The sequence below is a fragment of the Myxine glutinosa genome, chromosome 14 (assembly GCF_964187855.1).
Source record: "Myxine glutinosa chromosome 14, kmMyxGlut1.1, whole genome shotgun sequence".
NCBI lineage: Eukaryota > Metazoa > Chordata > Myxini > Myxiniformes > Myxinidae > Myxine > Myxine glutinosa.
This window is the reverse complement of record NC_136274.1, coordinates 51,567,132-51,639,220: the sequence shown is the minus strand read 5'-3', so window position 1 is coordinate 51,639,220 and position 72,089 is coordinate 51,567,132. Positions and strand designations below refer to the sequence as shown.

The window sequence follows — 72,089 nt, the reverse complement described above, 5'->3', positions numbered from 1 at the left end:
CTTTCCTGTAATTTGTGGAGAAATTCCATTGGGAGGTTGTTCCATGCATTCTGCAATATTTCCCATGATTCGTCTTTTGATTTTGGTTGTTTTTCATTTTTCAACCTGTCAAATAATCCCAGATCCCATCGATGACGTTAACGCCAGGACTTTGAGGGGCCGTTCTAATAGTTGTGGAGTTCCTGACTCTGCTTTTGTTTGTAAATATGTTTTAATGACATTTGCAGTGTGTTTGGAGTTGTTGTCGTGCTAGAAAACAAAGTTGTCGTCAATTAGCTTCCTCCCTGCTGACGCCAATTAGCCACCTTCCTGACAAGGTACCTCATTCCTGCTGGCGCCCATGTATCACACCTTGTTCAGCTTGACGCCGCAGAAACCAAGACTTTCTAAAATCACTGGAATCTCCTGTGATGAAGCTGAGTCTATGGGCCTACCATTTCGCCATCGCAGACAGGTCGGTGGTCTCTCTGTCTTCTTCCAACTCCTTTCTGGTCTTGCACCCTCTGCTCTTTCCATTCTTTGTTCCCTCCTCTCCCCCGCACAGGTATCTGCAGGGAGTACAGAGTCCACCAGCAACCCCTCCTAGTGAAACTCCCTAAATCCAGGATCAACGCTCACCTCCACTCATTTCTTCTTCTTTTTTCCCGCCTGTGCAACCAACTTCCACATTCTCTTCAATATCATTCTCCCCTCCAGGTCTTCAATACAGATAATCCTCATCCACAATCTCAGATCATTCCCCCGATCCCATATCGATCCCCCATCTAAAATGATGATCTTTTCTAGGAGGTTAATCCCCACATCAGACCAATTCACCTTCACCAGATTCAGACCTCAGACCACCTCAGACCAACCATCAATTCTGCTTCTGTATCCATTTTGTCTACCCCTGTATCTTCCCATCTTCCCCTACTGCACGCGCAGGACGGAACCAAAGCGCTTTCCTGCATGGAGCTCACGGGGATTTATGTTTTATCCTCGAAACGCAAAAAATGAATAAACAACACAACAAATGAAATGCACAATAATGAATTTCATGAAATAAATCACGGCAATAAAATGAATGGTGGGATAAACTAAAGCCTAATTGAGGTACCTCCACACACAGACTGAAAAACAAACAGGGGAATGATTAAATAAAATAAAATAATGTTTAAGCCGGCTGGTACTCAGCTTGGTGTCCCAAATGGCCTTTAGGAGCCGGGTGGTCGTTGGAACTCCGAGTCACCTCGCGGGAAGCGCACAAGATGGCACGGAGTCGCGCCTGTAGCCATCCGCCAGTGTGAAGCAAGCAGGCAGGACAGCCTCCTTCGGTTGGCTCGTGACAAAAACGTGGCTCGCCAAAAGTTATCTCAGCTCCCAACAGTGCTCTGTACGAGCGCACATGAGAAAAAGTGACCACCCACCACGAAGCCAGGACGAGAGAGAGAGACCGATTCTTCCTCTGTTCTTGAAGCCTCTCGATGACATCACCACGACCAATCATGCCTCTCGATGACATCACCACGACCAATCATGCACTTTGGGGGCGGGGCTCATGGCGCCGCTCTTTCTAGAGGCAGGGCTTAGTTGCCGATTACGATTCCTTCGAGGCGGGTTTATTTGTTGATTGTAATGTTCGGATCCAGTCGGCGGTGGTGAGGGGGGGGGGGGGGCAGAGAGGGGTGGTAACGCCCGATCGGGAATGTTCAGGTTTTTGTCAGTATTTATGTCGGTATTTGTTGTTGTTGTTGTTGTTGGTTAACGACGTGGGTTTTTATGGCCGGCTTGTTATTATTGTAAGAACATGGGGGAAATCACAGGAGACATATTTGGGGAGATTAATCTTAAACCCTAGAGATAATTGGCATGTCTTCACCCCACCCCGCACCCCTCCCCCCCTTACCCCCATCCCACCCTCCCCCCGTGTGAAGAACACAAACAACCTTAAGCTCACAGTTTTTCGATTTATATACATCGAGAAGCTTCCTACAAGATGGGCTTTCCCACTCGCATGCGGTCCATGCTATCCAACACAGTCCTATCTCCACTATGGTGTGTCATCACCTACCCCCACAAACGTAATGGTGTGTGTGTGTGTGTGTGCGTGTGTGTGCGCCTGCGCATATAGGTGGGGTAGGAGGGGCTACTGGTCCACATTACTCTCCAAGCACACCAGAGAACGTGAATACGATATATTTACATAGATCATAGTAAAAGATGCAAATCACTTGATTTCTAAAGTTTGTATGTTGCATCTTCTTATCTATTATTTCAATGCTTATTCCAACTCGATGCATCTCATGGTGAGCTTTCGAGCGGCGATGGAAGTTTATATATATATTTGATATTTCCTGCCAATTCAGTGCTTTATGTCTCGTATTATCAATTTCTCATTGCGGTTCCACCACGAGGCTCCAACCCTCCTGCATGAACAAACAACCGTAACTCTTTCTCTCTTTCAAAATAGCACCTGCTTTATCAAACTGAACTTTAGCTGCTCTTTCCCAAGCAACGGATGAGTGAATCATTGCCTTGAAATTCAAGTCTACGTTGCTGAAGCACCTGAAGGCAATGTATTTTCAATAACCATGTTTCATTAAAGTGGGAGCCAGGTGGGGATCGTGGGTGGGAGCCGAATGGCCCAGGTATTTTTTTTATTATTATTATTACATGTGACCTGTACTATTTCTGACAAAATCTAATTTATATTATGAGTACATCCATTCCCTAAGGCTCAGAGAGTGACAGGAAGGCTCATGTTATTTTTCTGTCTGGGGTATATAGATTACAGTAGATCTAGGCTCGGGTTCGTTAGTCTGTCTGTACGTGATAAACATTTAATGCCTCAACAACATCGAGTTTTCTCCCTTTCAATTTCGTGTTAAACACGGAACTGAAAGGGAGCAGTAATAGCGACTTTTTACCTCCGCCACCAAAAGTGGATGGAGGTTATGTTTTCAACCCTGTCTGTTTGTCTGTTTGTGAACAACATATCTCAAAAAGTTGTGGACGGATTTGGACGAAACTTGGTAGACCGGTTGGGTGTCTGACAAGGACCAATAGGTTCGATTTTGGTGAAGATCTGAATATGGATTCGGATATGAGAATTATTTTATTTTAATAAGTTATTCTTCACCATTGGGGGATGGGGCCAAAAACGATACATAGCAGGATATCTCAAAAAGTTATGGATGGATTTGGACGAAACTTGTTGGACAGGTTGTGTGTGTGACAAGGACCAATAGGTTCGATTTTGGTGAAGATCTGAATATGGATTCAGTAATGAGAATTATTTAATTATTATAAGTGATTCTTCACCATTGGGAGATGGGGCCAAAAACGATACATAGCAGGATATCTCAAAAAGTTGAGGACGGATTTGGACGAAACTTGGTAGACCGGTTGGGTGTCTGACAAGGACCAATAGGTTCGATTTTGGTGAAGATCTGAATATGGATTCAGTAATGAGAATTATTTAATTATTATAAGTGATTCTTCACCATTGGGAGATAGGGCCAAAAACGATACATAGCAGGATATCTCAAAAAGTTATGGATGGATTTGGACGAAACTTGTTGGACAGGTTGTGTGTGTGACAAGGAAGAATCGATTCAATTTTGGTGAAGAATGTTTCTACATGATATAAATTTTGTATTGTGATTTTCTGGTCTACTCTGAGATACAAAACTGTTCAAACTGTAAACAAAACTGTAAACTGCTCACCAAGTTGGGGTATGCTCTCTACTGAGTGCCGTTCTAGTGTTGTTTTGTAATAACATTAATATTATGCTGTCAAAAGTTACGTAACGCTATTTTTGCTAAAATCTGACACACCACCTCTCTGTAACGCCAGACACAACACCCCCGAAGATGTTACGTAACACTTTAAGACACATCCCCACTTCCTCCAAAGACCGACTTGATTGGTCGGAAGGTATTTTTGTCATAAAATATTTGTTTTGTTGCTTTATGAAACAAAATATTTGTTGCTCAGTCGTTACATAACGCCACTTGAAACACCCTCCCCCCCCACACCCCCCCCTCCCCAACCCCCCACCTCCTGTAACGCTCCATAATGCTTGGACATACACTCCTAGTTACCAACATCCTGGGTGTTACGTAATTTTGAACGGTCCATTATCAATAGTGTTATTACCCTCTCCAGATGGTATTGCATTTGAGTCCGTTTGTCTGTCTGTCTGTTTGTTTGTATGTTTGTCTGCACAGAATAAATATGAGTTTCTCTGCAATCGTTGGTCCGATTGACAGGAAATTTTGATCATATAGGTGCGCCTCCAACTGTGTAATTTATGATAATTTTGACGTCATAGGTCACGTGGTACTGGCGCCATCTTGGAAAAACCGAAAAATTTGCATCTCGATATCTCCGAAAGCGCTTCGTAGAAAACATTGAGACATGGCTCATTGTGAAGAACTCTCCAGGGGGAGGAAATAAGATATGTTAATGATGATGTCATAGTTTCCTTCATTATGATGTCATAATTCGACAAGTACAAAACTTCATCCGATCAAGATGAAATTTCTTGAGCGTCATCTATGGATAAATTGGTGGAGAAAAAAATTAATAATGATGACGTCATCGGTCATGTGGTTTAGCAGCCACATTTGTTTTCACACAAAAACGTTAACCACTAAAAACACGTCCTGGCGAGGGACTGCAACTTCTCATTGCTCTTTCTTGTTACTTTTGTTTTTAAAAGCGGACTTGGAAAACACCACGATTAGCTATCTTAACGCAGATATACACCACAACATTTTTCCCAAGGCAGAGAACCCCCTTGGGGAGGCGGACAAATGAGGTCGCTACACTATCCATCATGTGGCCTTTAGTACTCCTGTTAAGTTTGGTCGAGATTGCATAAGTAACGAGCGGATGTATCGCAGACAGGCAGACAGACACCAAATTGCATATTTTACTACCATTATTAGTCCTCTACCGGTGTACACCGGAGGGGACTATAGGTTTGCACTCCGTCCCTCCGTCTGTCAGTCCGTCACGCAAAGAACAGTTTTCCGGACTTTTTAAATAAACTCTTAATGCTAATGATTTCAAACTTGGTACATGGTTTCCTCATGATAAGTTACAGATCGAGTTCGAACTTCACGACGTTTCGATCATTTTTGACAAAGTTATGGCATTTTGAACTTTGGTAATTTCCCCAACAGTTTTCCGGACTTTAATTTGGAGTGCGGTAAGTCAAAGCTGTTAATATTCCTTGTTTTAACTCCAATTTACATTCTGTTTCCACTTTTAGTGAGAAGTAGGGGTCTGTGCAACCATTCATAAACTTTATTTGGTGCAAATTGGATAATTTTTAGCCGAGTTACCTCGGACCGTGAGTTGGTAATTATATAATTCACACATAGTGCAATACGTGCAGGCTGCTCCACGGAGCGACCTTGCGGGCTTATTTTAACTCCGATTTACATTCTGTTTCCACTTTTAGTGAGAAGTAGGGGTCTGTGCAACCATTCATAAACTTTATTTGGTGCAAATTGGATAATTTTTAGCCAAGTTACCTCAGACCGTGAGTTGGTAATTATATAATTCACACATAGTGCAATATGTGCAGGCTGCTCCACGGAGCGACCTTGCGGGCTTATTTTAACTCCAATTTACATTCTGTTTCCACTTTTAGTGAGAAGTAGGGGTCTGGTCTGCGCAACCATTCATAAACTTTATTTGGTGCAAATTGGATAATTTTTAACCGAGTTACCTCAGACCGTGAGTTGTTAATTATATAATTCGCACATAGTGCAATACATGCAGGCTGCCGGTAGGGGACATGTATTGCAGCGCAATACTCAGAATGCTTGTTATGATTAGCCTTTGCTCTCGCTGTGATATTTGTTTGACGAATCCACCTGAACCTCAAAATCGTTTTGATACACCGTTGCACAATCCCACAACTGCTTGTATTTCCATCCAAAAAGTTTAAATTATTTTGGTTTTTGTGCAATTAGTCATTCAGATCTCTTTACTTGTGCAGAGCATTTCCGACATTGTTTAATATGGATCCACCCCACATCCACCCCCATCCCTGGCTGTAAAACATTGGCAAACTTGTAAACCATTTTTCCACATTGCTTACATTGAAATCGTTAAATCGTCAAGAACAGCGATTCATTGGAACAGAACATGCTGTGTTGTTTCCCCATAATGTAGATGTATTTTCACGTGAAAGAGCCAAACAAAATGTGGTGATGTTACATGTTGAATGTGCCGACAAAGATAACAATGGATCTGGGACTCGGGTACAGGTAGAGATTGAATAAAAGTATCTGCATTCAATACCTGAAGTTTGTGTTTTGCACTTTGATTCCTGGGTCAGATTTCCACGTGGTGGTATCGTCATGCCAGGGATCATCATGGTGGTACCATCATGCGGATCCAGGAATTTTAGGACTGAGGGGTGCACGAAGCCATAGCTCCGGGGGTGGGGGGGGGGGGAGTGAACGGGGGCCTGGGGGTTCTCCCCCAGGAAATTAAACAAAAACTGATCGTCACAAACGGCATTTCGTACGTTCTTGCAAGTTTCTGCAGTCCCTTTCGTTCTTCCCTAGTCCAACAGCTCAGCAGATTCGCGATGTTTAATGGCCGGATCCACGAACTGGCGCACCGACTTGCCCTTCTGCTATAAATTAATGAATTTTGAGATTTAGTGGGTTTGTGTGTGTGTGTGTGTGTGTATGTGTATGTGTGTGTGCGCGTGTCTGTGCGCATCTGTGCGTGTTTGTGTGTATTTGTGTGTGTGTGTGTGTGTGTGTGTGTGTGTCTGTGCGTGTGTGTGTGTGTGTGTGTGTGTGTGTGTGTGTGTGTGTGTGTGTGTGTGTGTGTGTGTGTGTTTGCGTGTCTGTGCGCATCTGTGCGTGTTTGTGTGTATTTGTGTGTGTGTGTGTGTGTGTGCTTGTCTGTGTGTGTGTGTTTGTGTGTGTCTGTGTGTGTGTGTCCCTGTGCGTGTCTGTGTGTGTCTGTGTGTGTCTGTGTCTGTGTGTGTGTCTGTGCTTGTCTGTTTGTGCATGTCTGTGTCTGTGCAAGTCAGTGCATGTCTGTGTGTTTCTGTGCATGTCTGTGTATATGTGTCTGTGCTGTCTGTGTGTGTTTGTATGTGTCTGTGTGTGTGTGTCTGTGCTTGTTTGTGTGTGTGCGTGCGGCATGTTTTTGTGTAGGTCTGCTGGACCTTTTTGGTGTGGAATTTCTGATTTGTGTCGTTCTTCCGAAATGATTGTTGTGATCTCCTAAGTTAATTTGGCTAATTAACTACAAATAATCCGGAAGAATTCCCGTGACGAAATTTATGTGAAGAAAGCATGGTTTTTTTTACCGTCGCACTTGGAGAGTTTTATAAGAAAGCAAAAGTGATTAAAAACCTCTGAGCGTGGTAAACTGCCCAGAACGTTCCTTATTCAAAATAATCTTGACATGAGGGCCGCTCCAGGATATTCATCGATCTTATTGTAATGGAGCAAACGTATATGGTTTGCTATGTATGTTTATATGCGACGATAACGTCTACTTCTTCTTCAAATACAATTATCACCTTTGTGGCGGGCACAAGGGACAATAATTCCGCGCACCAGTGGGTGGCGCAAGGGTCCAGGCGGGGAACTGAAATGCATGCCCCGCCTTTCGGCCGATCGGCCACGCCCGGGGGCAAGGCGGGACCTCGGGAGATATATGCGGGCTCTAAGCTCGAGCCCGCCCAGTGCTGAAGTGCGAGCTCTGAATAAAGACTCTTGTTGTATCAACGCGTTCTGGCCTACCTCTCTGGCAATCGAGTCGTGTGTGCACAGCACCACACTGGTGACCCTGATTGGTTCAGCCGTTGCTGACCCCCGAACGCGCCATGGCTACCAACGCCGTCGCAATCAAACTCCCGGAGTTTTGGGAAGCGCAAGCCTACGTTTGGTTTGTGCAAGCCGAAGCTCAGTTCCAACTCTGGGGCATCACGGTGGACAAGACCCGGTACTACCACGTGATCGCCGCCCTCGGGCCCGGCACGGCCGCCCGCGTCGTGTCCATCCTCCGGCGCCCGCCAGGCGACCACAAGTACGAGGCGCTCAAACGTCTCCTCCTCGCCACGTTCGGGCTCACAGAGATCGAACGTGCCGACCCCCTCCTGGACCTTCCCGCCCTCGGCGACACACGACCATCCGTCCGGATGGATTTCATGCTGTCTCTGCTTGGAGACCAGCGCCCGGATTTCTTGTTCCGTGCACTTTTCCTCCGCCAGCTACCGATACAGGTGTGCCTCGCGCTGGCCGGTTCCAACATCACGGAACCCCGCGCCCTAGCCGGAGAGGCCGACAAGTTTTTCGCGGCCTGCGACACGCGGTAGATTTACGGTGCTGCCGTAGTAGATCCCGGTGCAGGGGCTACAGCGCCCCCGGCTTCCCTCGTGGCCGCTGCTGCCCCCCCCCCACTACCGCCGCCGCCGCCACCGCCGCCACCACCACCGCCGCCGGCACGGCCGCCGCGGCCGCCACCGCCGCACACCTGGTGCTACTACCATGCCAGGTTCGGCCGCAAGGCTAAAACGTGCCGCCCGCCGTGTTCTTTTGACGGGTCGGGAAACGACCGGGCCGGCGCTCACTTGCGGCCCTGAGCGTCGGCCATTCTGGCAGCCTCCTGTTCATCACGGACACCTTGTCCGGGCGCGTTTTCTTTGCGACACGGGAGCGCAGGTAAGCGTCCTCCCTGCCTCCGCGTCCGACAAGCAAGCCGCGGGCTGGGGCCCCGCTTTGCTTGCCGCCAACAGTACACCCATCCGCACATTCGGGAAGCGTTGCCTCTCAGTGCGGTTCGGAAGGCAGCGCTTTCAATGGTCGTTCGTCACCGCCAGCGTGCCAATGGCCCTGCTCGGCGAGGACTTCCTATGTGCGCATGGGCTGTTGGTCGACGTTAAGCGCAGACGTCTCATCCAGGCCGAAACCTTCAGCTCGCTCGCTTGTTCGCTGAGCGGCTCGTTGAGCAGCTCGCTGAGTGGCTCACCGAGCAGCTTGCCAAGCGGCTTGCTGAAAGGTTCCGTCTCGGCGAGGTTAGTCTGCACGCTTCTGGCAGCGGACGAGTTTACCTGCCTCCTCGCCAGTTTCCCGGCCCTCACGCGGCCCACCTTCTCAGCGGTGGCCGTCAAACACGGGGTGGAGCACCATATCCCCACGGTTGGGCTGCCGGTCTACGCCCGGGCACGCCGACTCGACCCCACGAAGCTCGCCGTGGCGAAAGCGGCGTTCGCCACGCTGGAGCGGCTGGGGATCGTACGGCGCTCCAACAGCGCTTGGGCTTCTCCTCTGCACATTGTGCCGAAGCCCGGCGGAGGATGGCGGCCGTGCGGTGACTACCGCTGGCTCAATGATGCCACCACCCACGAACGCTACCCGGTCCCGCATATCCAGGACTTTTCCGCCCGGTTGGCAAACACGACCGTGTTCTCCAAGGTGGACCTCATCCGGGGCTACCACCAGGTCCCCGTCCAACCGGACGATGTCCCAAAGACGGCCGTCATCACCCCTTTCGGCCTCTTTGAGTTCCTGTGAATGCCTTTTGGGTTGAAGAATGCGGCCCAGGTGTTCCAACGGCTCATGGACAGCATCTTGCGCGACTTACCTTTCATCTATGTCTACCTGGACGACATCCTAGTCACGAGCGCGTCCCGGGAGGAGCACCTGCTCCACCTCCGCACGCCTTTTGAACGCCTGGGCCAGCATGGCCTGATCAGCAACCCCGCAAAGTGCCGTTTAGGCGTCGCCGCCATCGACTTCTTGGGGCACCGCATCACCAGGCACGGGGCCGTCCCTTTACCGGCCAAGGTGGAGGCGGTCAGGGATTTCCCGCGCCCCCGCATGATCAAGGGGCTCCAGGAGTTCGTGGGCATGGTAAATTTTTACCACCGCTTCGTGCCCCACGTCGCCCAGGTCCTCCGCCCCCTGCACGAGGCCCTCCGGGGCAAGCCGGGCAAAGGTGACATCGCCTGGTCGGAGCCGATGGCCGCGGCGTTTGCAGGCGCAAAGCTGGCCCTGGCCAACGCCACCATGCTGGCGCACCCGGCGCCCGATGCACCGATCGCCCTCACCACCGACGCGTCGGACTACGCGGTGGGCGTGGTGCACGAGCAGTGGGTGCATGGTGCTTGGCAGCCGCTGGCGTTTTTTAGCCGGCAGCTTCGCCCACACGAACGCCGCTATAGCATCTTCGACTGCGAGCTGCTCGGGCTCCACCTGGCGGTCCGACACTTCCGCCATCTGCTCGAAGGCCGCCCGTTCAAGGCTTTCGTCGACCACAAGCCCCTTGTGTTCGCGATGGCCAAGGTCTCCGAGCCATGGCCGGCACGGCAGCAGCGTCACCTCTCTGCCGTGTCCGAGTACACGACGGACATCCGTCACGTCGCGGGTAAAGACAACCCGGTGGCGGAATGTCTTTCCCGGTCCGTCGCACACGCGGTCCACCTCGGGATCGACTATGCCCGGATAGCGGAGGACCAGACCGCTGACCCCGGCATCCAGGCCTTGCGGACCGCCGTCACAGGCCTCCGCGTCACCGAGGTGCCGTTCGATGTCGCGGGCGCGGCCCTCCTGTGCGACGTCTCCCTCGGCCGGCCTCGCCCCATCGTGCCCGCTGGCTGGCAGCGCCCGGTTTTCGACGCCATCCACGGCCTGTCCCACCCAGGCACGAAGGCCTCCCAGAAGCTCGTCGCGGTGAAGTTCGTCTGACATGGCCTCAGGAAGGACGTCCACGACTGGGCCAGGACGTGCCTCGCGTGCCAGCGCGCAAAGGTCCACTGCCACACCCAGGCCCCGTTGCCCCCGTTTATGGTGCCCGAGCGTCGGTTCGACCACGTCCACGTCGACTTGGTGGGACCTCTGCCCCCCTCGTGGGGGTTCACCCACCTCCTCACCATGGTGGACTGCACCACACGGTGGCTGGAGGCCGTGCCATTGGCGGCGACGTCTGCGGCGGATGTGGCGCAAGCCTTCATCGCCACTTGGGTTGCCCGGTTCGGCGCCCCCTCGGACATCTCGTCCGACCACGGCCCCCAGTTCACCTCAGTGCTCTGGGATGCGGTGGCGCAAGGGCTCGGCGTCAAACTGCACCGCACCACGGCCTACCACCCCCAGGCCAATGGCCTGTGTGAGCGCTTTCATCGCTCGATGAAGGCCGTGCTCTGGGCCAGCCTCCGCGACGGCAGCTGGGCCGACAGGCTCCCCTGGGTCCTGCTGGGCCTCAGGACGGCACCCAAGGACGACCTGCGCGCGTCCTCAGCGGAGCTGGTCTTCGGGCAACCGCTGCGGGTACCGGACGAATTTATCCCCGACGCCATGGCTCCTTGATCCGCGGCGCAACAGCGCTCCACCCTGCAGGAGACCGCCCGGAGGTTCGCCCCGGTGGCGACGGCACACCAGGGTTGCCCATCCTCACGTCGCCCCGGAGCTTCGCACGGCAGAGTACGTCTTCGTCCGGCACGACGCCCACCAGGCACCGCTACGGCCCCCGTACGACGGGCCCTTCCGCGTGCTGGAGACCGGGGACAAATATTTCACCGTCGAAATCGGCGGTTCCCCGGATCGTATCTCCGTGGACCGCCTCAAGCCGGCCCACCTCGATCTGGACCACCCCCCGCAAGCAGCTCTGCCTCCGCGTCGAGGCCGCCCCCCGGCGGTCAGACCCCCGGCACCCCCCAGCCCTGCACGCATCGCCATGGGGCGTTTCGGCCGGGTCATCCGGCTTCCCCGCAAGCTCACCCTTCAGGAGCGCGGGAATTCTGGGGGGGCGCGTGTGGCGGGCACAAGGGACAATAATTCCGCGCACCAGTGTGTGGCGCGAGCGTCCAGGCGGGGAACTGAAATGCATGCCTCGCCTTTCGGCCGATCGGCACGCCCGGGGGCAAGGCGGGGCCTCGGGAGATATATGCGGGCTCTAAGCTCGAGCCCACCCAGTGCTGAAGTGCGAGCTCTGAATAAAGACTCTTGTTGTATCAACGCGTTGTGGCCTACCTCTCTGGCAATCGAGTCGTGTGTGCACAGCACCACACCCTCTTAATTAACCCTCTTAATTGCGTTAAGACTGCCCTCCGGGTTACCGGTGCACGTATTGCGGCGCCCTGAGGTCGGCACATAACAATATGCCAAAGTTTTCAACAACACTAATCTTAAATTAAGATTGAGGAATGAGGTTTGGTACAGACAGAGTTCGGGTACAGATGAGCCTTGGACACAAGATTTGATGAGAGGGTAGGGAGTTGTGGCCTTCTAGGGTAGAGGGCAGAATCTGTAAGAAAGTTCCATAGCAAAGAGGGTTTAAACAGTAAGGGAGTGTTGATGCCAGTGCTCCCCCACCTTCAAATGGGGTGTGTGGGGGGGGGGGGGGGGGAAGCTAATAGCATGTTGCTCCATCCACCCCCACACTTTTCAGCTGCCCATAAGTATAAACATGCAGTCTCTTATAAAAAGTGGAAAAATTAATAATCGATGGTAATATCCTATTTATGATGATTAAATAATTGATAGGAACAAAGTGTTTCGTGAAAACTGTTAAACATTGAGAAGACAGGGTGGTGCCCCTTGTGTTAGACACGTGACTGATCAGCATAAATTCTGCGGGGAGCTGGGGGGCATGGCCCTAAGCCCCTTCGCATGGTATGACGCTGGTGTATATATGTAGTATTGATAGTAACGGTTTTTTTTAACAACTTGGGCCCCCCTTTGACGTTCCTATGCTCGACACAGGAGTGCAGTCGGTTGGTCTTGGGACATTCGTGAGCGAAAAGGGTTTGAAAGGTACAGATGACAAAGAGCTGCTCGTGGTTCTCTATTCGATTGAAGAAGTTTTGAAAACAACGAAGTTATTTCCAAGATGGAGGTTATGTGTCATTGCTGCAGTCTTCTGTGAGGATATCAAAATGTTCCGGTGTTAGTTTTGCCCAAGTTAAGGGGAATGTTTGGTTATACAGTAATCCGACGTCAAAGTGTGGAGCAATCTCCATCTTTGCATTTGATTACCAATTGTTATCTGTCCTAACATGACTCTTACACACCTTATTGTTAAATAATCAAAATAGACCCCTATTACATATGTCAAATAGAGGCAGGTGCGGGCAAGATTCTCCCCCACTTACCATCCCTTAAATACAGCAACGTGGTGACAAGACAGTAATACATAATAACAGGAGTAATAATTACATACTACAGTAATAATACTAATGCATATTAACAGGACTAATAATAACATATTACAGTAATACAACAATTACAATAACTCCTTCGACATCCAGTGCATCCATATGACGTCCGCTGTTGTCACAGCACAATGCTTCTCCACTTGCGGTATGAAAACCAACAAAAAATACCATGTGTAATGGTGCCAAAATACCATGTGTTATGGTGCCAAAATACCATGTTATTGTGGCAAAATACCATGTTATGGTGCCAAAATACCATGTGTTATAGTGCCAAAATACTATGTATTATGGTGCCAAAATACCATGTGTTATGGTGACAAAATACCCTGTGTTATGGTGCCAAAATACCATGTGTTATGGTGCCAAAATACCATGTGTTATTGTGCCAAAATACTATGTGTTAAGGTGCCAAAATATCAAGTGTTAAGGTGCCAAAATACCATGTGTTATGGTGCCAAAATACCATGTGTTATGGTGCCAAAATACCATGTGTTAAGGTGCCAAAATATCAAGTGTTAAGGTGCCAAAATACCATGTGTTATGGTGCCAAAATACCATGTGTTATGGTGCCAAAATACCCTGTGTTATGGTGCCAAAATACTATGTGTTAAGGTGCCAAAATATCAAGTGTTAAGGTGCCAAAATACCATGTGTTATGGTGCCAAAATACCATGTGTTATGGTGCCAAAATACCCTGTGTTATGGTGCCAAAATACTATGTGTTAAGGTACCAAAATATCAAGTGATATGGTGCCAAAATACCATGTGTTATGGTGCCAAAATACCATGTGCTATGGTGCCAAAATACCATGTGTTATGGTGCCAAAATACCATGTGTTATGGTGCCAAAATACCATGTGTTATGGTGCCAAAATACCATGTGTTATGGTGCCAAAATACCATGTTATGGTGCCAAAATACCATGTGTTATGGTGCCAAAATACAATGTGTTATGGTGCCAAAATACCATGTGTTATGGTGCCAAAATACCATGTGTTATGGTGCCAAAATACCATGTGTTATGGTGCCAAAATACCCTGTGTTATGGTGCCAAAATACTATGTGTTAAGGTGCCAAAATATCAAGTGTTATGGTGCCAAAATACCATGTGTTATGGTGCCAAAATACCATGTGCTATGGTGCCAAAATACCATGTGTTATGGTGCCAAAATACCATGTGTTATGGTGCCAAAATACCATGTTATGGTGCCAAAATACCATGTGTTATGGTGCCAAAATACCATGTGTTATAGTGCCAAAATACCATGTGTTATGGTGCCAAAATACCATGTGTTATGCGTCCAAAATACCATGTGTTATGCGGCCAAAATACCATGTGTTATGGTGCCAAAATATCATGTGTTATGGTGGCAAAATATAATGTGTTATGTGGCCAAAATATCATGTGTTATGGTGCCAAAATACCATGTGTTATGCGGCCAAAATACCATGTGTTATGCAGCCAAAACACCAAAATATCATGTGTTATGGTGGCAAAAATCATGTGTTATGGTGGCAAAATACCATGTGTTATGCAGCCAAAACACCAAAATATCATGTGTTATGGTGGCAAAATATCATGTGTTATGGTGGCAAAATATCATGTGTTATGGTGGCAAAATAGAATGTGTTATGGTGGCAAAATATAATGTATTATGGTGCTAAAATATCATGTGTTATGGTGGCAAAATATAATGTATTATGGTGCCAAAATATCATGTGTTATGGTGGCAAAATAGAATGTGTTATGGTGGCAAAATAAAATGTATTATGGTGCCAAAATATCATGTGTTATGGTGGCAAAATATAATGTATTATGGTGGCAAAATAGAATGTGTTATTGTGCCAAAATATCATGTGTTATGGTGGCAAAATAGAATGTGTTATGGTGGCAAAATATAATGTATTATGGTGCTAAAATATCATGTGTTATGGTGGCAAAATATCATGTGTTATGGTGGCAAAATATCATGTGTTATGGTGGCAAAATATCATGTGTTATTGTGGCAAAATATCATGTGTTATGGTGCCAAAATATCATGTGTTATGGTGGCAAAATATAATGTATTATGGTGCCAAAATATCATGTGTTATGGTGGCAAAATAGAATGTGTTATGGTGGCAAAATATAATGTATTATGGTGCCAAAATATCATGTGTTATGGTGGCAAAATATCATGTGTTATGGTGGCAAAATATCATGTGTTATGGTGCCAAAATATCATGTGTTATGGTGGCAAAATATCATGTGTTATGGTGCCAAAATAGAATGTGTTATGGTGGCAAAATAGAATGTATTATGGTGCCAAAATATCATGTGTTATGGTGGCAAAATACCATGTGTTATGGTGGCAAAATATAATGTATTATGGTGCCAAAATATCATGTGTTATGGTGGCAAAATATAATGTATTATGGTGCCAAAATATAATGTGTTATGGTGGCAAAATAGAATGTGTTATGGTGGCAAAATAGAATATGTTATGGTGGCAAAATAGAATGTGTTATGGTGCCAAAATAGAATGTGTTATGGTGCCAAAATAGAATGTGTTATGGTGGCAAAATAGAATGTGTTATGGTGGCAAAATAGAATGTGTTATGGTGGCAAAATATCATGTGTTATGGTGGCAAAATAGAATGTGTTATGGTGCCAAAATAGAATGTGTTATGGTGGCAAAATAGAATGTGTTATGGTGCCAAAATAGAATGTGTTATGGTGGCAAAATAGAATGTGTTATGGTGGCAAAATAGAATGTATTATGGTGCCAAAATATCATGTGTTATGGTGGCAAAATAGAATGTGTTATGGTGCCAAAATAGAATGTGTTATGGTGGCAAAATAGAATGTGTTATGGTGCCAAAATAGAATGTGTTATGGTAGCAAAATAGAATGTATTATGGTGCCAAAATATCATGTGTTATGGTGGCAAAATACCATGTGTTATGGTGGCAAAATATAATGTATTATGGTGCCAAAATATCATGTGTTATGGTGGCAAAATATAATGTATTATGGTGGCAAAATATCATGTGTTATGGTGGCAAAATAGAATGTGTTATGGTGGCAAAATAGAATGTGTTATGGTGGCAAAATAGAATGTGTTATGGTGGCAAAATAGAATGTGTTATGGTGGCAAAATAGAATGTGTTATGGTGCCAAAATAGAATGTGTTATGGTGGCAAAATAGAATGTGTTATGGTGCCAAAATAGAATGTGTTATGGTGGCAAAATAGAATGTGTTATGGTGGCAAAATAGAATGTGTTATGGTGCCAAAATATCATGTGTTATGGTGGCAAAATAGAATGTGTTATGGTGCCAAAATATCATGTGTTATGGTGGCAAAATATCATGTGTTATGGTGGCAAAATAGAATGTGTTATGGTGCCAAAATAGAATGTGTTATGGTGGCAAAATAGAATGTGTTATGGTGCCAAAATAGAATGTGTTATGGTGGCAAAATAGAATGTTATGGTGCCAAAATATCATGTGTTATGGTGGCAAAATAGAATGTGTTATGGTGCCAAAATAGAATGTGTTACGGTGCCAAAATAGATTTTTTTTTTTTTTTTTTTTGTATACTGAATCGAGGCTCGTGAAAGAGCTAAAAACCTTTTAGCTCTTTCACGAGCCTCGATTCAGTCTACAAAAAAAGCAAACAAACAAAAAAAAATCTATTTTGGCACCATAACACATTCTATTTTGCCACCATAACACATGTATTATGGTGGCAAAATATTATGTGTTATGGTGGCAAAATATCATGTGTTATGGTGGCAAAATATCATGTGTTATGGTGCCAAAATAGAATGTGTTATGGTGGCAAAATAGAATGTGTTATGGTGGCAAAATAGAATGTGTTATGGTGGCAAAATAGAATGTGTTATGGTGCCAAAATAGAATGTGTTATGGTGGCAAAATAGAATGTGTTATGGTGGCAAAATAGAATGTGTTATGGTGGCAAAATATCATGTGTTATGGTGGCAAAATAGAATGTGTTATGGTGGCAAAATATCATGTGTTATGGTGGCAAAATAGAATGTGTTATGGTGCCAAAATATCATGTGTTATGGTGGCAAAATAGAATGTGTTATGGTGCCAAAATAGAATGTGTTATGGTGCCAAAATAGATTTTTTTTTTTTTTTTTTTGTATACTGAATCGAGGCTCGTGAAAGAGCTAAAAGGTTTTTAGCTCTTTCACGAGCCTCGATTCAGTCTACAAAAAAAGCAAACAAAAAAAAAAAATCTATTTTGGCACCATAACACATTCTATTTTGCCACCATAACACATGTATTATGGTGGCAAAATATTATGTGTTATGGTGGCAAAATATCATGTGTTATGGTGGCAAAATAGAATGTGTTATGGTGCCAAAATAGAATGTGTTATGGTGCCAAAATAGAATGTGTTATGGTGGCAAAATAGAATGTGTTATGGTGGCAAAATAGAATGTGTTATGGTGGCAAAATAGAATGTGTTATGGTGGCAAAATAGAATGTGTTATGGTGGCAAAATAGAATGTGTTATGGTGCCAAAATAGAATGTGTTATGGTGGCAAAATAGAATGTGTTATGGTGGCAAAATATCATGTGTTATGGTGACAAAATAGAATGTGTTATGGTGGCAAAATATCATGTGTTATGGTGACAAAATAGAATGTGTTATGGTGGCAAAATAGAATGTGTTATGGTGGCAAAATAGAATGTGTTATGGTGCCAAAATAGAATGTGTTATGGTGGCAAAATAGAATGTGTTATGGTGGCAAAATATCATGTGTTATGGTGGCAAAATAGAATGTGTTATGGTGCCAAAATAGAATGTGTTATGGTGGCAAAATAGAATGTGTTATGGTGGCAAAATAGAATGTGTTATGGTGACAAAATAGAATGTGTTATGGTGCCAAAATAGAATGTGTTATGGTGCCAAAATAGAATGTGTTATGGTGCCAAAATAGAATGTGTTATGGTGGCAAAATAGAATGTGTTATGGTGGCAAAATAGAATGTGTTATGGTGACAAAATAGAATGTGTTATGGTGCCAAAATAGAATGTGTTATGGTGACAAAATAGAATGTGTTATGGTGCCAAAATAGAATGTGTTATGGTGCCAAAATAGAATGTGTTATGGTGCCAAAATAGAATGTGTTATGGTGCCAAAATAGAATGTGTTATGGTGACAAAATAGAATGTGTTATGGTGCCAAAATAGAATGTGTTATGGTGGCAAAATAGAATGTGTTATGGTGGCAAAATAGAATGTGTTATGGTGGCAAAATAGAATGTGTTATGGTGGCAAAATAGAATGTGTTATGGTGGCAAAATAGAATGTGTTATGGTGCCAAAATAGAATGTGTTATGGTGGCAAAATAGAATGTGTTATGGTGGCAAAATATCATGTGTTATGGTGACAAAATAGAATGTGTTATGGTGCCAAAATAGAATGTGTTATGGTGGCAAAATAGAATGTGTTATGGTGCCAAAATATAATGTGTTATGGTGGCAAAATAGAATGTGTTATGGTGGCAAAATAGAATGTGTTATGGTGCCAAAATAGAATGTGTTATGGTGGCAAAATAGAATGTGTTATGGTGCCAAAATAGAATGTGTTATGGTGACAAAATAGAATGTGTTATGGTGCCAAAATAGAATGTGTTATGGTGGCAAAATAGAATGTGTTATGGTGGCAAAATAGAATGTGTTATGGTGCCAAAATAGAATTTTTTTTTTTTTTTTTGTATACTGAATCGAGGCTCGTGAAAGAGCTAAATGGTTTTTAGCTCTTTCACGAGCCTCGATTCAGTCTACAAAAAAACAAAAAAAAAAAAAAAATCTATTTTGGCACCATAACACATTCTATTTTGCCACCATAACACATGTATTATGGTGGCACAATATTATGTGTTATGGTGGCAAAATATTATGTGTTATGGTGGCAAAATATACCAGTTCACTGGTAATTCCCTATGTGTCACAAGAGGCGACTAACAGGGTTGGTGGCAGGAAGGGCATCCGGCCATAAAACATTGCTTCAAAAAGGGGACCACGGTGCCCGAAAAAGGCCAACCCCTGCTCTGTGGGGAAAAATGGCCTCTAAAGGTGGTGGTTCTAAAGGTGGTGATGCCAAAATACCATGTGTTATGGTGCCAAACGCTTCCTGAATGTGTTGTTTCAGCTCATCAACATATGCCGTGTGATTTTCTACAACCTTATCTTTGACGTATCCCCACAGAGCAGTCACAAGTGGTCAACTCAGGATTTCAGGCAGCCATAGAAGTGTCGTCACAGTCACAAGCTGACAATCTGTTTTCATGATCTGCATCTGACAACTCACAAACGACAGTTTGTTGATATGATTTCATGCGAAGGTCTCCTTCCATTGTGCGACGTAACGAAGAATATAAAACACCCAAGTCTGCAGAACGTTTCTGTAATGATTTTTTTTGATATCTAAGAACGGATGTTTTAATGTTTTGAATTCCCAAACCACGAAGTTTTGGTCGTCTGCTGCGCTTGCTGTCAAGGACACTTCCATTCTGAAATTCCTCTTTCCCAGAGATGAAAATTTGATTTGTGTTGGAAGAAAATTTGACTTTCCACAATGCTCTTCAAAGTCTTCTTGCACCTGTTTCATCGGTTTGTGTTTCTCCCATCGTGGAACCACAGCACTGCTACCAGCCTCCCTTCTGCTGTAAATTGACTGGTCTCTGCCATCTTGGTTCTATGTATTATTTGTATTATCTCAAAAAAAGAAAACTGTAAATACATGGTATTGTTGCGGATATGGGATTTGGCCTCCATCCATATCCGCTTGTAAATATTCCCCTATTTCCCCAATACTCCCCAACTATCCCCAATCCCCCATTCCCTAGTCCCATTGTCTGTAAACAACACTCTGTAGAACCGACCTTCCCCTTTTTCCCCCATTAAATGTCGTGCCCAGGTTCACCGCATCTCACGTAGACAACTATAGGACATCTTGCTAGTTATTCTTAGTCTATGTCAGTTAAGGACTCGTTTCCATTAATTCTGACTCTTCGTTGCACCAGAATGTGATTGTATGGCACCAGTAGTGAGTTTAGGACCTCCCCATACCTCCTCCCATCTTCCTCATGAAACTACAACAACAACAACAACTACAACAACAGCGCGCGGGGAGTATGCGTCCTCACTCCGGCTTGGTTAGCCGCCATTGCCCATGTGCTCCGACGGGGTTACCACGAAGGGGCTGACTGTCAGCTCCTCGTCAAGGGCGGAGCCCGGTAACCCCCCCGCACCCAATAAGAAGCGGCGGGCCGATTCCATCTGGGGCGGAGCTAACGAGCCGAGGGCGTGTCACTCCCCGCTGGATATACGCAGCCACTTACCGGAGGTGACGTCAGATGCGCCCCCAGCTTGAAGAGAACCAGACGCCACCTCCAGCGCGACGATACCTCCCCGCATATCTGGACCGGACCGTGTGGATCCTGTCCCTGAGCCAAGGTGCACCTTGTGCTGTCCATCGACTACCTGCCCTTCCTTGCCATCAATCCCTGTGTGAGTCAGTCTTGTCCCGTTTATCTGTGGTCTGTCGGGAATTAAGATAAGTGTGTCTAAGTGCCTACCTTCCTATGCTGTACCTCTTGTCCTTGTAATCTAAACGTTCCGCATACAAATATTATAACCTCCTCCCGAGGTCTTGAGAACTGTACCCCTGGTGTCGTGTCATCTAACCCAGCCGTTGTGTCCTTTCCTTAATTGATTTAGCATAGCGCGATTTGGCCAACGTTCGAGTGGAATTGGGTAAACTGTGCAGACGCGGTCATACCAAACCGCTCGGTAAACTAACATCCAAAACCGCGTCTGTAACATTTGGTGTCAGGAGTGGGATTCGGGGCCCGAACCAAATTTTTAAAACATCTAAAAAAAAAAATTTGGTCAAAATTTGGAGCGCACGAAATTTGTTTTGTTTTACAAAACCCGAATTTTGAAATCGCGCCATGGCTGGTCAAGGCGACGGGATGCCGGTGGGAGAGATAGAGGGGTTAGGAGTAACCCAGGATCAAATGGAGGGGAGCAATGAGGAGGCGGTTGAGGGTGTATCAGGTGCACAAAATGGCGCTCTCGCGCACGTGGTTACAGCGGCACCAAATTTAGCCACGCCCATGGTCGCGGCAGCCGAGCCAGAGATGCCAGAGTACATGCGAGTCTTTATGATTCAAATGATGGCAAAAATGGATGCTCAGGGTGAGCGGTTGGGAAACCAAATTGTGGGAATGAGGGCTGATAGTGAGCGAATGGGAAACCAAATGGGGGTAATGGGAAACCAAATGGGGGTAATGAGGGACGAAGCGAGGGGTACCGGTGAGGAGTTAGACAAGAAATTTGGGAAGTTAGACAAAAATTTTGAGGGGTTAGACAACGGGATAAAAGAGGTGAAAAATGGGTTAATGGGGTTAGAAAATAGGATGGAGGACAAATTGCGGGAAATAGGGGAACAATCTGCCAGGGAAATCAAACGAATGGGAAACCAGATAGAGGAGGTGCAAATCGGGTTAGAAAGTAAACTGGATGCTCAGAGGGATGAATTGGGACAGATGAGGGTGGCATCTACAAAAGAGATGGGGGAGATGAAGGAGGAGATACGACGAGGTGTGAGTGAGGAGGTTTCGGGGCTACGCGAGGAGGTAAAGCGAGGTGAGAAGCGTATGGAGAAAGAGGTGAGAAAGAATACGGCAAAGTTACAAGGGGGAATAGAAGATCTGACGGAGGAGGTGGAACAGCTGACAGAGGGACAAACGAAGTTAGTGGAGCAGGTTCAAAGGAACACTGCAGTACTCGGAGGGTTAAAGGCGACACAAAAAGAAATTAAAAATGACTTGATAGCGACACAGAGGCAATGTCAGATGGTACGTGAGGAACTGACAATGAGGGTGGACGAGGTGACAGAGATAATGGAGACAAAGGACCGGCAGGTGAGGATGCACATAGAGACGGTCACGGTAGCCTTAGAGGACGAACTTGAAGAGACGCACCGAGAAATAAAAGAGGTTAAGCAAAAATTAGAGGAAGTGGAAGAAGAGGTGAGTGAAATTAAGAAGAGACGGACAGAAACTAAAAGAGAAATCCAGGAGGAGGTGATGGAATATGTGCAAGGTCGGTGCTCAACTCATAATGTGATGCTCACTGACCAAATAAAGAGTTTGCAGGTGGCAAAGGAGGTGCGGAGACGATGTACGGAGGTGAGTGGCAATGTATATGATGTGAGGAAAGCTTCAGTCGGCTTGGGGATTGGTTTGGATCCGGGTGTTCGTGAGAGGCCGTTGGTGAAGTGTGCGACAGGTCAGGTGTGCGAAAAAAGAGGTGTGCGAGAATGTCCGACCATGGGGTGTGTGAGGAAAAAGTGCACGCCGAGGAGTGAGTGTGCCGTCAAGAGTGAGTTGGTCGAAGCGCGTGTGCGAGGGGGGACAGGGAAGCGCGGTGTGGTGAGTGTTACGGAGGAAGTAACGAAAACGTGTGCGCAAGAGGATGCGCGAGAAAGGTGCGTAACGGACGGGTGCATGGGGAAAGCGCATGCTGTCAAGAGTAAGGGAGAATGCATGCCTGTGGTGAGTGTTACAGAGGGTGTAACGGGACAATGTGCGGAAGAGTGTGCGCGAGAAAGGTGTGTAACGGACAGGTGCATGAGGAAAGAGTGCGCTGTCGAGAGTAAGGGTGAGTGCGCGACCGAGAGTGGAGGTGAGAGTAGTGAGAGTGACACGGAGCGTGAGTTGGTTGTGGCAGGTGAGCGAGGATGTACACCTGGAATGGAAGGATGCACACCTGGAATGGTAGAGCGTGAGTGGGAATGCACGCTGGAATTGGTAGTGAGGCACGTGGTTGGGTGTGCGGGTGAGAGCACACCTGTGGTTGTCACAAAGGAGGTGACCGAGAAAGGGGCGCGAAGAGGTGTGTTGGTGAGGTGTGCGAGCGACGAATGTGTGCCAAGCTGTTCGGTGGTCAGGTGTGTGACCAAGTCGGTGAGCAGAATGAGGGTACCTGGGTGTGTAAGGAAAGGTATGAGCAAGAAAGGGGTAGCGTATGCATGTAAGCGTCCAGGTGAAGCATCGACGGTAACCGGTTTAGCGGTTAGAGCGACTTATAGCCGAATCGGGCCCTCGGTGCGTGCCGGGCTTCGCGTGCCGCGAGAACCAGCGGGGATCCGAGCCACGGCGGGTTCGAAAGGACCGCCGTGCGCGATCCACGCTGGGCCTCGCGTGGAACGGCCGCGTCCGGGCTCCACTAGGCGGAGCGGGCAGCCCGATAGGACGGGTCGTCATGGCGACCACTTTCTATTGAGACGTGCCGGCAGGTCGAGATCGGGACATTGGATGGCTCCACGCCGAGGTGGTGCGTGGGATCTCGGCCCGGGTAAGCCCCCGCCCCTGCCCCGAATGCGGGACGCATCCAGCCGCCGGCACAAAAGAACCCGCGTTCATTGCTCGGCTGTACGAAGCCGGGCTGTAGACGTGAATTGGCGCACCGAGAGGATGTAATAAGTAGACGGATGATGATGGTAGTGATTTGATACGAAATTTATAATAGTGGGTAGAATTGGCAGTAAATGGAAAATTTTTGAATTGTTGGATTTGGACGAGCGAAATTGGTAGTGAGAGACCCCCGATGTGGTGGGATGGCAAATCCACCATCCCTCACAGGGGGGGCAAATGCGCTATAGTTTATGGGGTGTATGGCAGTGAAAACTAGCCCGGGTGGGTTAGGTTATATTGGTAGGGATCTAGCGAAGATGACATTAGGTAACGTTAAGATTAGTTAGTGACTGATACCTGTAGTGGGGACGCAGGTAGATTAGTGTGGATGATAATGACGTGGGAGCGCAATAGTTTAAAGGGACGACTGGGAAGCGCAAGTTTCAGAGGGGAGTAGTTAGATGAGATGATGCTGTGTGAGAACTGGACAGGTGTGTGGAGCAGTGTGGAGCAGTGTATGAGTAGTGAGTGTTGTGGATCAGCGCGAATGCGCTTGGGGAGAGAAGGGTGCAGGTGGCACCAGGTGTGAGAGCACAGGTGTGCAAGTACAGGTGTGTGGAATATATGGAGCAGAGAATGAGTGGTGTGGAGAGAGTTGGAGTAAGTGGTACGGAGTGGTGTGCATGGTGCGAAGGTGTGAATGGGGGAAGAGTGGACCCCCATCACGGATACCCGGGGCAGGTAGTGTAAGTGTTAGGTAGAGGGTATAGGTAAATTGTGGTTGGATATTGGCATTTGTGGTGCGGTTGCAGAATGGTATTGTGGATGGGTGCATTAGTGTTGTGGAAATGGCTGGGCGTGTAGCCTGTTAGTGTGTGTAGTTGGTTGGGCACTCCACCACTGTGAGGATGTCGGCCAGGTGAGGCCGCAGGTGGGCTCTGGGAGCCGTTAGTGTCAGTGGGGCCCGAGGATCCGGAGGACGGACCCGGGTACGGTAGCCCAGTGCCAGAGAGGGCACCGAGTGGGGAGAGCGCCAGAGGGCCTTCCCCAGGTAGTTAGGTTAGGGTGAGGAGCAGGTAAGCTCGGAGTCAACTGCAGTGGTGGAGGTGTGCAGGTGGGTAGACCGGCTAGGAGAGCTACACGTCGCGGCCCAGAAATTGTGCGAGGGCACCGGGAGATGAATCGGGGGAGTGAGACCCCAAATTGAAAAGCACCACAGTTTGGTCAATGGGAATTGGTTTTTAGAACCCATAGTGTAAGAGGGCCAATGGTTTGGCAGGAGAAAGACCCCGGGTAATGTAAAGTTGTTAAAGTCATTTAGGAAATAGTTAGGATTGATGAACCTGTCGCACCATATGCAGCCACTTACCTGTGGTGATGATGATGACTCCACACCTGTGTTTTCTTTGTTCTCTGTGCAGGAAATGAGAATTGCTGTGTGGATTGGTGAGACGCATCACGACGTGGAGGAGACATTGGGGTGATTCCATCTCTCCCTCCTTAGGAGGGACTGATGATGAATTGGTGATGACAAATTATGATGTTGAGTTGGAGATGGCAAATTTTGATGAAAGTTGAAAATGGCAAATTTGATTGGTTAGGAGGGAGAGAAGACGAATTTGGTTAATGGGAGGAACGGGGAAGACAGTAGGGACGTTTGTTGATTTGTAAAGTAGATGTTTATGGGTAGTGTTGTGTTTTGTGGATACAGTAAGGGGTAAGGGAGGGGCAATGTAGGTTACCTGGTGGGGGGGGGGGGGGGCGTACGGTAGGAACGTACCTGTCTCACCTGGTTCCCATGTGCCCCCAGTGTGCATTACCTTATGTTGCGTGCACTTTTGCGTCCTTACCACCTTACTCACTTGTCTTCTTCTTTTGTCTCCCACCTCCGAGGATCTGGCTTTGGGGCAGAGAGAGAGGAGAGAGAGGTGCTGGCTCCGCAGTTGTGGGCCTGCACTTTCGCTGCTTGCTGCCGGGATCGATACACCATATGGACCGCAATTTTTGTGGCCACCCACAATGGACCGCAGTTCTTTTGCGGGCAAGCACCACCCGTTGATGGACCTATGGGTCAACGTGGCACCTATGCCATACAGGTGAACCACCTTTAGTTGGCCCCCTGATGGCCACAATACAGAAATGGACGCGGTTGGCGCCTTTCTTTATTTTTGAAAGAAGCCAGAACACCAAGTGCACCACACGAAGGCAAGACCAGCGGCAGAACATCGGCCGGCTGCGACACCACCGGTGATTTATGAACATTTTATTGTTGCACCGGATGGTGCTGACTGTGTGATGGGGTGGTGCTTTTGGTGCTTGGATGGGGTGCTCTGCACATTATTAAAGGCCGTAAGGCCACAGAGCACTCGTGGGTTGGTGTATCGATGCTGGCATGCGTGCTCTCTCTATGCGTAACATCTGCATGTGTTCCTCCAAAAACAGGTCCTGGATCGTAGTGTAAATATCAGTGTAGTCTGGTGTAAATAATGCTCCCTACCGGCTGTATGTGTAGTTTGAGAATTCTTTCCGCGATTCGGTTATCCTGTGGGTGTGTTTCTGTGAGGAGAAGGGTGCAACGTCGCAGGGGGACATATTTACTCATTTGTGAACATCTGTAAAACTGTCGCACTCAGGGTAGAGTTAATAGTAGAGGGAACTACATCTGAGTGCCACACTAAAGTAGGTAAAGATTTATCGGGTCGGGACACCCCGAGGTAGAGAAGGGTGCAATGTTGTGGATATGGGATTTGGCCTCCATCCATATCCGCTTGTAAATATTCCCCTATTTCCCCAATACTCCCCAACTATCCCCAATCCCCCATTCCCTAGTCCCATTGTCTGTAAACAACACTCTGTAGAACCGACCTTCCCCTTTTTCCCCCATTAAATGTCGTGCCCAGGTTCACCGCATCTCACGTAGACAACTATAGGACATCTTGCTAGTTATTCTTAGTCTATGTCAGTTAAGGACTCGTTTCCATTAATTCTGACTCTTCGTTGCACCAGAATGTGATTGTATGGCACCAGTAGTGAGTTTAGGACCTCCCCATACCTCCTCCCATCTTCCTCATGAAACTACAACAACAACAACAACAACTACAACAACAGCGCGCGGGGAGTGTGCGTCCTCACTCCGGCTTGGTTAGCCGCCATTGCCCATGTGCTCCGACGGGGTTACCACGAAGGGGCTGACTGTCAGCTCCTCGTCAAGGGCGGAGCCCGGTAACCCCCCCGCACCCAATAAGAAGCGGCGGGCCGATTCCATCTGGGGCGGAGCTAACGAGCCGAGGGCGTGTCACTCCCCGCTGGATATACGCAGCCACTTACCGGAGGTGACGTCAGATGCGCCCCCAGCTTGAAGAGAACCAGACGCCACCTCCAGCGCGACGATACCTCCCCGCATATCTGGACCGGACCGTGTGGATCCTGTCCCTGAGCCAAGGTGCACCTTGTGCTGTCCATCGACTACCTGCCCTTCCTTGCCATCAATCCCTGTGTGAGTCAGTCTTGTCCCGTTTATCTGTGGTCTGTCGGGAATAAGATAAGTGTGTCTAAGTGCCTACCTTCCTATGCTGTACCTCTTGTCCTTGTAATCTAAACGTTCCGCATACAAATATTATAACCTCCTCCGGAGGTCTTGAGAACTGTACCCCTGGTGTCGTGTCATCTAACCCAGCCGTTGTGTCCTTTCCTTAATTGATTTAGCATAGCGCGATTTGGCCAACGTTCGAGTGGAATCGGGTAAACTGTGCAGACGCGGTCATACCAAACCGCTCGGTAAACTAACATCCAAAACCGCGTCTGTAACAGTATAAACAAATCTTGTGTGAGCAGCTAAAACCGTGTCCTGGGACTTATGACTCACCCTGTATATAGTGGGCAATTTCAAATGATAAATATTCACTACACTTATCCAAAGTCCCAAGAGGGATGTATATCGACATGGGGGACAATCTCTGGATAGACAACACTGCTAACAATGACCTGGTCAGTGATCTGACAAGAGCCTCCAGGTTTCGTGCCGCCCCGGAAACAATGATCTGCTCTCAATAGGATCCGTACTCTCCATGCAAGGACATCACACCAGTCATCACCTCCACAAATGGAATTTCAAAGAACGAGTATCATGTGACTGTGGTCACCCAGAGCAGACTATTCATCACATTGTGAATCAGTGTCACCTACCTATATTAGATGAAGGATTTGGGGCAATCCACCTCACAACAGACAGTGCTCGCTGTGACTTGGCAGTCCAACTTAGACGGCACGCAGTCCACCAGCAACCCCCTCGTCGTGGACTACCTAAATCCAGGATCACTGCTCATCTCCACTCGTTTACTCCTCTCTTTTCCCACCGGTGGAACCACCTTCCACATTCTCTTCATTCACATTCTTCCCGCCAGGTCCTCAAGCCAGATGTTCACCACCATCTCACGTCATTCCCCATCAAAAACCATGATCTTTTCTACACCCGTTAAACCATCCCACCCCTCTCAAAACCATCCCACCCCTCTCAAAACTTTGCTTCTGTATATTCATCTTGTCCTTACTTCTGCTCCCCTACCCCTCATATCCTTGCCTGCACATCACTTGTTCATCTGTGTCCATCTATTTCCCCCCCCCCTTCTCCTTGTTGTAGTGTTGCGTCCTGACTCCTGATTAAAGCCTACTGAAAGGTTTTACTCATCTACTTCTGCTTCACTTGTGTTCTTATAAAGATACTCTTTAAATCCAGTCAATCAGCCAACTCGAAAATTCAACACAAAATGGCCGCCAAAATTGCTAAAATGTGCCCTAAACTTTTTAGTATTTAATTTAGGATGTACGCACATCACCATCAATAAAAAGTCACAGGATAAATGAAACATTTTAACGATCTCTATTGATACTTTTACGTCCTAAATTCCAATATTAAAAGGTTATGTATGGCACATTTTACCATTTTGGCGGCCATTTTGAAAAAAATGGACGCCATGTTGAATTTTCGAGTTGGCCAAACGACTGGATTGAAAGAGTATCTTTATAGAAACATCACTGCCAAGTTCAATGGTTGTATCACAATGTGAACGGAGTTTTGTGTTAGCCACCTTGCTATAAAATACCGGTATTTATAATTAGTATTATTGTAATCCACGACGCTAAACAATGTCGCCCCCTTGTGGTTCACATAAGCGGTCGGATCGGGAAAATAGTTTTGACGCAATAAATTATAGGTGGTGTATGGCTGACTGCTGTTCAGTATGCTTGATCTATTTTTCTAACCGAGGGGTGTTTTACGTCTTAGCAGGTAAAGACGTTATGAAATTTAACATGTATTAAAATTTTTTAACCTTCGATTATATTTGTAATCCCAATGAAAATTCTCTCCAGAATAGGAAAAAGGTTTCCAGTGAAGCGAGATCATGGCGGGCGATGATAGTGTTATTACGATGGGCCAGCCTCACCTGGCTCGGCAAGATCTTAGCACGTTGGTGAGTGTGGTACAGGTGGTTGGTCGTGGTGTCGACCGAGGCCTACGACGTTCGACCTAATCGTAATGAGGCTTGTTTAGTGACGTGAATGAGGTCGGATCCGTGGAGACCATGCTCCATGAGGTTTTTAATGGTGATGAGTTTTCGTTCTAAACTGCGGAACCATTTAAATATGTGTTTTTATTCTTCATACGCGAACTGTGGTCGTATTCGTGATGAAGTAGCCAGGGTGGTCCCTGCCACGTGGTGTGTTGCGTCATGCGAGGAGACCCAGTGAGCCATTCTTAAAAGACAATAATCTTCTTCTTTATTTGACGTTCTTGGGTTGGCCGGGGAAGTTTTTATTTGCCCACTTCTTTCACGAACCGGATGGCATGGTGGTGGATGACATGGCGTTGGATGACATGGCAATGGATGACATGGTTGTGACATGGTTGTGACATGGCAATGGATGACATGGCAATGGATGACATGGTGGTGGTGGTGGATGGCATGGTGGTGGATGACAGGCATGGTGGTGGATGACATGACATGGTGGTGTATGACATGACATGGTGGTGTATGACATGACATGGTGGTGTATGACATGACATGGTGGTGGATGACATGACATGGTGCTGGATGACATGACATGGTTGTGGGTGACATGACATGGTGGTGGGTGACATGACATGGTGGTGGATGACATGACATGGTGGTGGATGACATGACATGGTGCTGGATGACATGACATGGTGCTGGATGACATGACATGGTGCTGGATGACATGACATGGTGCTGGATGACATGACATGGTGCTGGATGACATGACATGGTGCTGGATGACATGACATGGTGGTGGGTGACGTGACATGACATGGTGGTGGATGACATGACATGGTGGTGGGTGACATGACATGGTGCTGGATGACATGACATGGTGCTGGATGACATGACATGGTGCTGGATGACATGACATGGTGGTGGATGACATGACATGGTGGTGGATGACATGACATGGTGGTGGATGACATGACATGGTGGTGGATGACATGACATGGTGGTGGGTGACATGACATGGTGGTGGGTGACATGACATGATGGTGGATGACATGACATGGTGGTGGATGTCATGACATGGTGGTGGATGTCATGACATGGTGGATGACATGACATGGTGGTGGGTGACATGACATGGTGCTGGATGACATGACATGGTGCTGGATGACATGACATGGTGGTGGGTGACATGACATGGTGGTGGGTGACATGACATGGTGGTGGGTGACATGACATGGTGGTGGGTGACATGACATGGTGGTGGGTGACATGACATGGTGGTGGATGGCATGGTGGTGGATGGCATGGTGGTGGACTGCCAACTTGGAATGTGTGAACGGAGAGTAGGCTCGAACAGCGTCCGGACAGCTGTTCCACAAGCTGGTGAAATAAGAGAGTTGAGATGTGAATTAAGCGTGGATTTTGGGAGTTAAACCTGCAGGCAGTTACCGGATGGAAAAAGACATTCGTGTTGGGAAGCGCTGGACGGCTTGGAGAGCAGAGGGATCAGTGGGGAGGCGGTCATAATCGGAGGCTACTGACCTGTCTGCAATGTGAGAGCAACAGGCCTTGTGCTCCAGGCTCGTTGCAGGAAATGTCAATGTTGAGAGCTTTAGATTGTACGGAGTGCAGGAGAGACGTCACATTAGGGTACCAGCCCATAGAAAAGAGCAGTACTCCACTGAGCTCTGCACTAAGGCCTTGAAGGCTGGAAGTGGTTCTGGTTTATTCGGAAAGACTTGGAATGATGGATGATGCCCAGTTTGAGGCTGGCTTTGAAGGCCACCTTTGCTCTATATGGTCAGCCCAGAAGAAGTCGTGGATGATGACGCTGAGACGGTGAAGAAGCTGAATCTGGTAATAGATTGGAAAATATAAAGTGACAGGAAAATAGAAAGCACAGATACATTCAAAGTACACCGCCCTCATGCCAAATAAATAAATATTTTCCAGCATGGCAATATTGCCGTGCAGCTCATAGAGACTGTATTGGGAGGGATTTAGGTGCACAATAATTGATTGATTAATTGCATAATTAAAATCAATAAATAATGATTGTAAAATATTTTCTGAATCAATTGGCTAATAGCATACCTAAACCACCAGTGCTTCATCTGAAGCTGTAACTTTTTGGAAATTAATTAAATAAGCCATTAATCGAAAAAAGGGAAAAAATTAATTGATTTTAACAATAAATAATTAATCGATTAATCGAAAAATCAAAAATATCCTTGATAGCCATATCACTTGGTCACTGTCATGTCCAAATATTAGCTTCCCAGCTCAAAAGGTGCCTGAGATATTGCCCAGATGAGAAAGAAAATAAATAAATGATTAATAATGAAAATAAATAAATAATCATAGGATAATTAAATATTTAATCAATTGGCTAATATAATACCTAAATCACCACCGTTTCATCCGAATCTGTAACTTAAAAAAATTAATTAATCAGGTCATTAATTGAATAATTAATCGATTAATTGATTAATCAATAAATCAAAAATGGCCTTTACAGCCAAATCACTTGGTCATTGTCATGCCCAAATATCAGCTTCCTAACTCAAAAGGTGCCTGTGATAATGCCCAGAAGAGAAAGGAAATAAATAAGTACTTAATTAATCGATAATAATTAAATAACTAAATATTAATTGATTAATCAAAAAAAATATACTGTTTTTGCCAAAGCACTTGCTCACTATTGTGCAGAAATTTCAGCTTCCGAGCTCAAAGGATGGCCGAGATATCGCCCAGACAAACAAACAAACAAACAAGTACAGATACATTCAAAGTACACCACCCCCATGCCAAATAAAGAAATATCCTCCAGCGCAGAAAGGCGCCCCAGCAATACCGCCATGCAGCTCATATAGACTGTATTGGGAGGGAGAGGCGTACAATAATAATTGATTGATTAATTGCATAATCAAAATCAACAAATAATTATAAAATATTTTCTTAATCAATTGGTGTTAAGTTCCTCCTTGCCCTCGCAAGGGAAAGGCTAGGGTCAAGCTCCTCCAAATTTCCAAACACTAGAAATCGGACGTCTCAAATTAATTAATTATTTGTTAAAACATCTCAGTCGCCCGCGACCTCTCTAGCGCGGGCGTCGAACCAGTTCATTTCCGGTGCGACCGGGCCGAGTATCGGCCCGGCCGTGGCCGAAGCCGTTGATTCCGCCGTAGCACGCTAACGCGTAGGCTCGCGCGCCCCTGGCCCGCCGGGGCTCCGCGGGTGTCCTACCGTGCCTGGCTTGCCGGTGCCCGGGGACGGATCTCGCTGTCTAAACATGGTAGCGCTAGGCCAGTGGGACCGCCGGGACCCACGTGCACTCACATGGTGTTGTGCGCGTGGGCGGCAGTATCAGACCGGGGCGCCCAAAGGCGCCACGCACCCAAACGCTCCCCGGCTAAAGTTCATCCTGAAGGCGCCCACATTGTGCGGACAAACCAAGTCAAGGGCCACGTGGTCAGGAGAACCACACACACTGTGCCTATCGGCCGGCCTCAAAGACCGAAATTGTGACGGTGTCACCCGTAATCATGCAGCGAAAATGAATGAACTCATTCATTTCGTCATCTAAACAGTGACGCGCATGAAGGGATGAACGAGATCCTCACTGTCCCTATCTACTATCCAGCGATCCCACAGCCAAGGGAACGGGCTTGGCGGAATCAGCGGGGAAAGAAAACCCTTTTGAGCTTGACTCTAGCCCGACTCTGTGAAGGGACTTGAGAGGCCGCAGGCACTCAATAGGGCTGGACCCGTGAAATTTCGGGGATTTTTGGTAAAAATACTTCAGGGTAAATTTACATAGGAAAACCCCATGCTAAATTTTCGTTGCCGAAGGACTTTATTTTTTGCGAAATTCATCCTGACTTCGTCTCTAGGAGGATACAGGGGTATCTGTGGATAACGGGAACCTTTATTTGGCGAAATTCGGACTGATATTGACCGAGTTATTCAAAATATTAACTTGTATCAAATAAATCTTTTGTGATTTTGTATTTTGCGCACCTGTATCGTTGGAGGTATTGACTTATATAGGGTTGGTTTTCTAAAGCTAATATCAGAATATTAACTTATATCAAATGGGTCTTTTGAGGGGAAAGTGTGATGACGTCACCACGTCACGTGGCACGAATGCGCGCCTGTGTCGTGGGAGATACTGACTTCTATAGGGAGGCCCCATCACCCTCCCCCATCACCCTCCCCCATCACCCTGCCATCACCCTGCCATCACCCTGCCATCACCCTCCCCCATCACCCTGCCATCACCCTCCCATCACCCTCCCCCATCACCCTCCCCCGTCACCATCTGCCATCACCCTCTGCCATCACCCTCCCATCACCCTGCCATCACCCTCCCATCACCCTGCCCCATCACCCTGCCCCATCACCCTCCCCCATCACCCTCCCCCATCTCCCTCCCCCATCTCCCTCCCATCACCCTGCCATCACCCTCCCATCACCCTGCCATCACCCTCCTACCACCCTCTCGTTGGAGGTATTGACTTATTTAGGGTTGGTTTTCTAAGGCTGTAGGCCGCACCTCATTTTGTCAAATAAAGTGGTATTCGGGTGGTTCTGGTATTTGGGACCGCAGGGACGGAAAGTGCAGGTACGGGGTGCTTGGCACTCCCCAGCCGGCCCGCTCTGAAGGTTCAGATCGGGACACCGGGATTCATTCCGGTCGCCCGGTCGGCCCGGAGGTGGGGGTGCGGGGCCTGTCACGGAACGTCAAAACAAACTCCTCCCTCCCATCCCATCACCCTCCCATCACCCTCCCATCACCCTGCCCCATCACCCTGCCCCATCACCCTCCCCCATCACCCTCCCCCATCACCCTGCCATCACCCTCCCATCACCCTCCCATCACCCTGCCATCGCCCTGCCATCACCCGGCCATCACCCTGCCATCACCCTCCCATCACCCTTTATTGGACCATTTGACTTCTGTAGGGTTGGTTTTCTAAGGCTTATATCAGGATATTAACTTATATCAAAAAAGTCTTTTAAGGTGAAAGCGCGATGACGTCACCACGTCACGCGGCACGAATACGCGCCTGTATCATTGGAGGTATTGACTGATATAGGATTAGTTTTCTAAGGCTGTAGGCCGCACCTCATTTTGTCGAATAAAGTGGTATGCGGGTGGTTCCGGTATTTGGGACCGCAGGGACGGAAAGTGCAGGTACGGGGTGCTTGGCACTCCCCAGCCGGCCCGCTCTGAAGGTTCGGATCGGGACACCGGGATTCATTCCGGTCGCCCGGTCGGCCCGGAGGTGGGGGTGCGGGGCCTGTCACGGAACGTCAAAACAAACTCCTCCCTCCCATCCCATCACCCTCCCATCACCCTCCCATCACCCTGCCCCATCACCCTGCCCCATCACCCTCCCCCATCACCCTGCCATCACCCTGCCATCACCCTCCCATCACCCGGCCATCACCCTGCCATCACCCTGCCATCACCCTCCCATCACCCTTTATTGGACCATTTGACTTCTGTAGGGTTGGTTTTCTAAGGCTTATATCAGGATATTAACTTATATCAAAAAAGTCTTTTAAGGTGAAAGCGCGATGACGTCACCACGTCACGCGGCACGAATACGCGCCTGTATCGTTGGAGGTATTGACTGATATAGGATTAGTTTTCTAAGGCTGAAGGCCGCACCTCATTTTGTCGAATAAAGTGGTATGCGGGTGGTTCCGGTATTTGGGACCGTAGGGACGGAAAGTGCAGGTACGGGGTGCTTGGCACTCCCCAGCCGGCCCGCTCTGAAGGTTCGGATCGGGACACCGGGATTCATTCCGGTCGCCCGGTCGGCCCTGAGGTGGGGGTGCGGGGCCTGTCACGGAACGTCAAAACAAACGGCCTGCCGGGGCCGCCCAAAAGTCGGGCGTGAGGGGCGCGTCCACTAATGGAACGCCTCTCGCTTCCCAGATCGAGGGCCACGTGGTCAGGAGAACCTCGTCCCTTCTGGTTGCCCTGCCGTCCCACCGGGAGCGCCGGCAGGGTGTACTTCAAACTAAGCTTAAGTGTCAAGTGTTAAGTTCCTCCTTGCCCTCGCAAGGGAAAGGCTAGGGTCAAGCTCCTCCAAATTTCCAAACACTAGAAATCGGACGTCTCAAATTAATTAATTATTTGTTAAAACATCTCAGTCGCCCGCGACCTCTCTAGCGCGGGCGTCGAACCAGTTCATTTCCGGTGCGACCGGGCCGAGTATCGGCCCGGCCGTGGCCGAAGCCGTTGATTCCGCCGTAGCACGCTAACGCGTAGGCTCGCGCGCCCCTGGCCCGCCGGGGCTCCGCGGGTGTCCTACCGTGCCTGGCTTGCCGGTGCCCGGGGACGGATCTCGCTGTCTAAACATGGTAGCGCTAGGCCAGTGGGACCGCCGGGACCCACGTGCACTCACATGGTGTTGTGCGCGTGGGCGGCAGTATCAGACCGGGGCGCCCAAAGGCGCCACGCACCCAAACGCTCCCCGGCTAAAGTTCATCCTGAAGGCGCCCACATTGTGCGGACAAACCAAGTCAAGGGCCACGTGGTCAGGAGAACCACACTGTGCCTATCGGCCGGCCTCAAAGACCGAAACAAACAAAAAAAAAACAAAAAAAAAAAACAAAAAAAACAAAAAAAAAAACAAATAATTATAAAATATTTTCTTAATCAATTGGCCAATAGCATAGCTAAACCACCAGTGCATCATCCGAAGCTGTAACTTTTTGAAAATTAATGAAATAAACGATTAATTGAAAAAATTAAATAATTATATGACTAATCAATAAATAAATTGATCGATTAATTGATTAATCAAGAAATCCAAAATATCCTTTACAGTCAAATCACTTGGTCATTGTCGTGTCGAAATATCAGCTTCCTAACTCAAAAGGTGCCTGAGATATTGCCCAGATGAGGAAAAAAAAAAAAAAAAGTACTTAATTAATTGATAATAATTAAGTAACTAATCAATTAATTGATTAATCAAAAAGAAAAAAATAGTTTTTGCCAAAGCACTTGCTCACTATTGTGCAGAAATTTCAGCTTCCTAGCTCAAAGGATGGCTGAGATATTGCCCAGACAAACAAGAAAACAAGAAACCGGAGTGAAAACTGAGTACTCCCTTTCAGCGCGCGTCATTGTCGTGCTTCCTTCGGTGCCCCCGGTAATGACGTCATGCAGCGCCTGCAGATGGCATAGGAAAGGAACGGTATACAATACAACTGCACCATGTGTTCAAATGTTGCTTTCTTGATTGGCTCCAGTATTTTGAAGAGGAGGACTAGAAAGGGTGGTCTTTGCATGTATGTATATCAACTCCTTCACACTTGTGTACCTACACTAACTGATCGTACTGCTTGCAGGATGCTTCTAAGTTGACGCCCTTGTCCCCAGAGGTTATCAGCAGGCAAGCTACCATTAACATCGGTAAGGGCTCGGAAGGCGTGCAACTCATTGGTGTCCCGTTTAATTTCCGGACATGGTTCGGCGAAGTGTAACCTGTCCACTTCCACATCTTGCCCCTTCTCGCTCTTGACCTGCAGGTACTATCGGACACGTGGCACACGGCAAGTCTACGGTTGTGAAGGCCATCTCTGGCGTGCAGACTGTCCGCTTTAAAAACGAACTTGAGCGTAACATCACCATCAAACTCGGTTATGCCAATGCCAAGGTAAGTTTTCATCCACCTTTGTCCTAGTTCTTCTTAAAGTTTATGGAAGTAAATCTTTATCAAATAAATGTTGCTTGGATTTGATGAAACATGTCATGGCTCATTGTGACTTCAATACAGGTGTACAAATTGGACAATCCTAGCTGCCCAAGGCCTGACTGTTACCGATCCTGTGGCAGTAACACTCCAGATGAGTTCCCCACAGACATTCCCAGCACAAAAGGTTCCTTCAAACTCGTGAGGTACGAGGTACCTACCTCCTTTGGGCAAATAAATATTTCCTTAAATTAATATTAATTGCTGTCAGGCTTCCACTTGTTATGCCGTACACCGCGCAGTGGGAGAAAGGGTTATGTAATCGTGTATGTCTGTCCAGAACATAACCGTTTTACCATGTGACCTTTGTCTTTAAATTTTAAACAAACTTCTATTGTGAGAATATGGATAACGCAAATTAATAAAGCCTAGGTCACACATAGGTGGATTTGTCGGCGACTACTGGCGACTGAAAAAATCGCCACCACACGCCGACAATCGTAATGAAACCGTAATGGACGGTCGCCTGTAGTCGTGGTTATCCTCCCCAGGTCGCCTGCAGTCGGCAAGAGCCGCAAAGGGGCAAAATAATTTTTTAAATGTTTAAAAACGGCGCGCTCAGTCGTAATCGAAAAAAATCCGCCATGCTGTCGTCGGTATCCGTAATAAGACCGTAAAGCGGCCGCAACCCAGTCGCTCATAGTCTTCCGCAATCGCCCCAACATCGCCCCACCAGCCAGCACGGCAGAGATGCGAATGCCATACGGCCTTCCTGCGGCATCTTCCCGACTACGGGCCGACACTGTTGCGGCTGCGTATCGACTACAGAAGAACTGCCACGTCTCCCCTGCGGCTATGGGAGACTGACGACGACAGCAGTAGGACTAGTGGCGGCCGAGTTACGGCCATTGGCGACAGAGATACGACTGCCTGGCGACTGCATTACGACATACCACGATTCCATGGCAAGACAGGATGGTGTGAGGGTCTCCGTGGAGTGAGGTCCTGTGGTGCCGACAAGGATATGGCTTTATTGTTTGGACTTTTTTGGGAACTTTATTTTTGGGACTTTGGTCCTTTGGAAACTTTATTTATGGGACTTGGGACCAGTGGAAATAATTTGTTGGACTTTATTTCCATTCTCTCTCCCTGCAGAAAAGTTTGATTATTACATTACAATGATACATCTTTATTAACTTTCTTATTGTACATCAAACATCTTTATGCTTCATGTCACACATCATTGAAATGAATAAAGTGAAATGTAAAATAGAGAAATAAAGATTTAAAAAGTTGTGTGAATCGTCTCCAATCGCCGGCGGTCTTATTGCAGTCTTGCGGACGTCGGAGTAAACCGCCACCCGGCCCCAATGCAGTCGCCGCGATCCGCCATCGGTCGTAATCTAGCCGCCAGACTGTCGCCACGCTGCGGCCGTGCATCCGCAATGCAGTCGTCGTCGATCTTCAACAGTCGCCATCCCACTCGGGGCGTCGTCGCAATGCAGTCGTGGCCGCCTGCAGTCGCCATACTGCCGCCTGACCATATTTGACCACCCGAAATCGCCAGTAGTCGCCGAAAAATCTTAATCGCCGGCAGTCGCCAGTAGTCGCCAAAATATCCGCCTATGTGTGACCTAGGCATAAAATAGCCCCATGGGGGACTGGCTGTTATTTTCTCACGGTCTCTGAGAATATTTTAAAATAAATTACCTGAATTTGGGAGACGAAACGTATTGAATAAAATACCAATATTTGGGGTAAAACCCTCCTTTTTGGATGGGGAGTACAATCTCATGAGACTTTGCTGTCCTGATGAATCGTACAAAATTTGGTATACATCGGTTGGGTAGTTTGTGAGATGTTCTAGTCAAATGTTAACGCACATATGTACGGACGGACATCGGGACCCGCTCTGAGGTTATTTAGGAGAAATTCTGAGATAACTTTAAAATGTGGCTTTCAAAAAGACGTAATCTGCTGCAGAATGCTTGGTGTGCATACAAGCTCCTTGCAACAACAGTCATCTGGGCAAGAAATGTATATCGTGCTTGCCAAATAAGGATTGTTACCTAAAATGACTCGAAAAGCTTTAAAAGAAGCTGAGAAAAGGGTATGCCACTGCACAACAAAAGATTTGGAGAACTTTGCGATCAACTCGACCAAAAGGTTTATATCTTGCAGCCCGTACTGCTATAACCCCCGACGAGGTGAGCCTATGCAAGGGGCTGAGGACTGCGCGTTCTACCCGATCATTCGTCATTGAGTGGACTTTGAAGTTTGTGGGATTACCTCGTGTGAACATGGCAGGCTTGGTGATCTTACTATAATTCACCAAATGTCCGTCTGTCTGTTCGAATGTACCGTAAAAACTGCTGAACCGATCGCAAAGATATTTTGGGTGGGTAATCCTGGGATATCCAGGAGTAAAATAGGCTATTTAGTTTTCCCAATTTCAGCTTTGGTCTCCAGCATTCTCAGGTTTGGACTCACGCATAACATTCGCGTTCGCATAACGTTCATTGTGGTGATGTTCTCATTGTGATGATGTTGTGACGATGTATGTGTTCACGGTAGTGTTTGACGTGACGGTGTGAACGTAATTTCGTAATGTTTTTCGTTTCGTAATCCTTTAATGAACGTTTAATGTTTAATGAACGTTTAATGTTTAATGAACGTTCAATGCCCTTTTAAAAATTTTTAAATAATGCCCTTCGATGTCCTGGGCCGCACGCGCGCTACACTGGACGGGCCAGTGTGTACCTTGCCCTTCGCCGTCAGGCTCGGGTAAACCGCTGAGCCCCGTCCGTGAAGGGGGCTGGGGCTTGAGACTGTCCCACGAACGAGGAATTCCCAGTAAGCGCGAGTCATCAGCTCGCGTTGATTAAGTCCCTGCCCTTTGTCCACACCGCCCGTCGCTACTACCGATCGGACGGTTTGATGAGATCCTCGGATCAGCCTTTGCACGGGACGGCCCGTGCCGGTGCACCGAAAAGATGAGCGAACTTGACTGGTCTAGAGGAAGTAAAAGTCGTAACAAGATTTCCGTTGGTGAACCTGCAGAAGGATAATTATCGGGACAACATGAGAGCAAGCGAGACGCGAGACGTACGTGGTACGTGATCGTCCATGTATTGTTTATCATGTACTGTTTAGATTTTGATGATTTGCGTGTGATATGATTCAACGGATGTTTATATGAATCGTTTAAAATAAAAAAGCCTTCAATTTCTGATATTTTACCTTTTCATTTGGGCTTTCCAGTTGAAGCCCCGCCCGTAGGGCGGGTACTGTTGCTAGTTTATTTAATGGACATCTGCAATTGGAAAGACGATACTGTTACTCACAACGTTTAGGCAGACTTCCCAGAGCGAGACACCATATCTGGTTTGGATGTTTCTCAACACAAATGTGAAGGTCATATCTGGGGCTTGTCAATGCACAGGGTTAGTTTAAATGATGATATTTAAAGTAGGTGTGTGTGTGTGTGTGTGTGTGTGTGTGTGTGTGTGTGTGTGTGTGTGTGTGTGTGTGTGTGTGTGTGTGTGTGTGTGTGTGTGTGTGTGTGTGTGTGTGTGTGTGTGTGTGTGTGTGTTAGTGTTAGTGTTATATCCACTCCTGCCACTCACTTGTACTAACAGGAAATGGTACAAACGTGACACCTCTCATCCTCGTATTTACCCGTGAGTCCGATTTCCATTCAGGAACACAACAATTATAGTTAACCATTTTGAAATTGCTGTTAAAAAGACTTTAAATGACACATTTAGCTCCAGTCCACGGCAGGTTAAAAGTGCCGAGCCAGCAGAACCAAGTCACTGAATACCGACACAGACGAGTTGCGCAAGGCCTCGTTCATATTCATTCATTATTTCGAAAGTCGCATATTTGAGTCAAAATGTCAAAGGGCAAATTCAAGATAAATACAAATAGGCCACATTAGCTCGTCCGCTAAGCAGAGCGAGATGGCTGGGTTTTGTAATCGCATCCGAATTTCTTTATTTACCATTTGAGCTTTTGTCATCAAATTTTCAAGACTTATTATGTGAATATGGAGAAAATAATTAATAAAGGTTGCTTTTTTCTTTCGTTTTTGTTTGTTTCTTGTTTTTGTCAAGTATCGTTTGAGTACAAAAGGTACATGGATGGGATTTGCATTTTTTGATGCTTTCCAGTTGATTGCTGTTTTTAATGTGGCTTAATCTTCCTTGATAAGCCGTCCATTGAAAATCCAGAACATGCAATGTGAACCTGTTGCAAACAAATGTTTTAGCTGTGTTTGTACATTTTAACCTCGTCTTCACTGTCTTTTTTATTGTCATTTCTTTTTCGGTCCTCACTGTCCTCTAGGCACGTCTCATTCGTGGATTGTCCTGGTCACGACATCTTGATGGCGACCATGTTGAACGGCGCAGCTGTCATGGATGCAGCACTTCTGCTTATTGGTGGGCCGCCGATTGAAGGGTCTGGTGGCAAATTTTCTCTCATTTAAATGAAAGAAATGGTTCAAAATCCTGACTCAATAACGTGGTCGTCAGAATACCGAAGGGCAGTGTATAATCGCTTGTTATTGCTGTTGTTTTTGACACTGGGGCTTTTTTTATTATTTTTTTATTTTTTGTATACAGGATCGAGGCTCGTGAAAGAGCTAACATTAATCACACAAAAAATCAAACGGACACATAAAACATATAATAAGGGGAGCGGTAGACAAGATGGGGAGAGAGGGGGAAGCACACAAACACAACATTTGAGAGCAGGGACATCGGGAGATCTGTGGGAGGGAGAGGGTGGAGGGTGGAGGGAGGGTTGGGGGGGGGGGGGGGGGGGGAGAGAAGTATAACACACATGGATACTGCAAGGACTTCCAAGAAAGAAGTTGGTATTTCAAAAAAGTGGATCTGGGGTGAATTAGTGGGGGTAGAAAAGATCAAGGTTTTGGATGGGGAAAGATAAGAGATGGTGGTGAACAGCTGTTTTAAAGACCTGGGGGGAGGAGTGGGATTGAAGAGAGTGAGGGAGTTTGTTCCAGAGGTGGGAGAAAAGAGGAATGAAGGAGTGAAGGTGAGCAGAGAGTCTTGATTTTGGCAGTTTAACCATAAGAGGGTTGCTGGCAGATCTTATGGGACCTGAAGGAATATTTGGGGTTCAGAGCGAGAATAATAATTGCAGAATAATGGGGATTTATTCCGGAGTGTGCTGCCTTGAGTTTGATCGGTTTGGCTGGTGTTCATCATTCTCCACTACACTTGTGTGTACATGGTAACTACTTTAAAGTACTTGGTGATGAACACATAAAATACCTTAAAAAGTACTGTAGAGATGAAAAAGCCATTGCACCTCAAAGAAGAAGATTAAATGGATGAGGACAGCCAGACTCTGCAAAATGGTTGGAGCGTCTGCTCAGTGTGGGAGGTCGTCAGTTTGAACCCCACTTGAGTCATACCAAACACTTTAAAATGGTACGTACTTGATGGATGAAGCTGCCTTACTTGATGCTCAGCATTTACAACGTATATAACACGGACAAACAAGAATAGCTTGGCAACCATTGCCCAGATTTGATGGGCCTCGTGGCCTCCTCAATCCTCATGCATTGATGTTCCTTGTGAGGGAACACTTATAACTACTCTGTCTGCGCGGAATGATGTCGCTTTTTCATTGAGACACACTCGGTGCGCGTACACTACGCATTTTGGCAGCAGGTCATTTACAAAGAGACACTTGCACATTGTAAAAACGGTAGTCGTGTTATGTTACATGGCCAATCGAAGCAGCACGCTCTGGCAATACACCATCAGCATTAACCTAGTGTAAGAGCGTCAATCTGAGTGTTCTTGCTTGGTGTGCGTACTTGCAGCGGGAAACGAGTCGTGTCCCCAGCCGCAGACGTCTGAGCATCTGGCAGCCATCGAGATCATGAAACTGAAGCACATCCTCATCCTTCAAAATAAGATTGACTTGGTGAAGGAGAGCCAGGCACGTGAGCAGTATGAGCAGATCCTAAAGTTTGTTCAAGGTGAGCTTGCAGGAATCAGAATTCTGGGTGATTTGTACTTGTATCTATCACCTTGTTACCTTCGCCAGAGGAGAGGGAATTGCATTTGAGTCCGTTTGTTTGTTTGTCCGCACAGAATAAATGTGATTTTCTCTGCAACCGTTGGTCCGATTGACAGGAAACTTTCACCATAAGGTGCACTTTCACCTGTATAATTCTTAATGATAGTTATGACGTCATAGGTCACGTGTTATGGGCGCGATATTCGAAAAAACGAAAACAATTGCACCGCCATATCTCCGAGAGCACTGCATAGAAAAAAATTGAGACATGGTTTATTGTAAAGAACTCTCCATGGGGAATAAAATGTTAATGATGGTGCCATCGGTGCCTCCATTATGACGTCATAATTTGACAAGTACAAAACTTCATCCAATCAAGATGAAACTTGAGCGTCATCTAGGGATGAATTGGTGGAGAAAAAAAAGAAATAATGACGACATCATCGGTCACGTGGTTTGGCCGCCATATTTTAACACAAAATCCTTCAAAACCACTAAAAACACATCCTGGCAAGGGTCTGCAAACTCTGATTGCTCTTTCTTGTTAGTATATATTTTTCCAATGGTGTGAAGAAATCGCACATTCAATCTCGTGAATGAAATGTGCCATTTGCAATAACCTCTTTGTGCGTTTGACTGCAGGGACTGTGGCCGAGGGTGCACCCATCGTTCCCATCTCAGCACAGCTCAAGTACAATATTGAGGTCATTTGCGAGTACATTGTCAAAAAGATCCCAGTGCCTGTCCGAGATTTCACTTCTGAAGCACGTCTCATCGGTACGCCGTTCCCTTTAGCAACCACCCCTCCGGCAAAGATGAAAAGCTTTTGTGTCCTGCGATGATCGGTCGGAAAGGAAAGCTGCCACGTAGGTGTCAAACCTGTTCGTTCATTGTGACTTTGTGTGTACGTGTGTGTTTGTGTCCTAGTGATCAGATCTTTTGATGTCAATAAGCCTGGCTGTGAAGTGGATGACCTTAAGGGTGGCGTTGCTGGAGGAAGTATCCTGCGGGGGGTCCTCAAGGTGAGCGTGTGATTGGTTTGATATTTCCAGAGAAAACTACTTTTTTTTTTTCTTTTTGTATACAAGATCGAGGCTTGTGTAAGAGCCAACATTAATCACAAAAAAACGGACACATAAAACATATAATAAAGGGAGCAGGAGACAAGATGGGGAGAGTGAGGGAACCACACAAGCACAACAATGGTAGAGAACAGGGACATTGGGAGATCTGTGGGAGGGAGAGGGATGGAAGGGGGGAGAGCAGTACTCCATCAAGCTGCGGATGAAAGTTTTGTGTGTGGTGAGTTCTCAGGTGTGCCAAGGAAGGACTTCGCACGACGGAGGATGCCCAGTCGGCGACTGGCTTTGGAGGCCAGCTTGGAAATGTGTTTTTCCCAGGAAAGATCATGGCTGATAGTGAGACCCAAAAGCTTGAGTGACAGAACATCTTGGAGAGGATGGTTGAGAAAGTAGATGGGAGGGTTTTCCAGACGGTCTTTTCGGAGAGACATCGTAAGAGTGTGAGATTTGTCAGGATTGAAAGACATGTTCCACTTGTTTGACCAGTTTGTGATTTTGTCCAGGTCTGCGGAGAGTGAGGAGGCTGCAGACTGTCGATCTGAGATGTGATTTATTGAGCGGCAGAGAGTGGAGTCATCAGCAAAGCGATAGAGAGGATTTTCCAGAGACTCGGAAAGATCATTAATGAAGACCAGAAAAAGCACAGGACCCAGAACACTTCTTTGAGGAACTCCAGCCTGAACAGGAAGGGGAGATGAGAGAATTCCATTCAGGGCCACATGTTGACTGTGACCGGTGAGGAGGACTGCAAGCCATGCGTAGAGGTTTCCATGGATACCACAAGAGGAGAGTTTGGTGAGCAGGGCGGGGTGCCAGACCATATTGAAGGCACGTGATATGTCAAGGGAGACGGCTCTGATTTCCTGTTTGGCATTGAGGACCCCCATCCATTGTTGAGACAGCAGAAGCAGCATGTCCAGAGTAGAGTGACATGGCCCACATTCAGAAGTGATGAGTGGATAGAAGCGTGTTGTGCAGGCCTGGTCTGAATCCAAATTGATGATCAGAGAGAGATAAAGCCATTGGAGAAGAGGAAGGATTTGATCTCCGAAGCAATGATGGATTTCATGACTTTGCTGATAATTGGGAGCAAACTGATTGGTCTGTAGTTGCGAGGATCTGTTTTGCATCTTTTTGTGTGAAGTGGTAATGTTTGCCGATTTGTGAAAGAGCGGCAGAACAGGATTTTAGGACCCGTGCGTGGGCTGATGCCGTCTGGTCCAGTTGCAGAATCAGAGTGGAGATTTGACAGAAACTTCTCCACCTTGTCAGGAGAGAAGGAGACAGAGTCCAGGAGCAGCTGCGTATGACTGGGTAAAGTGGGTACAGAGAGAGATGGGTTTGGGACACAGGATTTTGAGGCAAACACAGAGTTTAGGCATTCAGACTTTTCACATGCGGTGTCAGCTGTGTAGCCGTTTGAGGTCAGGGAGGGGATGGAGGGGGAACAAACACCAGAAACAGATTTGACCAGACGCCACCAGGATTTGGAGGAGGGAGACAGGTTTGAGAGTTCTGTCTTGAGAGTAGAGAGATATTGTTTCCTTGCTCTCCTGAGGGTAGACACACACTTGTTCCGAGCTTTGTGAAAGGAACGGAGATTTCCGTCCGTTGGATTTGCCTTCCAGGAGCCGAATGCAAGTTGTTTCAGGGCAACAGCCTCACCACAAGATTCAGTGTACCATGGACGGGCGGAAGGGTATGACAACTGAAGATCAGATGGGATAAATCTGTGCACTAGAGAGAGCAATTTACTTTGGAAGAATTCCCAGGATGAGTTGATGTCAGAGGCGGTAGAGATGGGAGACCAGTCCAGATGATTGATGGCTGCTTGAAGACCATGCCAGTTGGCCTGAGTGAAATGCCAGACTCGTCGGCGCTGAGGTGGCTCTCTGAGAACGGCCAGAGAGATGTCCACTTTAACAAGGAAATGATCAGATGAACCGATTGGATCAGAAGAACAGCAGACATTTACAGGGAAGTTAGTCATAACCAAGTCTAGAAGAGAAGATGCTCCATTGACTGAGATCCGGGTCGGGAAATTGACAGATTGTGTCAGTCCAAGTGAGTTGCAGAAGTCCTTTGCTGAGGTGCCATGGCTGGTGAGAGAGGTACCCACACCCAGCCAGCTGGCATGATGACAGTTGAAGTCGCCACATATGAGGAAGAGAGAGTTGGGATGAGTGGATAGAAGCTGGTCCATGTTGTCAGACAATGAGATGTATATGGAGTTGTCACTGTTTGGTGGACGGTACAACACACATATGAACAAAAAGTTGGGAGCGGAGGGGAAGCCATATCCAGAGGGGAAGCTGTCTCCTTGATGAAGACATTGTACTTTGAAAGTATGAAGTTGAGTGAAATTTATTTTTGTTTTTTAAAAATTATCTTTGACATTGTGTTTCCCGTTTGGTGGGAGTAGGTGGGTCAGGAGGTTGAGGTGAGACCGGGCATTGTGTCGAAGGACGGAGAGGGCAAGCTGATGTGCAAACCCATATTTTCACGCATCATCTCACTTTTTGCTGAAAACAACGATCTTCAATTTGCTGTACCTGGCGGTCTCATAGGTCAGCTCATGTACTCTTGTGTAATCTGTATCACTGCTCTCATAAAGATCAGGAAGGGAATCTAAGGAGCTACAGTTTTGTGTGCGTTGCGCAGGCGTTGGCACCAAGATAGATCCAACGTTGTGTCGGGCGGACAGAATGGTGGGTCAGGTCTTGGGTGCCGTTGGTGCATTGCCGGACATCTTCACCGAGCTCGAGATCTCGTACTTCCTGCTTCGACGTCTGCTTGGTGTGCGCACTGAAGGGGATAAGAAAGGAGCGAAGGTAAGTCGTAAAAATGGGTGAGACATGGTGGCACAGAACAAGTGACCATATGTCTGAGTCTAAATCTGAAGCTGGGATGTAGTTTGTATCCAGACTGTTGGTTTGAATCGAATTCTCACCGGTTGTAGTCCACCCATTCCCCCTTCTTTTGTTTAGGGGATCTTTGGGCAGTGCTGCCTTTTCATCGGTAGTATTTTAGTGCCCATTCCCAATTTGTTGTTGGGTTTTACGAGTAGGGTTCAAAACGAGTGGATGTTGCGTGCTTGGTTCCAACAAAATCTAAGTTCTACAGATTGGATGAATTGTGCTTGCCTTAGTTCATTGAAACCTTGCCTCAAAAAGAGAACCATGACAATCACAAGTACATATGGGCAGGGTGCAGCCCGAAGTGGAGATCGGTTTCTGAGGTTTGGGACATGGAATGTGGGGACAATGACAGGGAGATCAGGAGAAGTGGTGGAAGTATTGGTCAGAAGAAGAGTGGACATATGTTGTGTGCAAGAGACGAGATGGAAGGGAAGTGGTGTGAGAATGGTGAAGGGTAGGCAGGGACAGAAATACAAGTTTGTGTGGCAAGGGTGCCCGGAGGGCGTGAATGGTGTTGGTGTCCTGTTTTCTGAGGAGTTTGTAGACAGTGTGGTGAATGTGACTAGAGTGAGTGATAGGTTGATGATGGTGAAAATGATGATTGGAAAGCTCTTGGTGAACGTCATCTCGGGATATGCTCCGCAGGTTGGTCGAAGCGATGAAGAGAAGGACAAGTTCTGGTGTGCGATAGAGAAGCTGAGGGAAAACGTGAAAGATGAGGACGTTGTTGTGGTGGGAGGAGACCTGAATGGACATGTGGGAAGGAGTATGGATGGTTTTGAGGGAGTTCATGGGGGTTACGGATATGGTGTGAGAAATGGAGAAGGTGAAAGGATTTTGGAGTTTGCTGATGGAGCTGATTTGTTGATTTGTAATACTCAGTTCCACAAAGAGGACAATAAGCTTGTTACATACACGTCAGGTGGGTCGACGACAACCGTTGACTACCTGATGGTGCGTCGGTGAGATAGGGGGCACCTCCGGGACACAAAGGTGATCCCGGGGGAGGAGGCTGTTTCACAGCACCACTTGGTTGTCTGCGACATAAGGGTGAAAGGTGCGAGGAGAGCTCGGCGGGTGAAGTACCAACCGAGAATGAAGGTGTGGAGGTTGAAAGAGGTGACAGTAAGGGAGGCATTAAAAGAGAGGCTGAGTAGGGTAGAGGATGATGTGGTTGAGCTTGAAAGTGGTTGGATGTCAATGAAAGCTAGTCTGTTGGGAGCCGTTGGTGAGGTATGTGGATGGACAAAAGGACCACCGAGGCACTCGGAAACATGGTGGTGGGATGTTGAGGTTGGAAAGAGGATTGACGAGAAGAGGAAGAAGTTCAAAGAGTGGCAGAACGCGAAGGGTACGGGAGCAGAAACAGTAGAGCATGAAAGTTATAAGGCAGCCAGGAAGGCTGCAATGAAAGAGGTAGCAAAGGCGCAGGAGGCATGTAGGAAAATGTTCGGAGAACGCTTGGATTCGGAAGAGGGTCAGAAAGCAGTATTCAGGATTGCAAAGCAGATAGCGAAAGAGAGGTGTGATGTGATGGGGGTGAGTTGCTTGAAGGATGAAGTGGGACAAATCGTTGTTGACCCAGATGGAATTAAAGGAAGATGGAAAAGATATATGGAAATGCTGTTGAATACAGAGAATGAATGGGATGGCAACATAGAGAGTAACCCAGTTTTAGGACCGGCAGAGAAGATAACTGAGAAGGAAGTTGAGGAAGCGATAAAAGCAATGAAGAGTGGAAAAGCGGGAGGGCCGACGGGAGTTGTGGGAGATATGTTGAAGGCAGCAGGAAGTTGGGGTGTGAAGAGAATGACAGAGATCTGTAATCTGGTGGTGAAAGAAGGCCGCATTCCAGTGGATTGGGAACTGAGTACCCTCGTCCCTCTATACAAGGGGAAAGGTGACCCTCTGGAGTGTGGCTCGTACCGAGCGATAAAGTTATTGCAGCATGGAATGAAGGTATTGGAAAGGGTGTTGGAGAGGAGGATAAGGAAGAAAGTGAAGATCGACGAAATGCAGTTTGGATTTATGCCAGGAAGAGGAACGACAGATGCGCTTTTCATTGTGAGGCAGTTGCAGGAGAAGTACATGGATAAGAGGAAGAAGTTGTTTTTTGGGTTTGTTGATCTGGAGAAAGCATTCGATAGGGTTCCACGCAAAGTATTGACATGGGCATTGAGGAAGTTAGGAGTGGAGGAATGGTTGATCAGAGTAGTGATGGCAATGTACAAAAGAGCACGCACAGCTGTAAGGACGAAGGACGGGAACAGTGGTGAGTTTGAGGTGAAGGTGGGAGTGCATCAGGGGTCGGTACTAAGTCCACTACTATTTGTAGCTGTGATGGAGGTGCTCGCTCAGACCGTAAAGGAGGGTTTACCGTGGGAGTTGTTGTATGCAGACGATCTGGTGTTGATTGCGGAAAGTATGGATGGACTGAAGGAAAAGATGAACAAGTGGAAGGAATGTATGGAGACAAAAGGTCTGAAGGTGAATATCGGAAAGACAAAGGTGATGGCAAGTGGTAAAGCATGTGGTGAGGTGGAAAGAACTGGGAAGTGGCCGTGTGCTGTGTGCAGGAAGGGTGTCGGAGTGAACTCCATTCAATGTACAATGTGTGCTGAGTGGGTTCATCAAAAATGTAGTGGTCTGAGAGGGTCATTAACCAGTGTGGCAGCTACATTCAAATGTAAGGTGTGCACAGAGGGAGCTGCAGATGGAGGAAATGTTGAGTTGGATCTTGGAGACGGCGTGAAGCTGGAAGGTGTGAAAACATTTTGCTACCTCGGAGACATGCTGAATGGAGAAGGTGGATCAGACTCGGCAACGGTTGCTCGAGTGAGATGTGCATGGAAGAAGTTTCGGGAACTGAGTGGCGTGCTGATGAGGAGGAGAGTGTCGCTGAAGCTGAAGGGAAAGGTGTATGCTGCATGTGTGAGAAGTGTTATGATTTATGGGAGCGAGACATGGGTAATGAACGTAGAGCAGCAACGAAGGCTGGAAAGGGTGGAAATGCGAATGGTTCGATGGATGTGCGGAGTATCGTTGAGAGAGAGGAAGACAAATGATGAATTGCGAAAGATGATGGGAATATTGCCTGTGATTGATGCTGTGAAGTGGAACAGGTTGAGATGGTTTGGTCATGTATTGAGGAAGGATGAAAGTGACTGGTTGAGAAGAGTGATGGAAGTTAATGTAGAAGGAAGTAGAGGACGGGGAAGACCGAGAAAGACTTGGCTAAAGATGGTGGAAGAAGAAATGCGGGCAAGGGGGTTAACAAGGAGAGATGCAGAAAATAGGGCAAAATGGAGAAGATTGTCATGGGGACCGCAAGGCTAACCCCCGCTCTAGCAGGGAACATGGCCTTAAAATGCATGTTGTTGTTGTTGTTGTTGTTGTTGTTAGTTGATTGAAACATTTTAATAGTTTATTGTCCGATAGCCGGAATACCAGGTGTTGCCCGGTGATGTCCTAATCCTGTTGGCATGTTGAATACATCAATTTTTTGTTTTGCTTTGGCATGTTTTGTTTTGTGTGACATCCTGTGTTGTGTATTGTATGCAGAAGTATTATTTTTTTATGCATTTTATATGCACATATACATATTGTGCAGATGTTGAAGTGGATACGCATAGGTCATGCGTGACATGTTATACAGTGGTATGTTGTGTACATGCGTCTTATGCGTAACATCTATCTATGTCTCTCTCTGTCTGCCTGTCTCTCTCTCTTTCTCTCCACACACACTTTGAGTTTGCTTGTTGACCACCTGCATGCTATGTAACTGTAGGTGCAAAAACTTGCAAAGAACGAGGTGCTGATGGTGAACATTGGTTCTCTCTCAACGGGTGGCCGGGTGCTTGCTGTGAAGGCTGATCTTGCAAAGATCGTGCTCACGAACCCTGTGTGCACCGAAATAGGGGAGAAGATCGCGCTGAGTCGTCGTGTTGAAAAGCACTGGAGGTTTGTGATGTCGTCTTCGCCCGGCCGATCAACGGGCTCGGGATTATGCTTTGACCAGCGTTCAGCAAAGTGATGTTTTACGTGAAGTACAAAAGATAACCAAACATCAGGTCAGGCATCAAAGGAGTCAGAGTAAATATCAAATGTCAAAGATCCATGTGTTGTCATGGCAATTGGTGGAGATAAGTGAGACACAAGTGGGTTTTGAGAGGGTCCAACCACCTGCTCTCAATCTCCTTAAATCATTTGGTGATGTTGTCGTTCTGCAGGCTGATTGGCTGGGGGCAGATCCGGAGAGGCGTGACCATCAAACCGACCATCGATGACGATTGATCAGCCAGTGGCGCAAATGAGGACGTGATCAAAGTTGGACTACTTTTGTGTGAAGCTGGACTTTGATTGGGGTCTGTGGATGTGACGTCGTTTCTTGGACATTTTCATGCTCAGGAGGGGAGGGGAAAGTTCTTGAGAGATGAGAAGCACTTGTCCTTCTCATTATCCTCGCTTACGTTTTTCACTACCCGTCCGGGTCCACAGATATGAGAATTGACTCGTCAAGCCAATAAACACCGTTATCCACCGCTACCTGTGTTAGGTGTTTTTATGTTTTGCTCTCCACCCAAAGCTCACTTTGGTGCCCCTACTCCAATCCATGAAGTGAAACTCGGGGAATGTATCACGTTTTCACTAGAATTGGGTGTTTCCTGTTGCCATTGAGAGAAATCAAGTTTGCGCAGTTTCTTGAAAAGGGAGAAAAGTTTGGACTCACATCTCTTATTGGTCCACATTCTGAATGCTTTCTGTACCTGATTCTTGTTTATATCAGGGAGGCAAACATATGAGTGTGCTTGTTGTGTTCGGAATGTGCAAGTTGGCCAGATTGCTTTCCGAGACCATACAGTCACGAAGATAGTCTTCCAAAGTGTGGACTGTCTTTTGTTCCGTTGGTGAATGCGCAGCCGTGTATGCCAATCAAAATGTACAACTCGGCAGCTCGTTGCGAGGTGGTATCTGCTGGTGTCAGAGAGGAGGGTAGTTTACACCACGTGGGGAATGCTGATGTCATCGTTTGGTGAATGTGCTTTTACTTATGTACTTACATTTAAAAATTGTTTGTCCCAGTTGCCTTCATCTCTCTGGTTTATTTATGAAAACCATCTTGAGTGCATGAACTCAGGACACTGGTCTGAAGAACCACCAACCACCCCTCCCTGAGTACGAAATGACCTGCTTGCCCTTTTTTTTAAATATGAGATATCACCCACCACAAAGCCTTTAAGGCCACTCGAGTTTCCCCAGAGGGAGGCATGAAGTGTTTCGTCTTGGTTTCTGCAAAAAAAAAAATCCATTATTATTAAATTTTTCCCCAATTTTCAATTATTTAATTTTTCAATTATTTATTTATATTTTTCAATTACATATTTAATTTTCAAATAAAAATTTTTTAATTTTTTTTTCAATTATTTGAATGGTTTTGTAGTTCATTCATTTTTCCAATTATTTAAATGTTTATGATTGTTTAATTTTCCCATTATTTTTATTTATTAATTATATAGTTCCCAGAGGGAAGCATTTAGTGTTTAGTCTTTGTCTGTGGTATCCTATTTAAAACAAAAAAAACGTTTGCTTTCATTTTGAGGCAGAATTTCAAACTGCTTCCATTCGGTTAATATTACAAGTTGGCTATAACAGGAACCATCAGCAATGTCCACCCGCAGCCCTCTAGTTTGTTCAAGGCTATGGGTGGAAGAGCAAGTGGGTATGAAGAGAAAATATTTGGAAGCCTTGCAAGGAAACTGGAACGTGCTGGAATGATTGATTACCCGAGGATTAAAATGTGCTGTCTTTTATACAATGTTAGTTCTTACATGACCCTCGATCTTGTGTATATACAGACTTGGCATTTAATATGGAATTTTTTTTTTTCTTGACTTGGGTTTAATTTCTGAACTCAGTATATCAATCTGGTGAGTTTCTTTTACCCTTCGGTGATGTCTTTGTTGAAAAAACCATGTCACTGATTGTCTTTCGCAGCAAGAAGTCAATAAAAGGATTATATCACAGGTGGCGTGACAAAATGTAAGGACAGGTACATTTGACGATTGGCTTCACAATCGGGTATATACGGGTTGTTGCGTTCTGTAGTAGTGGAAAACAACTGCTGCACGTCTCCAAAAGTTATTGCCGCTTCCTCTGGAGATGGTCCGTCAACTTGACAATGCTGTTTGTCATGGAGTGGTGGCTTTACGAAATTCTGGCATGAAACGGCGTGCTATTGCTCGGCAGTATGGCATCACTCAAGGTCAGGTGTCAAAGATCCTGAAACGAAATGCTCAGAGGGGTGTCCCTACTCCAATACCGAGGCCAGGACGTCCACGCAGAACCACAAGGAGAGATGATCGCCAGCTGCACCGGTTAGTCTGCAATGGCCGTACCAAGTCAGCTAATCGGCTTCGGGCTGAGTGGCAGCAATTGACAAATGTGCCTGTATCCAGAAGGCAGGTCAACCAATGACTGGTTCAAGCAGGCTATCGTGCCAGGCGCCCCCTGAGAAAGCCACGCCTGACCAGACAACACAGCCAGCGCCGATTGCAGTGGGCCAGAGAGTACCGTCAATGGCAGCCAGGACACTGGAATCACGTGACCTTCAGTGATGAGTCTAGATTTCTGGTCTATCGTCAAGATGGCCACGTCCGAGTGCGCAGACAAGTGCATGAAGCCCACAACGAAGATTGTATAGTGCCAAGAGTCCAAGCTGGAGGTGGTGGGGTGACCGTTTGGGCTGCTTTTCATGCAGGGGGCAAAACTGACCTGGTTGTTCTGAATGGAAACCTGAACCAGTTCAGGTACAGGGTCATTCTGGAAGAAACATTGCTTCCATTTGCTCGTGCAGCCTTTCGAGGAAACTTTGTCTTCCAAGATGACAATGCAGGGCCTCATCGTGCTCGCATGATCCAACACTTTCTTGCTGACCGTGGTGTAGAGCATATGGAGTGGCCTGCCATGTCCCCGGATATGAATCCGATAGAGAACTTTTGGGCAGAATTAACGTGTCAAATCGACAACTTGGACCAGCAGCCGACCTCTGTGCGTGAATTGCAGCAGACTATTGTCACTGCATGGCAAGCGATTCCTGTCCAAACCTTGGCAAAGCTCGTGAACAGCATGCCTCGACATGTACGTGCTCTCCTGAATGCTCGTGGGGGTTACACGAAGTACTGAACTGTAATTTTACTGTCCGTAATCCCAGTCATAATTTAGCTTTTGTTTTTGTTGAAATTTTTTTTGGCCAATGTGCAAAATAGAGAGATACTTCTGGAAAACGTACAGAAGTTTAACCCTACTGTCCGTGAATTGAGTTCGATATCAGTTTACATCACTTTCAAGGATCAATTTATTTGTTTTGAAATGTCAAATGTGGTTTTTGTTTCTTTTAAAGGTCACATTAACAAAATCTAGAATAATTTCAACATAATTCCAATGAATTTTTGGTTCTAAGTCATCTTGAAAAGTAAGTTCACCCCCACAAAAAAAAATTCCATATTAAATGCCAAGTCTGTATATATATATATATATATATATATATATATATATATATATATATATATATATATATATATATATATATATATATATATATATATATATATATATATATATATATATTGTTGCGAATATGGAATTTGGCCTCCATATCCGCTTGTAAATATTCCCCTATTTTCTCCAATACTCCCCAACTTTCCCCGATCCCCCATTCCCTAGTCCCATTGCATGTAAATAACAATCAGTAGAGCCGACCTTCCCCTTATTCCCCCATTAAATGTCGTGCCCAGGTCCACCGCACCACACGTAGACAACTTTCGGACATCTTCCTAGTTATTCTTATTCTATGTCAGTTAAGGCCTCGTCTCCATTAATTATGACTCTTCGTTGCACCAGAATGTGATTATATGGCATCAGTAGTGAGTTTAGGACCTTTCCCATACCTCCTTCCATCTTCTTCCCCAACAATTACAACAACAACAGAGGAGATGGCGGCGGAGCGGGGGAGGATGCGTCCTCACACCGGCTCGATTAGCGCCATAGACCATGCGCTCCACGGGGTTACCACGAAGGGGCTCCTTGTCAGCTCCTCGTCAAGGGCGGAGCCTGGTAAACCCCCCGCACGCACCCAATGAGAAGCAACGTGCCGATTCCACGAGGCGGAGCTAACGAGCCGAGGGCGTGTCACTCCCCGCCGGATATACGCGGCCCCGCGCCGGATGTGACGTCAGATGCGCCCCCAGCTTAAGCAGACAAGACGCCATCCGAGCGCTGCGACCTCCCCGCATCTCTGGACCGGACCGAGTCGATTCTGACCTTTGAGCCCAGGTGCACCTGGAGCCATCGCTACCCGCCTGTCCTTTCCATCAATCCCCGTGTGAGTCAGCTTTGTCCCGTTTATCTGTCGTCTGTTGGGAATAATATAAGATTGTGTCTAAGTGCTTGTCTTTCTATGCTGTCCCTCTTGTAGTTGTAATCTAACCTTCCGCCTTAATATAACCTCCTCCGGAGGTCTTGAGAACTGAACCCCTGGTGTCGTATTGTGTTATTGTAATCCAGCCGGGTGTCTTCTTTTTCTTATTGAGCCAGCATCGCGCGACTTCGTCAACGTCGAGTATAATCGGTAACTTGTGCAGACGTGGTCATACCAAAACCGCTCGGTAAACTAACATCTAAGCCACGTCTGTAACAATATATATATATATATACGTATATATATATATATATATATACGTATATATATATGTATGGTTCACCATATATATATGTGTGTGTAGTATATATATACGTGACATATACGTATATATATATGTGTGTGTAGTTGGTTTGGGCACTCCACCACTGTGAGGATGTCGGCCAGGTGAGGCCGCAGGTGGGCTCTGGGAGCCGGTAGAGTTGTTGTGGATGGGGCCCGAGGATCCGGAGGACGGACCCGGGTAGCCCAGTGCCAGAGGGCACCGAGGGGTGACAGAGCCAGGAGGGGCCTTCCCCAATTAGATAGGTTAGGTGAGGAGCAGGTAAGCTCGGGTGGCAACTACAGTGGTGGAGGTGTGCAGGTGGGTAGACCTGCTGGGAGAGCTACACGCCCCAGCCCAGAAATTGTGCAAGGGCACCGGGAGATGAATCGGGGGTGTGAGACCCCAAATTGAGAAGCACCACAGTTTGGTCAATGGGAATTTGGTTTTTAAAACCACATTGAGTAAGATTGCCAATGGATTGGCAGGGAAAGACCCCGGGTAGGGTAAAGTGTGTTAAAATCATTTAGAGGATAGTTAGGATGAAGGATCTCCTCGCACCATCTGCATCCACTCACCTGAGCTGACGTAACTCCACACCATGCCATGTTTTATTATTTTTATGATGCAAATGTTTTGGATTGTGAGATGCATCATGACGTGGGTGTGACATTGTGCTGGATGTTCCATCTCTGCCTCCTTATGAAGATTGATGATGAATTGGGTGATGGCAAATTTTGAATAGAGGGATTGTGGGAACGAATTTGGTATAGGGGAAATATGGGGAAGACGTGACAGTAGCGACAAATTTGTAAATGTGTAGATTTTTGTACATATGGGGTAAGGGCAAGGGTAGTGTAGGTGACAGGGGGGGGGGGGGGGGTGACGTACGGTAGGGACGAGCTTTCTCACTTCGCTCTCCGTACGCACTTCACCTTGCATTGCCTTATTGATGTGTACCCTTGTGACCTTACCCCTCGCTCATCTGTCTCTCCCCCCCTTTGTCTCCCACATGAGGACCTGTGTGCCACTGGGCGCCGAGGGGAGCGTGCGTGAGTCCGCCATTGTGCGCCCGGAACTCCCAGAACCAGCTGTCTGCATCGATGCACCACATTATGGACCACATGTCTGTGGCCGAGCACCACTGATGGACCCCATGGGTTGGGGCATGGCCCCTCTGCTGGAACCGACCATGAAGGCCCGAAATCTTGCTGGCGGACCTTGGCCACAGGGCACCGATGCCCCACAGGTGAACCATACATAGTCGGCCCCCTGAGGGCCATAAATAAATAAAAAAAGGACAAGTTGGGTGCATTTATTTTAATACAAATAGGCCGCCAGCAAAGGAAGATGACAACATCTGGAAGATAGTAATAGCCAGCAGAGGGAGCCGAAGAGCAAGAGACCACCTGCAGGGTTAGGGGTTGTTGGTTTATTTTTATTGATGGACAGTGATGACTGTGCACCGATTGGTGCTTGAAGGTGTGTTGGTGCGTTTATGGGTGCTTTCATGGTGCATTGATGCAGAGCAGACTGTCTCCCCCCCAGAAAGAACAATCACAGGTCCTGGGTTGCGTTTTGTAAATAAAGTAGCGTCAATTGTAAATAATGCTCCCCACCGTCAGTGTGTAGTTTGAAGACCATTCCGCAATTCAGTTAGCTGTGGGCGTGAGTCTGTTAGGTAGGGTGCAATGGAGCAGCGGGACATATTTATTTATGTTTTAAAACTGTCGCACTCTGGGTCAGGTTAAATGTAGAGGGAACTACACCTACGTGTCACACTAAATTAAAGTTATAGGCCCGGGACGTGCCTAAGAGGAGGAGGGTGCAGTGTTGCGGATATGAGGATTGAGTTTTTTTGATTGTGTTGTATTGTATAGTAAATGGTTGTGAATTATTGGTTTAGTCTGAGCCCTCCTTGCTCCAGTGTGTATAAAGGTCAAAGGGCGTTCCGGTAGTTAATTCCATAAAGCATACATTGAAGGACACTATAATACCCTTGTTCAGTCGTTTATTTCCTTATTCTGTGTGTTAGGTTAAGGCTTTGTCTTCCATTAAAATGACACTCCATTGCACCAAGTGAAATAAGATAGATTCCCTTCGTTCTTCATTCCCATTCCCAAAAACCTCCATTTCCCCTTTCGTCATGGCCAAGCCTCAATTTGCCAATTACATCCCCTCCAAAACCACCATTGAACATGTGCTCGGGTCGGGGAAGAAAGGCATGCCCGCCCGTCGTCATCAAGGGCGGAGCCAGAGGGTCGCACGACCAACCATGGCCGAGGTGAGCACACCGATGGGCGTGTCCTGAAGGCCGGCGGCTTAATCGCCGGAAGCGTTATAAAAGCGCGTGCGCAAGAGTGGTCAGAAGTTGCGTAAGGAGGTCCATGACAAGAGAGGTCCATGACAAAAGAGGTCCATGACAAGAGTGGCGGCGAAGAGATCACCGAGAAGAGAGTTGAGTAAGGGATCCCTGAAGAGAGCAGCTTGAGCCACCGGGGCTGCATCAACAGCAGCTTGAGCCACCGAAACTGCAGCCACAGCAGCTTGGGGCCTGGACGGCAGTTTGGAGCAGGGCCGCGAAGGAACGGCGGCTGCCCAACACCAGCCGATCGTGCTGCAGGACCCGTTGGACCTCCCTCTCCCTCCAGCCATCCACCTCCTGCCATTCCTATCATCATCCCCCGTGTAAGTGTGTTCGTAGTCTGTCTTTTGTCTTGTCCCTGGGAATAAGTTAAGCCTGTTAGATAAGCTAGTATTTTCACTGTGTCTCTAATATCTTCTGTAAATTATTTTCTTATCTTTCCTTCTTCCTTGGTTATTTTGAGCATGTAAATAATAGGAATAAATTTAGTAGTATTGCCAACCTTTCCGTCTTCTTCTTCTTCTTCACATCCGTGTCGCTTTTGTCTTTTCCCTATTGAATATCTGTGGCGCGATCTGGCCAACGCTCGGGAATCGGGTTAGTCGGGGTAACTGTACGACTGCGGGGCCTCCGCTCGGCAAAACGAACATCTTATCCGCGGTCCGTAACAATTGGTGTCTGGGAGTGAGATACGAGGCCCGAACCAAATTTTAAAAACATCTAGACAAAATTTGGAGCGGCCGAAATTTGTTTTGTTTTACAAAACCCGAATTTTGAAATCGCGCCATGGCTGGTCAAGGTGACGGGATGTCGGTGGGAGAGATAGACGGGGTAGAATCGACCCAGGACCTCGGGGAAATGTATGTGGAGGAAAGAGGAGGAGAACAATGGCAATGTGGTTGAGGAGGTTTCAGGCGCGCAAAATGGCACCCTCGCGCACGTGGTTGAAGAGGCACAAAATGGCGGCGCTGCGGCAGTCGAGACCGCAGTGCTGGGGAAATTGGACCTCTTTGCGGCGCAGATAATGGGGTATATGGAAAAAATGGGTGAGCGGATAAGGGACGAAGCGAGGGCTGATAGTGAGCGATTGAGGGACGAGGTGAGGGGTACCAATGCCCAAATTGGGGGGTTAGACAAGAAATTTGAGGGGTTAGACAAGAAATTTGAGGGGTTAGACAAGAGATTTGAGGGGTTAGACAATGGGATAGAAGGGGTGAAACATGGGTTAACGGGGGTGGAAAATAGAATGGCGGCCCAGGAGAATCAGATAGAGGGGGTGAAAAATGGGTTAGAGGGGTTAGAAAACAGGATGGAAGACAAATTGCGGGCAATAGGGGAGCAATCCGCCTGGGAAATCAAACAGATGGGGAACCAGATAGAGGAGGTGAAAATCGGGGTAGAAGCCAAATTGGATGCTCAGAGGGATGAATTAGGACAGATGAGAGTGGCATCTACAAAAGAGATGGAGGAGATGAAAGAGGAGATACGACGAGGTGTAAGTGAGGAGGTCTCGGAGGTACGCGAGGAGGTAAAGCGAGGTGAAAAGCGTATAGAGAAAGAGGTGAGGAATAATACGGCGAGGTTACAAGGGGGCATAGAGGACTTGACGCAGGAGGTGGAACAGCTGACGGTGGGACAGACAGAGATAGTGGAGCAGGTACAAAGGAACACTGCGGTACTAGGAGGGTTAAAAGCGACACAAAACGACATTAAAAATGACTTGATAGCGACACAGAGGCAATGTCAGATGGTAGGTGAGGGACTGACAATGAGGTTGGACGAGGTGACAGAGGTAATGGAGACGAAGGACCGGCAGGTGAGGACGCACATAGAAACGGTCAAGGTAGCCTTAGAGGGCGAAATTGAGGAGACGTACCGGGAAATAAAAGAGGTGAAGAAAAAATTAGAGAAGGTGGAAGAGGGGGTGAGTGAAATTAAGAAGAGACGGACAGAAACTAAGAGAGATAAAGGAGGAGGTAATGGAATATGTGCAAGGTCGGTGCTCAAATCGTGATGTTGTGCTCGCTAACCAAATAAAGAGTTTGCAGGTGGCGAAGGAGGTGCGGAGACGAGGTGCCAAGGTGAGTGGCGATATACGAGGAAATGTATATGATGTGAGGGGAGCTTCAGTCGGCATGGGGGTTGATTTGGATCCGGGTGTTCGTGAGAGGCCGTTGGTGAAGTGTGCGACAGGTACGGTGTGCGAGAATGTCCGACTCTGGGGTGTGTGAGGAAAAAGTGCGCGCCGAGGAGTGAGTGTGCTGTCGAGAGTGAGTTGGTCGTAGCGCGTGTGCGAGGGGGCACATGGAAGCGCGGTGTGGTGAGTGTTACAGAGGATGTAACGAGAGAGTGTACACCTGTGGTGAGTGTTACGGAGGAAGTAACGGGTGAGTGTGCGCAAGAGGATGCGCGAGAAAGGTGGGTAACGGACGGGTGCATGAGGAAAGAGTGCGCTGTCAAAAGTAAGGGAGAATGTACACCTGTGGTGAGTGTTACGGAGGAAGTAACGGGAGAGTGTGCGCGAGAAAGGTGTGTAACGGACAGGTGCATGAGGAAAGAGTGCGCTGTCAAGAGTAAGAGTGGTGGTGAAAGTAGTGAGAGTGACACGGAGCGTGAGTTGGTTGTGACAGGTGAGAGAGGATGTACACCTGGAATGGAGGGATGCACACCTGGAATGGTAGAGCGCGTATGGGAATGCACGCTGGAACTGGTAGTAAGGCACGTGGTTGGGTGTGCGAGTGAGAGCACACCTGTGATTGTCACAGAGGAGGTGACCGAGAAGGGGGCGCGAAGAGGTGTGTTGGTGAGGTGTGCGAACGAGGAGTGTGTGCAAAGGTGTGCGGTGGTCAGGTGTGTGACCAAGTCTGTGAGTGATAGAACGAGTGCAATAGCGAAGTACGCGGGGTGTACGGGCGGCGTTGGAGCACCGAGCTCGGTGAGGGTGAAAGGGGTAGCGTATGCGTGTGAGCATGCAGGTGAAGCATCGACGGTAACCGGGTTAGCGGTTAGAACGACATTTAGCCGAATCGGGCCCTCGGTGCGCGCCGAGCAGCTTCGCGTGCCGCGAGGACCAGCGGGGATCCGAACCACGGCGGTTTCGAAAGAACCGCCGTACGCGATCCATGCTGGGCCTCGCTCGGAACGGCCGCGTCCGTGCTCCACTAGGCGGAGCGGGCAGCCCGATAGGAAGGGTCGTCATGGCGACCCCTTTTTGTTGAGGCGTTCCGGCAGGTCGAGATCGGGCCATTGGATGGCTCTGTGCCGAGGTGGTGCGTGGGATCTCGGCCCGGGTAAACCTCCTTCCCTGCACCGAATGCCGGACGTATCCAGCCGCTGGCACCAAACAACCCGCATTCATTGCTCGGCTTGACGAAGCCGAGCTTTAGAAGTGAATTGGCGCACCGAGAGGCACTAGTGAGTAGACTGTGATGACGAGGATAGTGGTTTGGACCCGAAATTGCAAAGCAAAATTTGATGATTGGTAGAATGATTGGCAGTAAGGATTGGCAGAGGATTGGTAGTGATTGGCAAATTTTTGATTGGCTGAAATTTGGTGAGCAAAATTGATAGTAGAGAGATACCCGATGTGGTGGGATGGCAACTCTGCCATCTCTCACATGCGGGGGCAAAGGAGCACTAGTCTTATGGGGTTTATGGCATTGAAAACTAGCCCGGGAGGGTTAAGATATAATGTATAGAGACCTAGAAGATGGCCTTAGGTAACGTTAAGATTAGGTAGTGACTGATACCTGAAGTGGGCACGCAAGTAGATTAGAGTGGATGATAATGACGTGGTATGTGCTTAGTTCAAAGGGAAGACGGGGAGCACTAGGTTAGCAGGGCAACAGGTAGATTAGATGATGCCGTGTGAGTGTTGGAGGTGTATTCAGAAGTGTATTGTGAAAAGTGTGTAAGGAACAGGTGTGATTGCACAGGTGTGCAACTGGACAGGTGTATGGAGCAGTGTATGAGTGAGTGAGTGATGGTGATGAGTGTTGTATTGACCGAATGGTCCTGGGAGGAAGGAGGGTGCAGGTGGCACCAGGTGTGATTGCACAGGTGTGCAACGACAGGTGTATGGAGAATGGTAGTGTGGAATACATGGTAGTGTGGAATATATGGAGTATTGGAATGGATGGTCGTGGAGTGAGTATGGTGGAAACTATGGAGTGGAGTGGATGGTGCGAAGGTGTGAATGGGGGAAGGATGGACCCCCATCACGAATACCCGGGGAGGGTAGTGTAAGTGTTAGGTAGAGGGTACAGGTAAATTGTGGTTGGATATTGGCATCTGTGGTGCGGGTGAAAGAATGGTATTGGATGGGTGCATTAGTGTTGTGGAAATGGCTGGGCGTGTAGTAGGCTCCGGGCCAGGTATGGTCCATCTGCACCCCCCCCACAACTCTCCGACCCTGGGTTTTTCTGAACCATTGGGGTGTCCTGGGGTGGAAATCAACTGGTAACAGTAAATAAACTTGGACTCACTACCCATTTGGTACCTATATTGGATGGTACCCTCAAAACAGCATATTTTTAAATCCGCGTTGCGCCATATTCGACACACGTGTTCTTTTGGTATTTGTGCCTGCTAATATTAACTCAGAATAAAAAGTTATATACCAAAAGAAAGCTGTTCATCTACTGATCATCATAGAATATTGACACATTACTTATAATGGTACCTTAATGGTCATAACTAGTGCTGAATAGCAGTACCCCACTTTAACGTAACATAATTCGGTATCGACCGTACTATTTCATCTTACACACATAATATGAACACATTACACCTGATATGCTTACATATATATTTTATTGGCTTTCTCCTGTATATCAGCTTTAATTTGATACCAGATACATCCCCATAGCTTCAATTCTCTTTTTTATACAGCGTGTCAAAGATACTACCTGTTTCGCGGGAACCATGAATCATATAATCTCGGTAACAGTCTTTGTCTATATTCAAAAGAACTGCCTATTACACTTATAAATGTCATTCATAATCGAATATCATAATCATACTGCCATCTTATTAACATATTAAACAAGAAAAACTTGTTTATTAATCACAGTAGTTTTTAATATCATCATATTAATATTCATACACTGGGTCAAACACCTTCCACAGAACAGTAACAATGTAATGCTCGAATATTTACTGTAAAAGTAAAAATATTTCTTATTTGAAACTAAATTTTAACATCCCATTGAAAAATTTTTTAGTATCGAATATTTTGATGATAAACCAAACATTATTGCTCAACAACAGATATCATAATAATATTAACAGTCAGTTTTATCCCTACAATTACATATGTATGTCGTACACTCAGTTAACCACATTATATCATATAATACAAGTATCCACTCTCAAAAGAACACAAACAAACAATTGCATTTTGTTAATTATCAACAAAAGTCAAACACTGCATGAGTGCAGTCAAGTTGGCTTGCTTGCACGAATGGCATATGTCCATCATGATCAGTCATCGTCACTGTCACTTTCATCGGTATCACTGTACAAAACACGATCCATATCATCAGGTGTTTCATCACCTGATTCATCATCACTCTCATCGTCGTCTGACATGACCTGAGCTATATCAGCCAGCTCACGCGGAAGCATGTCTCCATCATACCAGAGAGGATCCAGGCAGCCTTTCTCCTCTTCCCAGCCATGGCCTGGACTTGCTTTGGGAATCCTTGGTCGAGGAACGTGAGCTCTCTTCCAAATTCCCACTTGGTGGTTGACCCTTCGGATGTGCTGTGTGAGGCTCCTCATACATGGTGGAATATTGGCCATGTCTACATTGCCTGAGGGTAGGTGACGATTCTCCTTGGCACATAGCTCATTTATTCTCAGGAGTCGCAGATCATCAACGTGTGATACCTTTCCTCTTCCATACATGGCACATGTGAAGCTGTCTAGTTGATTGTTCAGCTCTTCTGGCACATCCCACGTATCTCCAAGCTTGTTGAGAATAGGGATGTATTGCGGCAGACGAAGCAGCGTTTTAACAGGTTTGATTTTTCCAATCCCTCGGAAAGCGCTAGTGCTGTCACAACCGCTGTAGGCGTGAAGTGCCATAAGAGCAGTACTCTTCTCTTGGCCGAAGTCTGCTGCGAGTTTACTGACGTTTATTAGCCTCTGCTTGTTTCCTGTGCCTGTGTCAAACAGTATCTTTATGTCGTTTATCGATGCGGCGTAGTGCAGTAAGATGAAGAATACATCCGAGTCTGGGCTCTTCACTCGAACAAACTCATATTTCTGGCTCTTGGCGTAGTTTACGTATAATATCACGCGCGAGTCTGTTTCTTCTTGAGACGATTCCAGCTGAGGCAACTCTTTGGCATCAACTGCAGAGAACGCCGTTTGGTCCTAACTTGAGTTGGCCTTGCTGGACCAGATGCGGCATGATCATCACTGACTTCTTGCATCATGATCCCGTGTGCTGTATGAACAGAACCTTTTCCTGTCAGATCATTCACCAATGAGTCGAAATTGTCAAACTCCGAGTGGAAGACAGACGGCTCTCGTGGTGACCTGATGATTTGGTTGGAGAGTTGTGTCGATGACTTCATCACTGATTCGGCCAGTGCAGTCTCCAATTCAAGTGAAAATGAATAACTCTCACAGTGTCCCATTCTATTAAGAAGGGTTATGAGCTTTTCACTTCTGTATAGATGTCTCAGGGACGTGCACATGATGATGTGTTTTGGAAGCTTCCAAGAGCCTTTGGTGGCAGCGCGACAGATATCTTGGCCGATTGATTGAACTAATCGCTGGCTTCGTTGTGACCTTGCTGATGTTGTTCCAGTTATGATGTAGCATAGCAGCTTCTTGAGTGAATCTGGTATAACATCGTCCATTTGTTGGAGATCAGAAGGACTTGGTGGCCATTTCAGTTCTGGGGCATTCGAGAAATCATCCAGAATTGACAGTCGTAAATGGCTACCTGCACTCTCAAGCATATCTCTTGATCCCAATTTGAAGGCTTGTTTCACTGCTGTCTGGACGTCAATTGCAGTGCTGAATATTATGTAGGACTTTCCCAGATCACAGAATGATAGTCTCTCCCTGAAAGGCTCGTGGTTTTCAAGCTTCAGTTTTAGTTTGCTGGCTCGGTAGTCAGGATTCGCATATTTGCTGGTTTGCAGGTTAATGACATACATTTGCCTCAGGTCGGATAGTTTCATTATCTTCTTGGCCATTAACACATCCCTTTCAATGGCATCACATACCACATCGAATGCCTGTCTGTGGGCTTCTTCTAATTCTCCTTGATGGTGCTGTGCCTCTTCGTCAGTACTGCGCCATTTCTCTGGCTTTTGCATATATTTCATACGGCAAGTTTTGTGGAACTTTGCCTCAGAGGCAAAAAGATCATGGCCTCGGATCCTCATTAAGAGCGTTTCATCTTGCTTCATTTCAGCCATCTCCAGTACCGGCTTCCAGCCTTCATACTCGAACTGGCTCATCCCCTGGGTAGTCCAACTGCCATGCACTTTCACTTTTTTACGACTTTCCGAAGAACAGAAGATACAGTCTGGCTTAAATATGATCTTGTCACCAGAACTAGTACGGGCCATCCGCTGAGTTGTGGCACCAGTTGTTTCAGATGTACCTGCAGTAGGAGGGTTCAGTCTGTCTAAGTTCATCGTGAAACGCTTGTAACACTCCCAGTGGAAACCATGGTGTTCGGCCAGAGATTCAGGGACCAAATCACATGTGTCCTTCATCATATGCGGAGACTGTGGGGGTTGTGCAAGGCGTCTTTCTTTGACCTCCTGCAGCTTGGCCAATTTCTTCTCAGAATTTTTGAGTCCAGATAACAAGTGCAACTCTCCATAGCTCAGTCCCTTTACATGAGTTATGCACACAATGGGTGGTTGTTCACTCTCACGTGTACGTTTCGCTCGCGCCGGATGTTCCATATTAGCGTTGTTACTTCACCTGCAAAACACATCAAAATATTGGTAAGTACCAAGCTGAATAATTATTATAAATTGCATCTTAATTATAAAAAATATCTTATATTGCATACTTAACTATGTAAAAAAAGGTGTTTAACTTAACTAATTGACTCGTTCTGTCGCTGTAAGAGACACTTAAATAACATAATTGTACAATCTGATGATCTCAATTTACGCAGGATACAAACATGGAAGGATCTGCATGCCATTTTCGTCAAAATTCCTGCAATAAACTACAGTGATACATCAATACAACAATATATTAAGTAACACATATTAACAATACATAGATTTTGTCATGTGTCCAACATATATGTACATGATATACGTGGCAGCATTTGTAAATTGACAAATGCAGCATCGCCTACAATATCACCCCATACCGGTAGTATCTTTGACACGCTGTATAAAAAAGAGAATTGAAGCTATGGGGATGTATCTGGTATCAAATTAAAGCTGATATACAGGAGAAAGCCAATAAAATATATATGTAAGCATATCAGGTGTAATGTGTTCATATTATGTGTGTAAGATGAAATAGTACGGTCGATACCGAATTATGTTAGGTTAAAGTGGGGTACTGCTATTCAGCACTAGTTATGACCATTAAGGTACCATTATAAGTAATGTGTCAATATTCTATGATGATCAGTAGATGAACAGCTTTCTTTTGGTATATAACTTTTTATTCTGAGTTAATATTAGCAGGCACAAATACCAAAAGAACACGTGTGTCGAATATGGCGCAACGCGGATTTAAAAATATGCTGTTTTGAGGGTACCATCCAATATAGGTACCAAATGGGTAGTGAGTCCAAGTTTATTTACTGTTACCAGTTGATTTCCACCCCAGGACACCCCAATGGTTCAGAAAAACCCAGGGTCGGAGAGTTGTGGGGGGGGGGTGCAGATGGACCATACCTGGCCCGGAGCCTATAGCCTGTTAGTGTGTGTAGTTGGTTTGGGCACTCCACCACTGTGAGGATGTCGGCCAGGTGAGGCCGCAGGTGGGCTCTGGGAGCCGGCAGAGTTGTTGTGGATGGGGCCCGAGGATCCGGAGGACGGACCCGGGTAGCCCAGTGCCAGAGGGCACCGAGGGGTGACAGAGCCAGGAGGGGCCTTCCCCAATTAGATAGGTTAGGTGAGGAGCAGGTAAGCTCGGGTGGCAACTACAGTGGTGGAGGTGTGCAGGTGGGTAGACCTGCTGGGAGAGCTACACGCCCCAGCCCAGAAATTGTGCAAGGGCACCGGGAGATGAATCGGGGGTGTGAGACCCCAAATTGAGAAGCACCACAGTTTGGTCAATGGGAATTTGGTTTTTAAAACCACATCGAGTAAGATTGCCAATGGATTGGCAGGGAAAGACCCCGGGTAGGGTAAAGTGTGTTAAAATCATTTAGAGGATAGTTAGGATGAAGGATCTCCTCGCACCATCTGCATCCACTCACCTGAGCTGACGTAACTCCACACCATGCCATGTTTTATTATTTTTATGATGCAAATGTTTTGGATTGTGAGATGCATCATGACGTGGGTGTGACATTGTGCTGGATGTTCCATCTCTGCCTCCTTATGAAGATTGATGATGAATTGGGTGATGGCAAATTTTGAATAGAGGGATTGTGGGAACGAATTTGGTATAGGGGAAATATGGGGAAGACGTGACAGTAGCGACAAATTTGTAAATGTGTAGATTTTTGTACATATGGGGTAAGGGCAAGGGTAGTGTAGGTGACAGGGGGGGGGGGGGGTGACGTACGGTAGGGACGAGCTTTCTCACTTCGCTCTCCGTACGCACTTCACCTTGCATTGCCTTATTGATGTGTACCCTTGTGACCTTACCCCTCGCTCATCTGTCTCTCCCCCCCTTTGTCTCCCACATGAGGACCTGTGTGCCACTGGGCGCCGAGGGGAGCGTGCGTGAGTCCGCCATTGTGCGCCCGGAACTCCCAGAACCAGCTGTCTGCATCGATGCACCACATTATGGACCACATGTCTGTGGCCGAGCACCACTGATGGACCCCATGGGTTGGGGCATGGCCCCTCTGCTGGAACCGACCATGAAGGCCCGAAATCTTGCTGGCGGACCTTGGCCACAGGGCACCGATGCCCCACAGGTGAACCATACATAGTCGGCCCCCTGAGGGCCATAAATAAATAAAAAAAGGACAAGTTGGGTGCATTTATTTTAATACAAATAGGTCGCCAGCAAAGGAAGATGACAACATCTGGAAGATAGTAATAGCCAGCAGAGGGAGCCGAAGAGCAAGAGACCACCTGCAGGGTTAGGGGTTGTTGGTTTATTTTTATTGATGGACAGTGATGACTGTGCACCGATTGGTGCTTGAAGGTGTGTTGGTGCGTTTATGGGTGCTTTCATGGTGCATTGATGCAGAGCAGACTGTCTCCCCCCCAGAAAGAACAATCACAGGTCCTGGGTTGCGTTTTGTAAATAAAGTAGCGTCAATTGTAAATAATGCTCCCCACCGTCAGTGTGTAGTTTGAAGACCATTCCGCAATTCAGTTAGCTGTGGGCGTGAGTCTGTTAGGTAGGGTGCAATGGAGCAGCGGGACATATTTATTTATGTTTTAAAACTGTCGCACTCAGGGTCAGGTTAAATGTAGAGGGAACTACACCTACGTGTCACACTAAATTAAAGTTATAGGCCCGGGACGTGCCTAAGAGGAGGAGGGTGCAGTGTTGCGGATATGAGGATTGAGTTTTTTTGATTGTGTTGTATTGTATAGTAAATGGTTGTGAATTATTGGTTTAGTCTGAGCCCTCCTTGCTCCAGTGTGTATAAAGGTCAAAGGGCGTTCCGGTAGTTAATTCCATAAAGCATACATTGAAGGACACTATAATACCCTTGTTCAGTAGTTTATTTCCTTATTCTGTGTATTAGGTTAAGGCTTTGTCTTCCATTAAAATGACACTCCATTGCACCAAGTGAAATAAGATAGATTCCCTTCATTCTTCATTCCCATTCCCAAAAACCTCCATTTCCCCTTTCGTCATGGCCAAGCCTCAATTTGCCAATTACATCCCCTCCAAAACCACCATTGAACATGTGCTCGGGTCGGGGAAGAAAGGCGTGCCCGCCCGTCGTCATCAAGGGCGGAGCCAGAGGGTCGCGCGACCAACCATGGCCGAGGTGAGCACACCGATGGGCGTGTCCTGAAGGCCGGCGGCTTAATCGCCGGAGGCGTTATAAAAGCGCGCGCACAAGAGTGGTCAGAAGTTGCGTAAGGAGGTCCATGACAAGAGAGGTCCATGACAAAAGAGGTCCATGACAAGAGTGGTGGCGAAGAGATCACCGAGAAGAGAGTTGAGTAAGGCATCCCTGAAGAGAGCAGCTTGAGCCACCGGGGCTGCATCAACAGCAGCTTGAGCCACCGAAACTGCAGCCACAGCAGCTTGGGGCCTGGACGGCAGTTTGGAGCAGGGCCGCGAAGGAACGGCGGCTGCCCAACACCAGCCGATCGTGCTGCAGGACCCGTTGGACCTCCCTCTCCCTCCAGCCATCCACCTCCTGCCATTCCTATCATCATCCCCCGTGTAAGTGTGTTCGTAGTCTGTCTTTTGTCTTGTCCCTGGGAATAAGTTAAGCCTGTTAGATAAGCTAGTATTTTCACTGTCTCTTTAATATCTTCTGTAAATTATTTTCTTATCTTTCCTTCTTCCTTGGTTATTTTGAGCATGTAAATAATAGGAATAAATTTAGTAGTATTGCCAACCTTTCCGTCTTCTTCTTCTTCTTCACATCCGTGTCGCTTTTGTCTTTTCCCTATTGAATATCTGTGGCGCGATCTGGCCAACGCTCGGGAATCGGGTTAGTTGGGGTAACTGTACGACCGCGGGGCCTCCGCTCAGCAAAACGAACATCTTATCCGCGGTCCGTAACAATATATATATATATATATATATATACAGTGGAACCTTGACTTACGAGTTTAATTCATTCTGTGACCGAGCTCGTAACTCAAATTGCTCGTTTCTCAAATCAAATTTCCCCATTAAAATGCATTGAAATGCTATTAATCCGTTCCAGCCCGCCAAAAACCACACCAATTTTTTTTAAAATATACAGTATATATAAAAATATCTCGCGCTTTATATTTCACCTGTATGCAGCATACAAGTTGGCAGGATGGCCTGGACTGGAGGTACGCACACTTGACTCTAAAGTCTAAACTGTCCAGCCTGGGTTTGAATCCCGACCCAGCTATAACCTGTCATGGGTGAATCACAGGCAGGGTGATTCATCAATGTGTGTACCGCTAAACTGGGCGCCCGTTTGCGTCCCATTAGTTGTTGGATGTTAAGGATCTCACCGTGTTTTCCACAAAGAGAAGGCGAGCTATCGCCGGCACTCTGAACAAGTTGTGGCCTGGCATGCTCTTCTCCTCTGCCGTTATATACGTCCTCCTCGGCATCTTTTTCCAGAAGAGCCCTGTCTCGTCACAGTTGAAGATTTGCTGGGGGATGTATCGTTCGGCTTCTATCAGTTCGGCAAAAGTTATAATAAAATCTTCAGCTGCCTTCACATCCGCCTCACCAAGTCGACAACACGCACACCTCGCTCATGTTTTTCGACGATTGCGTGTTTTATATCCAAGCACATCATCCTCTTCTTCTTCTCAGTACCGTGTTTTCCACAAAGAGAAGGCGAGCTATCACCGGCACTCTGAACAAGTTGACGGCAGAGATACTGTACTTGCACGGCAAGATAACCACGTGACCGGAACCCACCTGGCGGCGTAAACTCAAAATAACCAACATGCGAAAACAAAAATGCAGCGCTATACGACAGAGATACTGTACGTGCACGGCAAGATAACCACGTGACCGGGTGGCGAAAGCTCGTAACTCAGATCTCGGCTCGCATCTCAAAGCAATAAACCGCCCGAGCGAAGGCTCGTATCTCGAAAAACTCGTAAGTTGGGGCACTCGTAAGTCAAGGTTCCACTGTATATATATATATATATATATATATATATATATATATATATATATGTATATATATATATATATATATATATATATATATATATATATATATTGTTACGGACACGGCTAGGATGTTGTTTGCCGAGCGGATGGCCGCCGCGCCCGAACAGTTACCCCGACTAACCCGATTCCTGAACGTTGGCCAAAATCGCACCACAGGTATTCAATGGGGAAAAGACTAAAGCGAAGGATGTGAAGAAGAAAGAAAGACAAAGGGTAAGGAATACAAATATAATTTATTTGCTATTACAACCAAAAGTAACCAAGGAGAAGGAAGGATAATAAAATAATTTACAGAAGAATCAAAGAGACAGTGAAAATCGCAAGCTTATCTAAACAGGCTTAATTAATACCCGGGGACAAGACACACAGAACAAACTCACGTACATGAATGGGGAAATTGCAGGCAGGAATGACAGGAGGTGGGTGGCTGGAGGGGGAGGAAGGCACGGAGCTGGCTGGAGCTTGATCCTGCACGGGACGTCGGGCTGGACCTCGACGGCCGCCGATGCCACCAATCCTGTCGTGTGCGTGGGGTAACGGGTCGGAGCTGCTTGGTGGAGCCAACGATGCTGGTGGGGGGTCTGGCGTGATGGGTTCTCTCTCCCTCTCTCACAAACTCCAGGACTCTCTCTCTTTCTTAGTCCAACCCAGTCCAACAACTTCCTCTCTTGCTTTCGCGCGCGCTCTTTATAGCGCCTCAGGCGATCAAGCCGCTGGTGTCCAGGACATACCCATCGGTGAGCTCGCCTCGGCCCTGATTGGTCGGCACGGCCCTCTGGCTCCGCCCTTGATGACGATGGGCGGGCACGCCCAGGAGTCGGCAGCTCCTCCCCCTTCTTCTCCAAGCCGACCTCGTGGCGAATGGAGTCGCGGAGGGAACAGTTGGCAATTGTTGGAAGGGGAATGTGAATGAAAGGGGATCTACTCTTATTTCACTTGGTGCAATGGAGTATTTAAATTAATGGAAGACAAATCCTTAGCCTAATACACATAATAAGGATATAACTACTGAACAGGGATATATGGTGTCCTTCGTGTATGCTTTATGGAATTAACTACGGGAACGCCCTTTGACCTTTATACAACAGACTGGAGGTAGGA

The 72,089-nt window shown here is 47.0% G+C and overlaps 1 protein-coding gene across 2 annotated transcripts; it reads left to right on the top strand.

The window, feature by feature from the left end:
- The first annotated feature begins 28,992 nt into the window (after positions 1-28,992).
- On the top strand, positions 28,993-51,446 carry LOC137439763 (eukaryotic translation initiation factor 2 subunit 3). 2 transcript variants are annotated; one of them, XR_013621339.1, is made up of 12 exons: positions 28,993-29,093; positions 36,501-36,564; positions 36,681-36,808; positions 36,929-37,050; positions 41,192-41,286; positions 42,702-42,860; positions 43,544-43,678; positions 43,829-43,923; positions 46,406-46,550; positions 46,645-47,130; positions 50,304-50,861; positions 51,131-51,446. XR_013621339.1 is itself a non-coding variant. In XM_068135832.2 (12 exons), the coding sequence occupies exons 1-12, from the start codon at positions 29,025-29,027 to the stop codon at positions 51,192-51,194; spliced, it is 1,419 nt and encodes a 472-aa protein (XP_067991933.1). In that variant the 5' UTR covers positions 28,993-29,024; the 3' UTR covers positions 51,195-51,446. The 2 variants fall into 2 exon arrangements, 1 of the variants encoding a protein (XP_067991933.1); XM_068135832.2 differs by having other exon boundaries at positions 46,645-46,814; positions 50,689-50,861.
- Positions 51,447-72,089: the final 20,643 nt, after the last annotated feature.

What these genes read in the sequence shown, in the direction of transcription:
- LOC137439763 (XM_068135832.2), top strand. Translation starts at nt 29,025, where the DNA reads ATGGCGGGCGATGATAGTGTTATTACGATGGGCCAGCCTCACCTGGCT. An exon ending in GGTTCCTTCAAACTCGTGAG is followed by an intron (nt 37,051 to 41,191) that starts GTACGAGGTACC and finishes ACTGTCCTCTAG; the next exon opens with GCACGTCTCATTCGTGGATT. An exon ending in TCCTGCGGGGGGTCCTCAAG is followed by an intron (nt 43,924 to 46,405) that starts GTGAGCGTGTGA and finishes TGGTGGGAGTAG; the next exon opens with GTGGGTCAGGAGGTTGAGGT.